Source organism: Myotis myotis, unplaced genomic scaffold (assembly GCF_014108235.1).
Source record: "Myotis myotis isolate mMyoMyo1 unplaced genomic scaffold, mMyoMyo1.p scaffold_m19_p_2, whole genome shotgun sequence".
Lineage (NCBI taxonomy): Eukaryota > Metazoa > Chordata > Mammalia > Chiroptera > Vespertilionidae > Myotis > Myotis myotis.
This window is the reverse complement of record NW_023416324.1, coordinates 111,421,894-111,493,982: the sequence shown is the minus strand read 5'-3', so window position 1 is coordinate 111,493,982 and position 72,089 is coordinate 111,421,894. Positions and strand designations below refer to the sequence as shown.

The 72,089-nt window shown below is 42.9% G+C and overlaps 1 protein-coding gene and 1 long non-coding RNA gene across 2 annotated transcripts; both read right to left on the bottom strand.

The window, feature by feature from the left end:
• Positions 1 to 26,462: 26,462 nt before the first annotated feature.
• LOC118677516 lies at positions 26,463 to 27,585 on the bottom strand. The gene is made up of 2 exons (XR_004974410.1): positions 27,515 to 27,585; positions 26,463 to 27,367 (listed from the first exon to the last, which is right to left on the bottom strand). It is a non-coding gene; the product is annotated as an uncharacterized LOC118677516 (long non-coding RNA).
• A 4,296-nt stretch (positions 27,586 to 31,881) lies between these two features.
• LOC118675635 (transmembrane 4 L6 family member 4-like) lies at positions 31,882 to 71,096 on the bottom strand. The gene is made up of 7 exons (XM_036348496.1): positions 70,764 to 71,096; positions 68,378 to 68,467; positions 51,469 to 51,605; positions 40,878 to 41,067; positions 39,976 to 40,024; positions 32,140 to 32,200; positions 31,882 to 32,047 (listed from the first exon to the last, which is right to left on the bottom strand). The coding sequence occupies exons 1-7, from the start codon at positions 70,935 to 70,937 to the stop codon at positions 31,882 to 31,884; spliced, it is 867 nt and encodes a 288-aa protein (XP_036204389.1). The 5' UTR covers positions 70,938 to 71,096.
• Between the last annotated feature and the right edge of the window lie 993 nt (positions 71,097 to 72,089).

The window sequence follows — 72,089 nt, the reverse complement described above, 5'->3', positions numbered from 1 at the left end:
GTGTGATGCTAACCAGCTTTAATTTTACACACAAAGGAGCAGTAGTTTGATTCTTGTGTCATATAAAAAAAAGAAGCCGGGTGGGGACACCCGGGTAATTATACTTTGCCCATATATTTATTATACTAGGTGGGGGATCAGTCCACATAAGGGATTTTACCCAGGGAGGACATCCCCATTAGCCCTTGCTGAAATTACCGCACAGCTGGTTACTGCCAGCATGGCAAGAAAGACATTTTCAGGTGTTCTTGGGGTTCTGGTCTCTTCACAAATTTGTTCAGCTTTCTGGACTGTCTTCTTTATCACTCCCCAAGTCATCTTTGGGCTGTTCATTGTCTGCCATGTTCTTCTTCCACTCCTTATCTTCAGTGTGTTGCCTGGGGCTGCTGTTTGTGGCTGGGGTAGCCAATTGTCCACAGCTGCATGGTGTGGCTCCGGGTGCAAGGTCCTCATTAATCTGGCTAGTTCCTCTCTTGGATCCATGTTGCAGTTTAATATTTCTAGCAGGAATCCACACAGGTTTGTAGAAATTTTCTGGAAATATACAAGCACACCCTCGGCCATATGTTAATAATGGATCGGGTCCCTACCATAAACCAGATTCAGGATCTTTCCATTTAACTAGAGTCTAATTTTCCTTTGTTTTATTTTGACACCAGTGTAACTCCATGGGTGTCTTGCCATCAGCATCACAAGTGAAAAAATTTGAAGTAATTAAGGCTTGGTGCAGCCTTCCCACAGGTGATTTCTCCATCATTTTTGTTTCTCCCCCCTTTTTGTTTTTCAAGTTGGGATTTTAGCCGCGGATGCTGTCATTCAATAATGGGCTGTCCTTGGGAATTATATGGTATTCCTGTAATGTGCTGAATTTTCCACTTTTTACAAAATTTCTGGAAATGACAGCTTGTGTAAGCAGGCCCATTATCAGTTTTAATAATTTTTGGAATTCTCATGATGGCAAAAGCAGCTAGGCAATGATTAATAACCTGTTTTGCTGTCTCCCCTGTAGATGCAGTAGCCCAAAGGACTTTTGAAAAGGTGTCTACAGAGACATGCAATGCCCCAAGGCGTCCAAAGGAAGTATAATGTGTCACATCCATTTGCCAGATATGGTCCCTTAGCAAACCTCTAGGGTTGACTCCTGTGTTAGGCCCTTGAGATAGATGTAACATGCAAGTGGGACATTCTCTGAGAATCTGTTTTGCCTGCTGGTGAGAGATTGAGAATTGTTTGGACAACATTTTGGCAGGCTGATGTAGAAGCTGATGAGATACTGAGGCCTGTTTTAATAAAGCAACCAATTGATCAGCATGTGCATTTCCTTTTGTCAAAGGGCCAGGTAATAAACTGTGAGCCCTTATGTGAGTAATATAGAAAAGATATTGTCTTTGTTGCACAATCTGCTGGACTTGTTTAAATAGTAAAAAAAACTTTGGTCACTAAGCCATTTTAAACTAGCAGTTTCAATTCTATTTAATAAACCTGCAGCATAAAATGAATCCAAGATAATAATTATTAAGAGGTTCTTGCAATTCTTGTAATGCAGCTTTAATAACTTCTAACTCAATTCTTTGTACAGAAGTATGACTAGTTTGGATAACTCGGTCTAAATTCATTATATGATAAGCAGCTTTGCCATTTGATGATCCATCAGTAAAAACAGTTAATGCTTCAGGAATAGGTTCCTGTCTAGTATTTTTGGTATTATAATAATAGGAGTATAATATAAAAATTGTAAAAATTTGTCTTTTAGTAGGTGACAACTAAGATCTCCTGAATATCCACTCAATCCAATTTGCCAATTTAAATCAGTCTGAAATAACATTTCTAATTGCTTCCCAGTAAGGGGAAGGTAAATACATCGGGGTTCTTGTCCTCTAAGCTGTCTGCAGCATTTTCTAAGCTGAAATATTAATTGAGCCATAAGCTCTGTATATGTAACTGCAGTTTTAGAGGATTGATGACCTAGATGGACCCATTCAATAATAGCAAGAGAGTTTTTATTTTGGAAGATGACTCCAGGGGACTATTTGCAGTAGGATTAATCTGTCCCACAAAAGGCAATTCAGGCAGTACTCGTACCACTTGGGCTAAGGAGATTGCCTGCTCAATTCTTTGTAACTCATTTATAGCTTCATCTGTCAATACTTGGGGTGAGGAAAGATTAGAGTCACCTCTAAGTATATTAAATAAATTTGTCATTTCTCCTGTAGAGATTTTTAGATAAGGTCTTAACCAATTAATGTCCCCTGATAATTTTTGAAAGTCATTTAAGGTTTTAAGGCAGTCTTTCCTTATTTCTACTTTCTGAGGTTTAATATATTGGTTTTCAATTATGGTACCTAGATATTTAAAAGGCATTTCTTTCTGTACTTTTTCTGGAACAATTTTTAAGCCCCATTTACAAAGTTCCTTTTCTAATTGAGAAAACATTGCTAAAGTCTGTTCTTCCCATGGACTTGCTAAGAGTAAGTCATCCATGTAATGGACAATATAACACTGGGAATATTTGTCCCTTAAAGACTGAATAGCTTCAGCTACATATTTTTGACATAAAGTAAGGCTATTGGCCATTCCTTGAGGCAAAACTTTCCATTGATATCTTTTCATAGGCTCTATATTATTAATAGATGGCACTGAAAAGGCAAATCTTTGTTTATCTTGCAGTGCCACGGGAATGGTAAAGAAACAATCCTTAAGATCTACTACTATAAGAGACCAATCTAAAGGTATTTGTGAAGGCCCTGGGAGTCCAGGCTGTAAAGCTCCCATGGTATGCATAGTGGCATTAACGGCTCTACGATCATGTAACAGTCGCCATTTTCCTGCTGCCTTCTTAGGTATAGTAAATATAGGAGTATTCCAAGGACTATTGGAAGGTTCTATATGACCAGCCTCTACTTGTTCCTGTTTTAATTCATGAATATGATTTAATTTTTCCTTGGTTAATGGCCACTGATCCACCTATATAGGCCTATCATCTTTCCATTGAATAGGCTCAGCATGGGGGTGAGGAGATTGAGCAGTGACCACTCCTAAAAAAGCTGATATTCTAATTCTTGTTTTCTTATGTTTTCTTTGGCCTGAATGGGTTCTTTAATCTCCTGATTATCTTTTTTTAAACCGTGACCAGCTTGATATCCTATCTGAGTTATTAACTGTTGTCTTTTTCCAGTAATAATAAAAGCTTGTAAACCTTCTAAAATGTCTTGTCCACATAAGTTGACTGCCATTCCAGAGACAATATAAGGCTGAAACCATCCTGTTTGTCCTTCCTCATCTTTCCACTTTAACACTGCAGCGCTGCATTGCGTGTTATCAGGAATCCCAACACCTGTGATAGAGCCCATAGCTTCTACCATGGACCAACTTGGAGGCCAGAATTCTTGACTGATGACACTAATATCTGCTCCAGTGTCTACTAGACCTTTAAACATTTTCCCCTCTATTTTTAGATTAATCATAGGACGGGTCTTGCTAATTTTCTGTATCCAATATATATCTGAGCTTCCAAATCCTTGTGTCCCTCTCTTCCTATTTATAACTTCACCTTGCTGAATATAAGGTAAAAGCAGGAGCTGAGCAATTTTTTGTCCTGGAATAATTTGCATAATATGTTGGCATTCTAAAATTACTTTGATTTCTCCCTTATATTCTGAATCTATGACTCCAGGAAAAACAGTCCTTTTAGCGTATTTTCACTCTTTCCTAGGACTAAACCTGACATTCCTGGTGGCACAGGTCCCCAAATTCCTGTAGGAACAACTTGTCTAGCCATATCAGGGATCAGGGTGATTGTTATTGTGCTATTAAGATCAAAGCCATCATTTCTTTCTGGAGTGACTTGAAGGAGGGAATCTACTGTGGTCCTGGCAGGGTGGAACTTCCCCTTATTTAATAACGGGGCTGGAGGGAGCCCCTCCGGCCGTTTCCCTGCGGCTGGCCATTTCCTATGTCTTGATTAATGACTGGCCATTTCTATGAAATTTAGATCTACATTCATTGGCCCAATGACTCCCCTTCTTACATCTGGGACATAGACATGCATTACCTGAGTTGGGAGGCGGAATGTTTATGCCTTCTCCTTGGGCGTCACCTTTTGGTTGCTTACATTCCTTTTTAAAATGTCCTTGTTGTCCACAATTGAAACATAATTTGTTTATTGTTGTAATTGTGGCAGCTAGTAGGCTTGCTTGAAAAATGCCTGACCCTACATTCTGACATGTTCAAATTATTTCGGTAATGGTACTATTTTTTCTTAGAGGCATTAAACATTTCTTACAATCAGCATTTTCATTTTCATAAGCTAATTGCTGAGTCAAAATGTCTCCTGCTGTCTCATGTTGAATCTTCCTTCTCACTGCTCGAGTGAGGCGAGCTACAAAATCAGAGAATGACTCAGTGGGCCCCTGCATGCACTTACTAAAGGCTCCTTCAGGTTCCCCTTTTGCTGGTAAAGTCCACCAGGCTTTTCATCCACAAAGTCTAACTTGCTCATACGCCTGCTGAACGTATTGGAGCTGATTATGAACATCACTAAATTGTCCCTGTCCTGCAAGCATCTCAAAAGTTATGGGAACATTCTACCTGAGATTTGAAGAAGCTTGCTCTTGACATTTCTCTAAAAATTCTCCTTTCCAGAGCAAATAATCTCCTCCATCCAGAGTTGCACAGGTATTCACCAATCATAAGGAGCTAGGAACGCTTCAGAAATCTTAGTTATAATTTCTCCAGTAAATGGAGCATTTGCACCATTCTGTATTACACTATCATGCAAGGCCTTTATCATTTTAAAGTTAAATCTTTCATGGTTATTATTTGATTTGGGAATTGTGGATTAGCTACCTGTATAATAGGAAAAGCAAGTCTATCTTCTACTGTCATGTCCTTTAATCCTTTTTTGATGGCTTTTTGCATAGGTGATTCTGTTAGTGGCGATTTAAATGTTTCAGAATCAGGACATGAAGGCCACTCCTCCAATTTATCTTTCTGCTTCTTTTTAGGAGCGGAGGGTGCAAGGGGAGGAGGTCTTTCTTCTTTGAAAGGCTATAGCAAATGCAATATCGTCTCCCACAAGGAGAAATAATTTGGAGGCAAATTTTCCCCCTGCTGCTGAGCTTCTTTCAAGTTCTGACCTATCCGTTCCCAACATTCAATATCCAATATACCCTCATCAGAAAACCATGGATTATATTCTATAATAATCTGTAGAAACTGTAAAAGAAGATCTTCTGAAACTGCAACTCCCTTATCCTTTAATAAGCAAGTCAGAAGTCTATAGGAAAGTCTCTCCTCTCTCGACAAATTCTGCCCCATTTTGATCTGGTTGAAACCAAAGAAATCACTCGATCACTTACGGATCCATGGGCTTCTGCAGTTGACACGAGTTTTGCACGCAGTTAACCTTCCACCACTGGGTCCGGTGATATTTTTCCACTCTGACGAATCCTTTTCCTCCAAGATCCTGTTTCGGACGCCAATTGTGAAAGTCCATGGCCAGCGTGGCTTTCAGGTTCAAAGGCTAAGAGCTGACGCACAAATGACACACAAGACGAAATATTAATTTTGATACCAGGGGAAACCAGAGGAAAACTCAACCATAGTAGTCAAGTTCTCCCTGAGTCTCCATTCCCAGCTGCTTTTATTTACTAGAATACACAATTGCCTTTAGGAATGCAAACAGACATATCAATGGTAATGATTACTAAACAGTAAGAGTGTCAGGTTTGGAGGGAGTTTGCTTTAGGCCATTGAGTCAGCAGCAGGTAATAAAATGTAGCTATTCACCCTGTGAATATCAAAAGGAGTCCTGGTTAGCCTTCTGCCAGACTCCTCACATTTATATTAATTACTGTTGATCTTGGTTTCCAGCAAATCGGTTCTATCACTGTGGAGTTTGAGAGTGGTTCCCCAGGTAGAGATAATCTTTTCCAAAAGAATTTTAGCTACTACTCATTAGAGGCAGTATTCTAGTGAGAAAACATGTAGACCCTGAGACTAAAGCACATGTATGTCTATGAGATGGGGTGCTGTATGAAATCCATTTGCCAACTCTTGAATGGTCCATTATGTAATTTAAAGTGTCTTGGAGCAGTGGGAACAAGTTTCCCTGGGTTGTACTTCGAAAACGTGAGACAGGTGCTTTTTGTGGCCTTGTTAACATTCCCCCACTAATACTGATTCATGAATGCTGTCATTCTGTCAGTGGACCATGGTAATGCATGGACAGTAGTTAGAAGTGCAGATATTAGGGTCTCTGTTAGAACTGGGTTGTTATTTTGCCTGTACCGGAGCTTTCTCTTTTTTCAAGCAAATGATTGCTGGATTTCCAATCTTGTCTTTCTTTTTCTGAGGCCAATTGTTGGGCTTTTCTAGGCAGTTTGTCTAAGTTATCATTTGGGGAAATATCTTTTTAACTTCTGCTTGTCCCAAAGAGCAGTCTTCCCTGTGGAAGTGTCAGCAGGCTGATTTCCCTTAGCTGCCAGGGAGTTTGAGTTTCGAATGCCCTGGGAACTTAATGATAGCTAAAGTAGAAAGTAAATGTATGGCAGCCAATAATCCCCGAACATACTGGCCAGTTTTAACTTTATTTCCACTTGAAGGAAGCCATGTTGCTTCCACAACATTCCAGTATCATGAGTTACTCTGAAGCACATTCACTATCAATATGAATGTTGTCGGTTTTGACTTTGTCTAGGGTGCAGGCCAGTGTGAACAAGAATGAGCCCATATAATTAGACTTTTCAGGCTGAATAGCAAAGGCAAAGGTGCTGCTTCAGTTACAAAGGCTGTTGATGTTGCATATCTTGCACAATACTTGCCATTGCCACCTTTTAAATAAGAACTATGAGTGAGCCACTAGAAGCCAGGAGTTTCCTGCAGATCATCACGAAGGGTCAGGAAGTGATCCATCTGTCAGTGTTAAGCAGTTGTGAGGGGCTTTGTCAGTGCTGAATGAGGGTTGTTCTGTAGTTTAGTTGTAATTTTGATGTGGTTGTGGGAGGATGCAAGCACCACATTTACCAACACCAATATCTTGACCAGAAGCCATGAGGGGCTTTGTTGGTAACAGAGTGGAAGAGATTAGCAGGTTATTACAACATGAAAGATTTATGTGAGGAGCAGTTAACAAAAGGACTTCATAATAGGTGAGGTGACTTACTAAAAAATCTTGAGTTTGATGAGATAATTCAGAAGGGCTTCTATTGCATGGGGTACAAAGATGGTTAAAAGAGATACCACAATGACTTCCTCAGTGGCCTTAACCTAAAGGACAGTGACCATAATGGCTCTATGGCAAGGGAATGTCTCCAGGCCACAAGGCCCTGTTGGTGAGGTCATACCCTGTGGATCAATGTTGGTCCTCATTTTGGGTCAGTACCCTAAGAACATCCCCTTACTTTTCATATATATAAAGGAAAAAGGGGATGTGATAATTGGATGCCCAAAGGCAATGGGTTCATTAAACTCTCCTCTGAGGTTTTAAAGCGATGTCAGTCCTGTTCTTTCCATAAAATTGGGTAGGAGTCATTCTTTAGTAAAACACACAGAGGTTTGGCCATAGGGAGAGATTTGCAGTATAATATCATCAGTATCCAAAGAGCTTGAGAAAACTCAGGACACCATGAAGCCTATCTGGTCAAGATGCAACCTTGTTCTAATATCAGATGCACTAAATATTGAACTTGGGCTTGGGAAAACTGCAATTTTCCTTTGATGACCTTATGTCTCTCAAAGGCTAAAAGCTTTAGCAAAGTGATGATATCTCCTGTGAGGAGACTTGAGAGGAAGGCAAAGAAGCAAGTTGTGCACATATTGCAACATAAGAGAAGCCCTAGAGAACTCCCTATCATCCAGCTCGGCCTTCAGGAATTGGGAGAAATAAGAAGGGCTCTCAGCAAATCCCTTGAGGCATCAGTTTCTGGTTATGTTCCTTCCTAAGTGAAGGCAAGAAGGTACTGACTAGCTTCATTAGTGGGAATGTGGAAGGATGCACTGCATAAACCAGTTACAGTAAAGAATTCGCTTTTAGTTGAGATGGATATTAGTAGCACATGGGGTTAGGAACAACAGGGTGTTGCGGGATAATAATGTTGTTTATTGCTCAGAGATCCTAAACAAACCTTCCCCTGTAGCCCTTGTGTTTCCTCACAGGGAGTATTACAGGGACTAGTGCAAGGCAGAATGAGGCTCTGAATCTTGTAATCTTTCATTATGGGTTTTATACCATGAAGGGTTTCTTTAATTATGGGGTATTGATTGATTCTGAGGGGATTTGAGGGGATTTATTTGAATCTTGAAAGGAGGTGTGCTGTGAATTCTGCCAATATCAGTTGGAGATTTTGCCCCAAAAGAGGGTGGTAGCTGATCCAATAGGGACAAGTGACCAGTGCTCCCAAGTTCAGGTATAGTGACACCGGAAATAAAAAATGTCAAAAGGGTCATTTAATTTGCTTGATTGGTTATTCCAATGCTACTGTCAAATTCTAGAATTATTTCCCACTCTGGAGATGAAGAAATTCCAGCATGATACTTTTATAAGAAGTATAGGCTTAATATATGAATAAGGGCAAAGCCAGTGTAAAATGAAATTATGAGCCTTTTGCTCAAATTAAGGATTTCAAGATGGAGGCATTAGGGCATTTAGCCAAGTGTGAGGCTCTGCTGAGTGGAGCCCTGTGTGACTGCACAGGACACACATGGCCAGGAAGCCAGCTTGCTCATCACAAGCCTGCAAATCAAAGAACTGTAAGTGCTAGTGTACCTCTCTGTAAAATTAAGAAAAAAGAGAATAATATAAAGAGCTTTATAAAAATGAAATAATTATTAAATTAAGTCAGGGAATTATTAATATTTTTTCCTGAAATAACCTCTTACCAAAATATTCTAGGGAGCCAGCTGGGTTTCCAATGGTAGGAGTGGGGTGGGTCTGAGGCTTCTGGTCCTAAGCCAGATTTGGTTTTTCCCCAGGATACTAAAGAATGTAAAACACTTTTAGGATTTTTTTTATATCTTCCAATATTCTCAGGGTTTAATATCAATGACAAGCAAATATATATTGAGCACTTCATTCATTCATCCATCCATCCATCATTCATTCATTCATTCATTCATTCATTCACCACTCTGTACTTGCTGAACTTCACCCTGCCATGTAGAAGGCATTGAACAGGCACTGAAAATACAAGGATGAAGAAAACTCAAGCCTTTTTGAGCTTATGGTTTAACCAGTGCCATATATTATGGGACATAGAGTAATGGGAGCTCAGAGCAGGGAAGGGAGAGAGTGAACAGCCTCATGTAAGCCCTGGTGTGTGAAGTAGGCCCTCTAGTTGGACAGTAGAGAACTCCAGCTTCAAGGAGTTAGTTACCTGAACATTTCAGGTAAAGGAAACAGCATATGTGAAAGCACAGGATTTTGGAAGAGGAGTGATGAGATGGTCCATGGCCCTGGAGGGAGAGTGTGTGAGGACAATGAGGCAAGAGGTGAGCCCAATAAGGAAGATGGAGACCAATCCTTGAAGGGGCTCATGCGCTTTGTTCCAGAGTTGGAGTTTATCCTACCTAGTGGAAGCTAGGGAAGCTAGGGAAGATTGTAGCGTGACTTAAGGAAAACAGGCAGAAAAGTGGAGATGGAACAAACTGGACAGCAATTGGTGACCCTCCCCAAGTACAAAGGCTTATATGGTGCTTTGAGGGCAGGATGAAATTGAAATTCTGGCTTCTGCCTCCAAAATGGCAATTTACTATTCTGTGTTTAATACCAGGTGGATGCTAATATAGTTCTGGAGGGAGGGAGAGCTTTCGGTCTGGGTGGTGAAAATGAGGGGAGCAGGCAGAGCATCCTGGGAACAGGGAACCAGCAAACAAAGTCATGGAAGTGAGAATGGAAGGGCAAAATGTATAATGGCAACCTGCTGTGTCCCGGGAACTAGGCATCATTAGTCCGTTTGTGTGTGTGTGTGTGTGTGTGTGTGTGTGTGTGTGTGTGTGTGTGTATGTGTGTGTGTGAGAGAGAGAGATACAGAGAGACAGATTGTGTGTGTGTATGTGTGCGTGTGTGTGTGTGTGTGTGAGTGAGAGAGAGTGGGGGGGAAAGAGAGTTTGTGTGTGAGAAAGTTTGTGTATGTGTGTGCTGGAATAGCATTACATTTTTAGAATTATTTAAGAAAAATTAACATCTTTATAATGTCTTTCTAGTCAATACAAATTATTTTGTTAACATTCTCAAAGTCTGTGACTTGAAAATAGGTAGACAAAACCCAAAAAACCAAACAAATAAAAGCCCTCAAAACCGCAGTGTTGAAAGTCAGGCAGCTCTATCAGAAATGACATAATAATCACAGTCTCTAGAATCCACCTAACCTTTCTGGGTCTCAATACTTACTGTCCTTGTCTATGAAACACCCACCTGGTTCCGTTTTATTCTTTTCCCTAGTGTTTGAACAGATTTTCTACATTAAGGAGGCAGATGGATTTGTGTCATGTACTCAAAACACACACTCTTTCTCTTACAACATTTTGAGAGTCTGATAGTTATGAGACTGGAAGATGAGAGGCTGATATTTTAACTGTTACTCTAGCCCTGTAAATGACATCATTTCAGCATGTTCTTCATTGCCCAACTAGAGGGCCTGGCCTTTCCTCCATTAGGGTTAGGGACTGTTGCCAGAAAAAGGCCCCACCCAGAGATGTTACTTGGGTAATGATGATTTGACTGTAGGGCTATAAATTGAGTAAATTATTTGTGTGATTAGCAGAGGTTAACTGTCACTAAGCCCTTGCACTGTAGAAAGAAACTGTATCATGGAATGAGCAGAGAGGAACACGTTTTAGAGAATGAGGATATGGGGAGTACTAATGGGAAGGTGAGCTGGCACACTGCAGGCAGCATTGCAAGCCCCAGGGAAGGTGTGTGAGCAGTAAGTAGGGGAAGGTGTGAGCAGTCTCCTTTTCAAGTCCTCCCTGGGCTTTGTTCCTATAACCAGTTAAGAAGTTCAATGCGTGCAAATATTAACTAACACCTGGGCCAAGTTTCCTAATGTTTCGGGCTTCAGTTTCTTTACACATAAGACTGGCTATTATAATAAAAGGAAGGGTACAATGAGAGAGTGAAGATGAAGAGAAGTGACCTATATAGAACACCCAGTAATTCAGTTCATAGCTGGCCGATAAATGTTCATGTTCTCTCTGTTTGTGAGCTCTTCCCTCACTTCTCCTTAGCCACATCTTCCTCCACAGCAGTTCACTCCATACAAGAGCGAGGACAATTCACTTCTTCGTTGTCTCCTCCCCATTGGCTGTCAGCGTTGTGGGACCAGGGATTTTTGTTATTTTTTATTAGGAACTTGAACAATGCCTAGTACACTGTTCCAAATCTTTTCAACATTTCCGTTGAATGAATGAATGTGTTTGTGAGAATATTGTCTTTCACATACAACTCTTCCTCTGGATGACACCACCTCTGATTGACCTGTTTGCTCATCCTGCCATGTCCTGATTAACAGGCCTTTTGGAAAATGTTCCTTGAAGGAGAGGCATTAGGGGAGAAATTATCTGCAGAGTGGCCATTAGAGGGCAGCAGTGGGCTTCACCATGGTGTGGTGAGCAGAGGCCCAATCAGGGGAGGACAGGGGAGCCTGGGAGAAAGGGGGGCTCTCAGGGGAAGGGGAAGTAGAAAGACAAGCAGAATGCTGATATGTTTGCTCCCTTCCTTGCACTCACCTATATATCCATTGCCAGGGAGATCTGTGGCTTTTGAGTGAGAGAATACAGCTATTTTTAAGTAGAGAGAAAGAAAAACAAGGCATTTTCTGAGGGAGGTTCATAGTGGAGTCAATGGCTCCCTGCTCAGAATATCCTAAGATGTGAGTGTAAAGTGTGAATTTCTCTGAGTCCCGAATCCGAATGAGGCTGAGGGCTGGGACTCTGCACTTATTTAGCAGCTGCCAAGGGGTTCTGGGGCCTCTCAGGTGAGGACACCTGGTGAGTAGGCACCTGGCTGTCTCATCAGTGAGCCCTGATGCATGTATGTTTGCTTTTTATTTCTTAATTTATAGATTATATACATGGATGACTGTTTTAATGCACTGTGTACATTACAAAACAGTCACAAAAATGGAAAATTTGAAAGGATGTCAAACCATCTACATTAAAGTTTCTGTATCGGCCTTTTCTGGGAACTGACTAGAAATGCCTTGGCCCTCACCCACCGAATCAGAAAGTTTGGGGTGGGAATCGCCTTTAGGTGTTTTTGATGAACATTCAAGTTTGAGAACATTCCAGAGCCTTGGTTCTCAAACCTGCCTCCTCATTCCTTATTGGAACTCCATGCTGAGTTGCAGAAAAAAAGAAGTACTGATGTTGGGCTTGATGAATCCACTGTCTCTGCAGGCAGGGCCTGGACATTGGGATTCGGAAGTTTCTCCAAAGGAGCTAAACTCAGTGGACAGATTGCTAGCCCAGCTACTGTGCCCTCCCCACTAGAGCATGGTGGCCTCAGAGAGGAGCGAGCAGCAGCCTGACCTGTCGTGTCATTGACTGGCAGGAGATGAGGCCATGAGACTGAAGCTTTTCCAAAGCTGCACAGTTACTGATTGTCTCAGCCAGCATCCAGTCCTCCCTCCCCTGGTGCAGTGCATACTGAATCAGTGAGCCCAGAGCGCTCCTGACACATGTATGTGAAAGTGGCTGAAACCATGGCACTTTCAGCTGTAGGCCACAGACATCAGCTCCTGACCCTGCAGGGCCCGCTGCTCTTTTCAACACTTGTTGCAGGGAGCTTTCTGGAGAATGAGCACAAGCAGCCATTGGGAGAATGGGTTCATGTGGGGTCTGCAAGCATCTGTCATACAGAGAATTCTGTGACTGAACGTGCTGCTGGTCTGATTGGCACTGGGAAGGACTCCATCCCCGTGGCCAGGGGAAAGCAGCCAAACTGGCGTGCAGCAGGGGGACAGTCTTCAGGGGACAGGGCAGGGTACCCTGGTGGGGTTGGGGAAGCTCTGTGACGTTGAGCTTCTTGCCGAACTTCTTTGTGCCTCAGTCTCCTCATTTCTCCTATGCAGTTATAATAACAGCATGACTCCTGGAGGGGTGTGGTGCAAAATGGGGCTGACACATGTGAAGAATGGTGTGCCTGTCTGAGTGCATGATCTGCAAGTGTCAGCCCTAAGTGGGTGGCAGGTACAGAAATACGGTGAGCCTTCTTACTGCTGCATGGGGCAGAGAGCGAGAGCTTAGGAAGCTACTTTTCTTTCTTTCTTTTTTTTAGAGGTAACCTAAAAATGTCTTTTTTTTTTTAATCTATCTATTTATTGTCTAAAGTTTTACATGCGTCTCCTTTTTCCCCAATTGACCCCCCAACCCAAGCCATTCCCACCCGGGGCAAGCCCCCACCACCCCAGTGTCTGTGTCTATTGGTTATGCTAATATACATGCATACAAGTCCTTTGGTTGCTCTCTAACACCCCCTCCCCTACCATTTGTGTCTGGATCTGTTCTTCTTCATCAAATTATGTTGATCATTATATCCCACATAGGAGTGAGATCATGTGATATTAATCTTTCTCCAACTGGCTTATTTCACTTAGCATAATGCTCTCCAGGTCCATCCATGCTGTTGCAAATGGTAAAAGTTCCTTCTTTTTTTATAGTGGTATAGTATTCCATTGTGTAGATGTACCACAGTTTTTTAACCCACTCCTCTGTTGCTGGGCACTTAGACTGTTTCCAAATCTTAGCTATTGTAAATTATGCTGCTATGAACATAGGGGTGCATATATTCTTTCTGATTGGTGTTTCTGGTTTCTTGGGATATATTCCTAGAAGTGGGATTACTGGGTCAAATGGAAGTTCCAGTTTTAATTTTTGAGGAAACTCCATAATGTCTTCCACAGTGGCTGCACTAGTCTACATTCCCACCAGAGTGCAGGAAGGTTCCCTTTTCTCTACATCCTTGCCAGCACTTGTCGTTTGTTGATGTGTTAATGATAGCCATTCTGACAGGTGTGAGATGGTATCTTATTGTTGTTTTGATTCGAATCTCTCAGATGATTAGTGACTTTGAGCATGTTTTCATATGTCTCTGGGCTTTCTGTATGTCCTCTTTTGATAAGTGTCTATTTAGATCCTTTGTCCATTTTTTGATTGGATTGTTTATCTTCCTTTTGTTAAGTTGTATGAATTCTCTGTAAATTTTGGAGATTAAACCCTTACCTGAAATAGCATTGGTAAATATGTACTCCCATGTAGTGGGCTTTCTTGTTTTGTTGATGGTTTCTTTTGCTGTGCAGAAGCTTTTTTTTTTTTTAATGTAGTCCCATTTGTTTATTTTCTCCTCAATCTCCATTGCCCTAGGAGCTGTGTCTGTAAAGATATTGTTACAACATATGTCTGCTATTTTACTGCCTATGGAGTCTTGTAGGATTTTTATGGTTTCCCATCTTACATTTAAGTCTTTTAGCCATTTTGAGTTTGTTTTTGTGTATGGTGTAAGTTTGTGATCTAGTTTCATTTTTTTGCATGTATCTGACCAAATTTCCCAGCACCATTTATGAAAGAGACTGTTTTGACCCCATTGTATGCTCTTGCCTCCTTTTCAAATATTAATTGAGCATAATGGCTTGGATCAATTTCTGGGTTCTCTGTTCTGTTCCATTGGTCTACATGTCTGTTCTTGTGCTAGTGCCAGGCAGTTTTGAGAACTGTGGCTTGGTAATATAGCTTGATATCGGATATTGTGATCCCTCCAACTTTGTTCTTCTTTCTCAGGATTGGTGTGGCTATTTGGGGTCTTTTATTATTCCAGATGAATTTTTGGAGAGTTTGTTGTATATCTTTGAAATATACCGTTGGTATTTTAATAAGGATTGCATTGAATCTGTAGATGCTTTGGGTAGTAGGGGCGTTTTAATGACGTTAATTCTACCAATCCATGAATATGGTATGTTCTTCCATTTGTTTATGTCTTCCTCTATCTCTTTTTTCAAAAAGAGATAGGCCTGTAGAGCTATGTGGTTTTCTGAGTACAGGTCTTTTAAGTCCTTAGTTAAGTTTATTCCTAGGTATCTTAATTTTTTTGGTGCAATGGTAAATGGGATTTTTTTTTTTTTTTTAGTTTCTCTTCTGTGAGTTCATTATTGGTGTATAAAAAGGCCATAGATATTTGGGTGTTAATTTTGTATCCTGCTACATTGCCAAATTTATTTATTAGGTCTAGTAGGGTTTTTTTTTCTTTTTTTTTTTCTTGGTGTCAGGAGTGGGATGGTCTAGTAGTTTTTTGATGGAATCTTTGGGGTTATCATGTCATCTGCAAATAAGACAGTTTTACTTCTTCTTTTCCAATTTGGATGCTTTTTATTTTTTCTTCTTGTCTGATTCCTATGGGCAGCACTTCCAGTACTATGTCACACAGGAATGGTGAAAGGGGGCATCCCTGTCTTGTTCCTGTTCTTAGAGGAAATGAGTTTAGTTTTTGCCCATTGAGTATGATGTTGGCTGTAGGACTGTCATATAGAGCTTTTATTATGTTGAGGTATGGTCCCACTATTCCCACTTTGTTGAGAGGTTTTATCAAGAAAGGGTGTTGGATTTTGTCAAATGCCTTTTCTACAGCGATTGATATGATTATGTGATTTTTGTCTCTCATTTTGTTTATGTGATGTATCACATTTATTGATTTGTGGATATTGTACCATCCTTTCATCCCTGGAATAAATCCCACTTGGTCATGGCGTATGATCTTTCTAATGTAATGCTGAATCCAATTTGCTAGAATTTTGTTGAAGATTTTAGCATCTATGTTTATCAAGGATATTGGCCTGTAGTTCTCTTTTTTTGTGGTGTCTTTATCTGGTTTTGGGATTAGGGTAATGCTGACTTCATAGAAAGAGCTTGGAAGTGTGCCTTACTCTTGAATTTTTTGGAATAGTCTGAGGAGGATAGGTTTTAGTTCTTTGAATGCTTGGTAGAACTCCCCTGTAAAGCTGTCTGGACCAGGGCTTTTGTTTACTGGAAGATATTTGCTCACTGCTTCAATTTCTTCAGTAGTTATTGGTCTATTCAGGTTTTTTGATTCTTCTTGATTGAGTTTTGGGAGCTTGTGTTTTTCTAAGAATATGTCCATTTCATCTAGGTTGTCCATTTTGTTGGAATAGAGTTGTTCATAGCATTTTTTTCATAATCATTTGTATTTCTGTGGGATCGGTTGTTATTTCACCTCTTTCATTTCTGATTTTGTTTATTTGGGTCCTCTCTCTTTGCTTCTTGGTGAGCCTGGCTAGAGGTTCATCAATCTTGTTTATCCTTTCAAAAACCAGCTCTTGGTTTAGTTGATCTTCTGTATTTTTTTTTTTCTTTTTGGTCTCTATGTAATTTATCTCCACTTTGATAAATCTTTATTATTTCCTTCCTTCTGCTTACACTGGGCTTTTTTTGTTGTTGCTCTCTTTATAACTCTTTGAGTTGTAGGTTAGATAATTTATTACCATTGTTTCTTGTTTTTTGAGATAGGTCTGTAGAGCTATGAACTTCCCTCTCAAGACTGTTTTCACTGTGTCCCATAGATTTTGGATTATTGTGTTTTCATTGTCATTTGTTGCCATAATGCTTTTTATTTCTTCTTTGATCTCTTTTGTAACCCAATCACTGTTTAATAGCATGCTATTTAGCCTCCAAGTGTTTGATTTTTTTCATTATTTTTATTGTAGTTGATTTCTAATTTTATGCCATTGTGATCTGAGAAGATGCTTGATATGATTTCTATCTTCTTGAATTTGAAGAGATTTTGCCTGTTCCCCAATATGTGGTCTTTCTTTGAAAATGACCTGTGTGCACTTGAGAAGAAAATATATTCTGTGGCTTTCGGGTGAAATGTTCTGAAGATATCAGTTAATTACTTCTGTTCTAGTGAGTCATTTAGGATTGATATTTCTTTGCTGATTTTTTGTTTAGAGGATTTGTCCAGTGGTGTTAATGGAGTATTAAAGTCCCCTACTATGACTATATTGCTGTGAATCTCTCCCTTGATATCCACCAGAAGGTTTTTTTTTTTTTTTTTTTTTTTTTTATGTATTTCGGTGCTCCTGTATTGGGTGCATATATGTTTACCAGAGTTATATCTTCTTGTTGAATTGCTCTCTTTAGTATTATGAAGTGGCCTTTCTTATCTCTTGTTATGGCCTTCATTTTGAAGTCTAATTTGTCAGATATAAGTGTTGCTACCCCAGCTTTTCTTTTCATTTCCATTTGCCTGAAAACCCCTTTTTCATCCCTTCACCATCAGTCTGTGTGAGTCCTTAGTTCTGAGGTGGGTCTCCTGTAGGCAGCAGATATATGGATCATGTTTTCATATCTACTCAACTACCCTATGTCTTTTGATTGGGGCATTTAATCTATTTACATTCAAAGTTATTATTGATAGGAATTTGTTTGTCACCATTTTTATTCTTTATGCCTATATTCCTTCTTCCCTTCTTATTTCTTCTTTTTACAGCAGACCCTTTAGCATTTCTTGTATTGATGGTTTGGTGGTAATAAACTCCCTTAGTTCTTTTTTGTCTGTGAAGCTCCTGATTTCACCCTCAATTTTTATTGCTTGCCTTGTTGGGTACAGTCTTATTGGATTCAGACCCTTCCTTTGCGTGACTTTGTATATTTCATTCCATTCACTTCTTGCCTTATGTGTTTCTGTTGAGAAATCAGTCAATAGGCTGGCAGGTGATCCTTTGTAGGTAACTTTCTGTCTCTCTCTGGCAAACTTTAAGATTCTTACTTTGTTGCTGGTGTTTGCCAGTTTAATTATAATGTGTCTTGGTGTTGGTCTTTTGGGGTTCATCTTGTTTGGGACTCTGTGATCTTCTTGGACTGTGTGAGTTTTTTCTTCTTTCCAATATCAGGGAAGTTTTCTGTCATTATTTTTTCAAACAGGTTTTCTATTCCTTGCTCAGTTTTCTCACATTCTGGTACCCTATTATGTGGATGTTGCTTCTTTTCATGTTGTCTCAAAGTTCCTTTAGGCTTTCCTCCTGTTTTTTAAGTTGTTTTTTTTCTAGATGCTACTCTGCTTGGGTATTTTTTCCTACCTTGTCTTCTAGCTCACTTCTTCTAGTCTATTGTTGATGCTTCCTGTTGAATTTTTTATTGCAGCGATGTCATTCTCCATTTCCACTTGATTCTTACACATGTTGAATTTGTCTTCATCCTTTTCAGTGACTTCTTGACCATTTTTCTGAACTCTTTCTCTGATATATTGCTTGCCTCCATTTTGTTTACTTCCTTTTCTGGTGATGCCTCTTTTTCTTTTGTATGTGGACTATTTCTTTGTCTCCCCATGATCACTCCTCTCTGGGTGTCTGGTTATGTAGCTCTCTCTCTCCTGCATTGACTTAAAGGTACAAAATACAATACAACAAGGCATAATGCACAAGGCACCAAACACAAATGTATTCACGATACTAATAACCCCAAATAAATGTGACCACCAGAGAAGAGAGAATTAGGGGATAAAAAAAGAGTGCAAAAATGATATTGACAGAAGGAAAAAATGTAAGAGAAAAAAGAAAAAGAAGAAAAAAGAAAAGGGAAAATATATGTATGTGGGGAGGAAACTCAAAAAAAAATCAACAACTAATCCAAAGAATGCAAACAACAAACACCTAGAGATGAATGCAAACTACAAACAACATCTAATCCAAAAATGCAAATAACAAACACCCAAACAACCTATACCCCAATGAATCTGAGGAGCAGAGCTTATTTCCAGAAGGTAAGGTCAAGGAATTGAATGAATGGAAAAATAGCCAAAATTCAGTATAAAGGAGGTAGAAAGAGAATAAGTGTTTAAGAAGAAAAGTAAAAAACAAAATGCAAAAAGAGAAAAATATATATATATATACTAAAATCTATAATAACAAAAGGGTAATATGGTAATTAGACCAGACAGCTGAATGACCTTCTGCACATCTGAACATACTTCCCAACAAAGACAGAGTGGCGGTGGCTGAGGTAGAGCCAGCTGCTGTGGTGGCATTGGGTGGCTGAGGCACCCAGGGCTGCGAGTAGGACCCTCCAGCCTTGGTGAGCCCACAGCCCCACCCCTGCACCAGCCACTAACCCTATGCATGGTTCTTGGGTCCCACAACACAGCCCTCACCTTTGCTGACCCTGCCGACCCGGCACCACCGTACACCCCAGCCTGGAGTTGTTCATGCACCCACACGGGACCATGCACCCACAGGGCAGAGGGCAGCCTGTTCTGCTCCTGTGGCAGCACTCCCGACATCCAGGTGGAGAGCTGAGGAGGACTCAGTGCTGGCGATAATAATAGCTCTTGTTTATCAACCACTCACACTGTGCCAGTTTCTGTGTTGAACCCTTTGTGTGTGTTCACCCTCACGTCAGCCCTGTGAAGTTGCCATGATTGTTATCCTTATTTTTCAGAGGCAGCATTTGAGATTCAGAAATGTCAAGTGACTTGCAGTCAGAAGGTGGTGAAGTCAAAAGGGAACCAGAATTTTCTTGACACCCTACCTGCTGCTGAACATAAAGCTGTGACACCCATTGAGGTCTCGCTGATGTCAATAAATCGCTTCCCAGTAGAAATAAAATAGTGGTAAAAAAGAAGGGGAGAGTGTGGATGAGAAGTGTGAAGGAAGCACTGGTGGGTCACAGTATTTACTGCAGACTCCCTAGATAGTGGGACAGCCAGATCAGTGCCCCAGAGGCCATCGAGGATCATGAGGGGGACAGTTACCACCCAGAAACCCTCTCATAGATCATTGTTTAAGGCAGAGATTTTAATTTATTGGAGCTGCTAACTATTTCACAGCTGACTGGAGATGCCCCCAAGTAATTAAAACTAAGGGTGTTAAAATAAAAATTTATTCTTTCATCCCTTTTAATGACCTTTGAAGAACTTTCACTGGGGTGAAAAAGAACCCTCTACATACTAGCCCATACACATGCACATTCGAGTGTGGATGCAGTTCCACTTCATCCACCCAGTGAACTGTACCACCATCTACTGGTTTGCTTCAGCCAGAAACCTTAAGATCATCTTTGACTACACTTTTGCTTGACTTTAGGTGAATATAAATGTTTTCAATTTTTATTATGGAAAATTTAAAAATATAGGTGAAAGGAGAAAGAACAGTGTAATGAACCCTACTGATATACCAGTCACTCAGTTTCAACAATTATCAACACCTGGCCAAGAGTTTATTATTATTTGACAAATATCTATGATATATGAATCATATACCAAGTTCCAATCTAGGCCCTAGGGATCCAAAGATGTATCATATTTGACTATAACCCAACCTGGAGGATATAACATCTGGCCTTGGTCCTTGATAGGTGAATAAGAGTTACCCAGAAAAAGAAAGCTGTCCTTATTCATTCATTCTCTTTCAACAAATAATTTTTATGTGTGAGTCACTGTCCTTGGTGCTAGGAACACATAAAGAAACAAGATTGCATTTCTACCTTCTTGAAATTTGAATAATGGGAAAGAGACATTAAACATGTGATTAGAAATGTGATGAGTATCTTTATTTTAAAAAATATTCTTATTGTTGATAGTGTTACAGATATCTACCATTTCCCCCTCTTACTTCCCTCCCCCTAGGTCTTCACTACTCTATTGCCCATGTCCATGGGCTATGCATAGCCTATATAATAAAAGGTTAATATGCAAATAGACTGAACAACGGAATGACTGGTCACTATGATGCACACTAACCACTAGGGGGCCGACGCTCAATGCAGGAGCTGTCCCCAACCTCTCAGTCCCTCCCCTCCATCCACCACCCCTGGCCAGCAGGCTCTGATTACTTGATGGTGACCGGGGAACCGGGAACTGGGGGTGGGTGGCCATGGGGGATGGGACCAGCTGCCGGCAGCCAGGGAAACAACTTGGTCCTTGATAGGTGATCCTAGGTCAGGCCTAGGGACCGTACTCGAATTTTGTGTGCCGGGCCTCTAGTATATATAAAAGAAAATTTATATATATAAATTTTTTTCTCTTCTTTAATTTTTCTATCTATGTATTCATAAACTATTGGAAAAGGAGAATAGAGAGTAGATAAGCCTTAGTTGGTGATTGGAATTAGTTAAGCTATTAGTAGAAGAAGATAACAAGTGAGGTGAGGAAAAACAGAAGAAAAAAAGAGAAACAAACAAACAAAAATGAAACTAATCAACAATCAAAGAAACACACAACAACAAGACAGAGAGAAAGAAAAAAGCAAAACAAAACAAAAAAAGGAAGAGAAAAGAAAAATAAAAAGATTTGGATAGTGAAGAAAGAGAAGAGAAAAGTGAGTATGGACTTGGAGCAGGAGAGCAGAAATTAGATATATAAGTAGGATCAAGTTTTTAACAGGAAGTAAAAAGAAAGGATAGGGAAAAACTAAAGCAGGAACAGGGTAAGAGAAAGAAGACAAAAAAAGGGGAAAAGTGAGGAAGAGAGTGTTGGCATAAAGGAAAAATTGAGATAGAGTAAAATAATGCTAAAGAAAAAATAAAAATAGAATGTAGAACACTAATCCCAAAATAAAAGAAAGAAAAATAAAATAAAACTTTAAAAAAGGTAAAATAATAGTAGTAATAATACTAATTAAAAATGAAAATATAATAATAAAAAAGGCAAAGTCAAGTGAGAAAAAAATTTAGTTTCTTAAGTAAAAGTTAAAAAATAAAAATGTGAAGTAGTGAAGGTCAATAACTTCCTCTACTGTTCTGTTTGGTATGTCTGTTTCCTGTCAGGTAGTCAGGACAGTATTGAAGTTCCCTGCTATCCACCACTCCTCAGTGTCATAAGCCACAACCCTGTTTTCAAGCAGGTGGGATCTCTTTGTTTCTCAGCCTGCCTTTAGTTGTATTTACACAAGAGTCAATTTGTGATTCAACCCCTGGGTGGCAGTGTTTCTGTATTAATATTTGGTGCTAAAAGGCCTCTCTACCCAGTGTTTAGATTGCTTTCCCTGCAGCACTTAATACTGGGTTGGGGAGACAGACTGCCCCAAAGCTGGTTTTCTGTTAGTCTCTCCCCACTCTGATCCCCAGGTTCCACAAAAACAATTTTCCCCTGCAGTCTCTGTGAGTGTTTTTAATTGGAAGATCCTACGTACTGGGCTTAGTAATCAAAAGCAAGGATTTAAAAAGAAAAAAAAGCCAGAGTAAGTGTGAAGACTCACGTCTTTTTCCCCTGGCACTGCAAGTGTCACTGCGCAGCCAGTATACTGGTAGAAGTTCAGGCTGCCTTTCTGGGCCCAGCCTAGCTGTGGGTTGATTTCTAGAGTCCTCTTCTGCCAGAAGCCCCATGGACACCCTTCCACATTTTTGGGCTATACTGACCCCTCCGGCTGCGGATTTTGTGAGGCGCAGTCTTCCTCTGAGACTCTAGATCCCACTGCACACATTTCTCCCTCCAGCCTGGATCCCAGACCACACCTTTCTCTAGGCAAACAGGTGGGCAAATTGCGGCTCGTGAGCCACATGCAGCTCTTTGGCCCCTTGTGTGTGGCCATGAAGTTTCAATCGCACTGTACGTGCTTGCCCGCACGTGGTATTTTGTGGAAGAGCCATACTCAAGGGGCTGCAGTTTGCAGACCACTGCTCTAGGCGATATCTGACCTTTCTGTCTGCCGAATGCCTCACCAGCTGTGTTTAATTTGTCAATTCCAGGTGGGTGTTATTCGATTCAGCTGTTCCTTCTATCTGCTCTGTGAGAAGGCGCAGGGCTCCTCCATATATTCGGCACCACTCTGTCTCCCCGCTTGACAGACTATCCAGGAGCCTGAGGTCTTGGAGGCTGGAGTTCTGGTGGTCGTGGGTTTTCAATTGAGGCAGCTGGTCCCTGGGTGTTGTGGTTGTAGGGTCCTGGGAGATATCCAAGGTCTCCTCAATTGAAGGTAAGGCTGGACTTCCAATCACAGCCACTCTCCCCTTCAAGATGGCATGGTCTCTGTGGCAGAGCCAGCCACTCCAGGAGAGATTTCAACAGTAGTAGAGGCTGCCCGTACCAGGAGAGCCAGGTCCGGCAGTTCCCAGCAGTCCCTTGGAATATAGCTGTCCCTCACTCACAAATACAGACACTCCCCGCATATCCATGCACTCTCCTTTTGTTCTCTCACTCACACACTATCTTGCAGCCTGACATCCCATCAGCTGCCATCTTGGATCTCCTTCCCTTTTTTTTTTTTTTAAAAAAAAAACAACCCTGATGATGCTAGAAATCTGCCCCTGCATCCTGGCTTCTTCCACACAGACAGGATGAAATCACTAAATAGAAATACTTGGGATGGTGGGCTCACAATGCAATATATAGATGATGTACCATAGAATTGTACACTTGAAACCTACATAATTTTATTTACCAATGTCACCCCAACAAATTTAATTAAAAAAAGAAATAACTGTGAAACAAAAGACATAGGATTGATCAACCAGGGGCACAGAGGGTGGTTGTATTGATATAGGCACTTTGAAAGATTATATAAAAATACAAGCTTTGATTATAATATTTTAATTGATAGTTTTCACAAATTCAGGTTACTATGAATTAATGAACAGTATAAATGATAACACTTTAAAAATAACAATATTTTAGTGATTTCATTCTACACAGGAACCAAAAGTGGCCCAAGAAAACTTCCCTTCAGATGCTGTTAGGAGAGTCAGTGAGGCCACTCACTGAGTGAGCCTGGCTGAGAGTGCACAGGCTCACCCTCCAAGAGCCAGCTATCTGGATTTGGATCCAGATGTCCCATTTGTTGTTTAAGGGGCCCTGGAATATGAGGATTTTTTTTAAGCCTTACTTTACTCTGAAGCAAAATGGACTAATCATAGTTTCTATATCCGAGGGTTGTGTCAAAATAGGCAAACCCAGACTTAGACAAGAAGAAACTTGATTCAAAAGGACAGATTCCACAGGAGAATATGCAATCTCAGGCACATGCAGGTGCCTCAGACACAAAGAGAAAAGGGTTTCCTTTTACAGGGAGGGGTGGGCAGATCTCAGTGGCATTGGGCAGCTGGGCAGGAAGGTGCACAATGGCCGGGGTCTGACAGGAAATGCCTCACTGTGGTCAGCCCACTTCCTGGAGAAGCCGAGGAAGGGACACTTCAGTGCTATCTCAGGCTGTGGCCAAGCAGGGGGCCTGTGGGAAGGGTAGAAGCCTCACCAAGGTCAAGAAAGCAGAGGGCAAGACATGGGCAATTGTGAACGCATGGTCAGTTCTGAGAAGTAAGTGAAATGATCCTTGTTATTATAACTCACCAAGTTTTCTGCTTATTAACTAGGAATGCTGGGTTGGTTTGTTGTTGCTGTTGTTTTAATTATAAGAGCTTGAGCTTGATTGTAAAGAGCCAGAGACTAGCTGTTTCTTTCTTTGGAGCAGAATAGTTCAGTGGCATGGCCACAACAATGGTAACACACCATGCAGTGAACATCTGCTATGACCGGGCATGGCTCAGAGGCCCCCAGGGGCTGAGCGATGGAGTCACGGAAAGGGCAGGGCTTGAGAAGTTGTGTATTTAGAGCAGTCATCTAGAGTCACTCCTGAGGTTCTATGTCTTCTTAATGCAGGCGATGACATTCCTGAAACCAGGAGTTCAGAAGAAGCATGTGTGGAGGGACTGGGAATCTTACTTAGAAATGTTGCTTTGAGGGGCCAAGGAGACATTCCAAAGTGGACATTTAGTGGGCAGGGCAGTGGTCTGGGCTGGATATAAAGATACTAGAGGCCTGGTGCGTGAAATTTATGCATGGGGGCCAGAGAATCCATCAGCTCGGCCTGCATCCTCTCACAATCCAGTACCTTTTGGGGGGTGTCTGACTGCCAGTTTAGGCCCAATCCTGCTGTGGATCGGGCCTAAACTGGTAGTTGGACATCCCTCTTGCAATCTGGGACCACTGGCTCCTAACTACTCACCTGCCTGCCTGATCACCTCTAACCACTCGCCTGCCTTCTGATCACCCCTAACTGCCTCTGCCTGCCTGCCTCATTGCCCCAACCACTTGCCTGCCTCATGATCACCCCTAACTGCTCCCTGGGGGGCAGGGCCAGCCTGGGCAAGGGGCCGTGGTGTTCTGCACTTTCCAACCAGGAATGTTTTATTAGGCAGTCTCCAAAAACTTGAACTGGAAAACCTAAACATAGAGTGCTCAGATTTCAGGCATCAGGTGCTATTAGCAGAATTTCTATCCCAATTAAACTCTAATTCTGAGGTCTCAACAGTCTGGACAAACTGCCCTTCACTATCTCCAAAGTTTCTTATTCGTCACTACCCCATTTTCTTCTGCTTCAAACCAAGGTAACAAACAAAACCTTTAGTTCTGATCTTCCTCGTGCAAACCTCAATTGAAATAATTTTCCGCCAGAAGTCACATCCAAATACTGCAAGACTGAGGACTATAGGGCTTACTATGCACATGCGTAATAACAGGCTCACATTCTAGTGGTAGGTGCCCAGGCGTTCTCCACAATTCCACAATCCTCTGGTCGCATACTTCCGGTTTTTCTAGCTCCTCCTTAAGTGGTGTTTCCTTCAGTCACGTTGCAACATTCAGGGCCTGTAGTTGGAGAGGATTTTTCTGTTCTTTGACGTTGATACCTGTTTACTATCTGGAACCAGTGAAGTTTCAGGAGTACTGCTGCTGCCATGAACATGTCGGTCCCAAGTGCACTCATGAAACAACCGCCCATTCAGTCCATTGGTTTGCAATGAGAAAGGTACTGTGCTGAGCCATTTTCCAATCAGATTTTACTCTTCCTTCCCAGCACACTCCAAATCTACTCTGGGCGGACCACCCTAACCCCGCAGACCCTTAAAACCTTCTCCCCTATTTCTGTGACTTTCCCCCATCAAACTCACACCCTATCACATTGCCTAGGGGCACCCCTAACCACTCCCTGGGGGGTGGGGCCGGCCTGGGTGAGGGGCCGTGGTGTTCTGGTCTCTGGTCGTTCTAGTCATTCCACCGTTTCGGTCACTGGCCTTTTATTATATATGACTAGAGGCCCAGTGTACAAAAATTTGTGCACTCATGGGGGGGGGGTCCCTCAGCCCGGCCTGTGCCCTCTTACAGTCTGGGACCCCTCCGGGGATGAACACCTGCTGGTTGAGGCCTGCTCCCCAGGGGATTGGGCCTAAGCTGGCAATCAGACATTCCTCTGGCAGCCCAGCAGCCCTCAGGGGATATCCACTTGCCAGCGGGGAACAGACCTAAGCTGCAGTCAGACATCCTTAGCGCTGCTAAGGAGTCAGGAGAGGCTCCCACCACCACCACTGTACTGTCAGCCATCAGCCTGGCTTGTGGCTGAGCAGAGCTCCTCCATGTGGGAGCTCACAGACCACCAGAGGGGCAGCTCCTGCATTGAGCGTCTGCGCTTTGGTGGTCAGTGTGTGTCATAGTGACCAGTCATTCCCAGTCTTTCTGCTCTTTTTTTTTTTTTAAAAAAAAATGTTATCAATCTTTTATTTAACTAAGCATTGCCCTTCATTTTGAAGGAAATGATACAATTTCAAATTAGAACTTCCTTCTCAAGAAGTGGTATGAGAACATAACATAGAGTTAACATACAACCTTCAACAAAATTAAAGTTTACACAGTTCACTGAGAAATAAAACACATGTGGAAATTATCGTGTTCATCAGTGGAATTCTCCATGGATTACAAGTATATTGAAGAACAAAACAACACAATGAGAAGTTTAGTTACCCTGATTTTTAAAAATCATAAATAAAATATAACTTTTCAGACTAATCCATTCAATGACCATGATCATACTGGATTTTATTTCAATTTATTGGTATAAAAAATGGTTAGACAATCACATAATATCAAGAGTCTTCAACACAGTGGATTCCATTTTGTTAAGAAAAAAATAGGAAACAAGTAATCCTTAAATTTTCTTCACTCTCCATAGCATATGTCGTATAAAATTAAAGTTTTGCTTCCAAAAATATGTTTCCATGTGGTTGTTGTGTTGTCTAGTGGTGCTATTAGGGTCAGAAGCACCAACGACATGAGACGTTTAACCACTGAAGGATCTTTTTTCATAAAATTTCCTTACAGGTCTGGAGGAAAATCTTCTGCTAGGCATTTTAGTGCTATAGTTACTTTAAATTAAATGTGAAATAAAAGCTACAAAAAGTTGAGTTCTTGCAGTACAAAAAGTTGTGTGGCTGAAGTTGTGGGCTCCTCGGACATACATAAGCAGTCCCATAAAATAGCTGCTCAAGTAAGAAAATAGAATTTGTCTGATCACACTTATCATATGCTCCACTCGGATGTCCTGCTCATCCCTGCCAGAGCCTCTGAAAAACCTTAGAATCAGTATTTCTTTCCTTCAAACAGCATCTGTAATTCAAAATACAAAATAGTTCCAAAGTCTTAATCCTAAGGAGAAACAAAAATTATTGAAAAAAAAATATGTATATATACATATATATGTTTTGTTTTATTGTAAGTGCCAGATGTAGCCACTGCCTAGGATTAAAAACTCACCCACAACACTGCCATGCTGAAGAAGAGCTGAGAGCTGGTTCCTTTCTCCTTTCTTGGCACCTTCGCTGGTTGGTTGCTGCTCTACTTGAAGCTGTATAAGCCTACAAACACTTCCGAAGGCATCACAGTTCCTAAGTATTACATATTTCACATCTCTGGTACCCTGTACAAAATGCTTGCTTGACATGGGAAAGCAGCAAGTGGAGTAGATCTATTTCCTCCTGTTATCAAAAACCTGTTTGCTAGAGGCAGAATGTGATCACTGGTGTAGGTCTTACAGTTCTTCATCACGTTGAAACTTCTCACAAAAAGCAGTTTGTTTGCAACAACAGATAGTCGCTGCTATGCCTCAATGGGACCAATGACATTCACTTTCCATTTGAGAGCAAAAGAGGGAGACGGAGATGGGGGAGTGGAAAAGAGAGTGTTGCCCGTTCCTCCTTTCTGCTGCCTGCACGTTAGTCATTCCTTCCAACTATCACTGCTGTGCTAAACATAAAAGAAAATCCAAATCTGTTAGGTAGAGTAGCTCTCCTCAATGCCTGTACCCATGTTTCTCTTGCTCTGCTTTTCCATGAGCAAGACAACATAAACACTAAGTGGTGAGACTTACTAAACATGGAAACTAGACTGACATTCCCAACAGGAGACATATGGGTCTCCAAAGATGCAGACTGGGGTCGAGTGTGGCTCATCTTTAACAATGTGATAGGACCTGTCTGGAGATCCCTGCAAAAGCCGGGAACATGGCTAATGCCCTTGTAGTGAAATGGCGTCATGTGGAAGTGCTATGAAGTCTTAAAAATTATGGCCTCAAATGCCAAGTCTGAAAAAGTAAACAAGGATATCCTTCAAGTCTTGTTGCCTTGATTTAGAGATCTCCAGGCAGGAGGCCCAAGGATGACCACACTGTAGAGACTCAAATATGATTCTACTCCAACCATGAGAATTAGGTCGTGAAATGACATGTTCACTGTAATCTCTAATGACTCCCAACAGGAAGAAAAACTTTACTCAGCCAAAACCGGTTTGGCTCAGTGGATAAAGCGTCGGCCTGCAGACTCAAGGGAACTGGGCTCGATTCTGGTCAAGGGCACGCACCTGGGTTGAGGGCACATCCCCAGTGGGAGATGTGCAGGAGGCAGCTGACTGATGTCTCTAACTTTCTATCTCTCTCCCTTCCTCTCTGTGAAAAATCAATAAGATATATTTTTAAAAAAAAAGAAAAAGAAAAACTTTACTCAACTTTTGAGACAGTGTTAGCAATGTCATTGTGCAGCAGAGCTGCATTCTGAAGTGCAGGGCACACATCATTAAAGAGCTCACATGAATACAAGGAGCAGGTTGTAAAAAATGTTTAAAGCCTCATAATAAAGCAAACTATAGCTCAGCAGGAGATCCAACTGGTATTAGGCAGCCTGTTGCCAACAGATCCCACAATTAGGAACCAGTGCTTTAGGAGTGTTGCCAGATTTGGCACTGACCTCACCTCCTGGCATTTGTGACTGCCCTCAGCTATCTGGGGAAAGCATTCTGAAGGGTGTCCTCAAGCACCAAGGAGACTGCTTCCATATAACAAGACTCTGCACATCTTTTGAATTAAGTGTGCAGCAGGTGTCGCTACCAAAATAAATACCTTATCATTGAAGTAGGCCTCAGGCCTAAGATTTTAACAGCAGAAGAACAAAAATGAGAAGGGAAAATGAAAATTCACAGGACCACCATGAAAGCCTTACATTTGCATATTACCCTTTTACTATATAGGATAGAGGCCTGGTGTAGGGGTGGGGGCCGGCTGATTTGCCCTGAATGCTGTCCCGGATCAGGGTGGGGGTCCCCACTGGGGTGCCTGGCCAGCCTGGATGAGGGGCTGATGGCTGTTTTCAGGCTGCCCGCACCCCCTCCGGGGGGGTGGGGGTCCCCACTGGGGTGCCTGGCCAGCCTGGATGAGGAGCTGAGGGCTGTTTTCAGGCTGCCCGCACCCCCTTCAGGGTAGGGGTCCCCATTGGGGTGCCTGGCCAGCCTGGATGAGGGGCTGAGGGCTGTTTTCAGGCTTCTTGTACCCCCTTTAGGGTAGGGGTCCCCACTGGAGTGCCTGGCCAGCCTGGATGAGGGGCTGCGGGCTGTTTTCAGGCTGCCCGCACTCCCTTTAGGGTGGGGGGTCCCCACTGGGGTACCTGGCCAGTCTGGATGAGGGGCTGAGGGCCATTTTCAGGCTGGCCAAGCCTGCAACTGAAGCTCCCAGTCTCTCCTTTTTTTCTTTTTTCTTTTTTTTAATTCTGGGATTTATTTACCTTCTGTAATTGAAACTTTGTTGCGGGTCCAGCTCTGAGCCCGGCTGGCTGAACGCAGGTATCTGGGGTTTGTTTAGCTTCTATAATTGCAACATTGTTGCATCCGGAGCTCAGAGCTGGGCCAAGCAGGCAGGGAACCTTGGCTTCCTCCATCGCCAGGGCAACTAAGCCTTATATTCACTTCAGCTGCGTGGCTGCCGGCCGCCATCTTGGTTGGCAGTTAATTTGCATATCACCCTGATTAGCCAATGAGAAGCGTAGTGGAGGTATGATTAATTACCATGTTTGTCTATTATTAGATAGGACTAGAGGCCCAGTGCACAAAAATTTGTGCACTCGGGGGGGGGGGGTCCCCTCAGCCTGGCCTGTGCCCTCTCGCAGTCTGGGACCCCTTAGGGGATGACCACTTGCTGGCTTAGGCCTGCTCCCCGGGGGATTGGGCCTAAGATGGCAATCAGACATCCCTCTGGCAGCCCAGCAGCCCTCGGGGGATGTCCATTTGGCAGCGGGGAGCAGGCCTAAACTGCAGTCGGACATCCTTAGCACTGATAAGGAGGCAGGAGAGGCTCCCACCACCACCGCTGTACTGGCAGCCATCAGCCTAGCTTGTGGCTGAGCAGAGCTCCCCATGTGAGAGTGCCCTGACCACCAGAAGGCAGCTCCTGCATTGAGTGTCTGCCCCCTGGTGGTCAGTGTGTGTCATAGTGGCCAGTCATTCCCAGTCTTTCTGCTGTTTGGGTCAGTTTGCTTATTACCCATTTACTATATAGGATAAAGACCTGGTGTAAGGGTGGGGGCCAGTTGGTTTGCCCTGAAGGGTGTCCCGGATCAGGGTGGGGGTCCCACTTGGGTGCCTGGCCAGCCTGGATGAGGGGATGATGGCTGTTTGCAGCTGGTTGCACCCCCTTCAGGGTGGGGGTCCCCACTGGGGTGCCTGGCTAGTCTGGGTGAGGGGCTGAGGGCCATTTTCAGGCTGGTGGGTGACTGAAGCTCCCAACCTCTAATTTTTTTCTTTTCTTTTTTTTTATTCTGGGATTTATTTACCTTCTATGGCTGTCACTGGAGCTGAGAGCCGGCTCCAGCTTGAGGCCTCAGCTGCTGAAAGCAGGTATCTGGGTTTGTTTAGCTTCTATAATTGAAACACTGTTGCAGCTCCAGCTCTGAGGTCAGGCTGGCTGAAAGCAGGTATCTGGGGTTTGTTTAGGTTCTATAATTGCAACATAGTTTCTTAAAGTGCAGCTCAGAGCCCGGCAGCAGCAGGCAGGGAATCTTGGCTTCCTCCATCGCCGGGGCAACCAAGCCTCCTGTTTGCTTCAGCTGCGTGGCTGCTGGCCACCATCTTGGTTGGCAGTTAATTTGCATATCGCCCTGAATAGCCAATGGGAAGCATGTCGGAGTTATGGTTAATTACCCTATTTGTCTATTATTAGATAGGATGGGAGACATGAACACAGTCATGAAAACCATGGCAGGAAGACCATTTCAGGAGCAGGTACCTTCCTTCAAGTGCAGTCTGTCCCTGCGCTGATGGGTAAGTATCTGCTCATGCACTTCTGTGTGCATTCGCTCAGCAACTACTAAGCTCATTATACATACAAAGCACTGCTGGTTTCCAGGAGGAAAAATGAATTGTTCTCCTCAAGCAGCACACGACCCAGCCCAGCAATTCACAGCTATGGAGGTTTGCCCCTGGGGACACTTGCAATGTCTGGAGATATATTGATATCACAACTGAGTAGGAGAGGCTGGGACTAGCACTGGGAGGTAGAGGCCAAGGATGCTGCGAAACATCCTGAAGGGCATGAGACAGCCCTCCCACCCTTGACAGAGAACGATCTGGTCCCAAGTGTGAGGATGAGAACCCCTGACCTACACTAAGAAACAGTACATGCACTCACACAACTAAAACCCCATTGCCTTCTGCAAACTGCATGTGGTGGCTTTGTAACTTGTCAACTTGGCTAAGCCAAACTCCAGTCCCCCAAGTCCCCTTTCCTCTGTTTCCTGCTGGGGTGCACCCTGAGAGTGGCTCTATGAGCTGTGGAGGCCAAGGGAAGCAGCAGCACCTCTGGCTCAGACAAGTGCTGCCCACATGCCACCTCCCTCAAGATGTTGGGCAGCAGGTGGTCCTACAGCCCTCGTCATCCCCAGCTCCCCCAGCTTCTCTAACTGCTGGGCCAGGGAGAGGTTGTGCAGCTCTGTGGCAAAGGTTTTCAGCTTCTTCAGGAGCCCTGCACCTCTGAAGCCACAGGCAGTAAGAACTGACATGGGTGTCAGTTCAGCTCATGCTTGTGGTTACAGCTTGCTCTTGCTCTCACACTTTACATGCACCTTCCGTGGCTGATGCCCACCCTGTAGACGTACAGCTCCAGCATCAGACAAGAAGACACATCTTTTAGAGAATGTGCAACTCATTCTTGCAATTACTAAGGGCAAGTCCTTGATATTTTTGTGTATACTAGAGGCCCAGTGCACAAATTCATGCATGGGTGGGGTCCCTCAACCTGGCCAGTGATCAAGGCCTATAGGAGGCTGGCCAGCTGGGGGAAGGACCCTAGGAGGTTGGCTGGCTGGCCCCCCCCGATCAGGGTCTATTGGGGGGCTGCCGGCCAGCAGGGGGGAGGGACTGCAGGAGGCTGTCCAGCTGGGGGCAGGACCAGGGTCTGTGGGAGGTTGGCCTGGTCTACAGGAGGTTGGCTGGGTAGGGGAGAGGGGTTGCAGGAGGTTGGCTAATGGGGGAGGGACCACAGGAGGTTGACTGGCCGGGAGGAAGGGCCATGGGAAGTTGGCTGTGGGAGCGCACTGACCACCAGGGGTCAGCTCCTGTGTTGAGCTTCTGTCCCCTGGTGGTCAGTGTGCATCATAGCGACTGGTTGACTGGTCATTCCGGTTGTTCTGATTGTTCTGGTCTTTCGGCTGTAACAATCGCTTGGGTATATATATATAGACTAGTGTCCTGGTGCACAGATTCGTGCACATTGAAAGGAAATTAGTTAGAAGGTGGCCAGCAAGACAGGACTGGGTGAGACTGGCCAGAAACGCCCTAGAGTCAACCTTCCATGGTCCCTCCCTGGCTGCTGCAACTAGGGCGGCGCTGGGGCTTGAAGGGCATATGGGGAGTGAGCAGGGTCCCTCTGGCAGGTGGGATCCCTTGGCTTGGTCTGCAGGGATTGAGCTGAAACTGGCTCTCCAACATCCCTGGAAGGGTCCCAGAGTGTGAGAGTTGTTGTCACTAGGCAGCTCCTGTGTTGAGTATCTGCCCCTTGGTGGTCAGTGCACATCATACCTAATGGCCGGTCGGATGGTTGCTTAGCCTTTTATATATATAGATTTGATCTCTGATTTAAACCTTAGTGATATGTTGTGTATAGATCAGGGTCAGCTTATTATCATTTCTAACACAGAACAAGAGAATTTTTAAAAAATATATGTTTTATTGATTTTTTTTATAGAGAGGAAGGGAGAGAGATAGAGAGTTAGAAACATTGATGAGAGAGAAACATCAATCAGCTGCCTCATGCACAGCCCCCACTGGGGATGTGCCCGCAACCAAGGTATATGCCCTTGACTGGAATCGAACCTGGGACCCTTCAGTCTGCATGCTGACGCTCTATCCACTGAGCCAACCGGCTAGGGCAGACCAAGAGAATTTTATAGAACGGCAGATTATTTTTTCTCCTTGGAGTACAATCAGTGGTCCTTTCCCATAAATTGTTCTAAACCCTTATTTCTCCTCTTTGTCTTCTACCTCTGTCACTTCTTCCCTCTTCTTACTTTTGTCCCATCTCACCTTTTAGATGAATAAACTCCATGGATTACAATATGTGTAGGTGTGTGCCAAGACAGTTACCCTGGGTTTGTGTGTACTTCACATGTGTTTTGCCTGAGGCCAAAACAAAGTCCTCAGTCATATCCTGCCACCACCTGGGTCTTAGTCCATTAAAGAGGTATGATGTGATAATTGGGATGATCCCATTTGGTTGGGATGGTCCACCTAACCATTGGTGTTCAGGTTTGTTTGGGGGTTTTGGTCCCCCACTGGAGATCTCCAGAGTCCTAGTGTCTTCCTTAAGCTGTTCAGAGCAGAGCTGTCCTCATTCCTGGGCAGACACCTACCAGGTAGGCCTTTGGCCTTATGCTCATAGACTCAGTAGGACTGAGGCAGAGGGAGAGTTCCACAAACGGCCCAGGTTAACGCCCAGTGCCATGTGCTCAGAGTCGGGAACCACATGCAGTTGTAGGAAACACAGTTTAAACTTCTATACTCATGGGCCTGTCATGGATCCATGAGCTCATGTCAGTCCCTCAGTTCAATTTGTAGCTCAGATGCCCACTTCCTACTTTTTTTTCCTGGCTCAGTATGGAAATCTTCTTACAGTTTATTTCAGGGCCAGGAGCACTACCTTACTCAGCCTGAGGGTGTAGGAGAAATGGCGTGGGCTCTGGGCACCTCCACTGACACAGCGCATCTATGGATTGCCTACTATGTGCTAGGTTCCTTGTTAGGCACTGGGGTGTAGCCTCGGATGAGATACTGTCCTTTCCTTTGTGCTTTTGTACTCCAAAATGTAGAGACACAAATCACGTACTCAAGAAAGCAATACCAAGTTAGGAACTCACATAAGGAAAATTTCTGGACAATTTTATTACCAACCTTGGTGTGTGTGTGTGTGTGTGTGTGTGTGTGTGTGTGTGTGTGTGTGTATGGGAGGATCTGCAAAGGAAGGGCCCATTCAACCTTACCCTTTGTTTCCTGTCTCTTCCTTCCAAGTCCTCTTATCCATGGCAAGCTATTTTTCCCAATTTTATAGTAATTGCATTTGGAAAATGGCTTTTGTGTAAACATTTATCAAAGTAGTGTGTCACTTCTTTAATTATAAAATAATGAAACTGTATTTGGTGATGAATACAAACCTTCATTTCTAAAATGTGTTTCAATGAAAAGCCCTAAATAAGGAAGTGATGCCTCATCCACATTCTTATTTCCTCAACAAAGAACTTAGGTTGATGAGTCAGTCCCAATGCTCTGCTGTCTCTGAACTTCTGGCACATAGTTACCAGTGTGACCCTTTAGGATTCGGCATATACTACCTTGGGTTAACAGTGATCTGTAGAGTGTGAGCTCCCAGTGGGGTCTGACTCCTTTTCATCCTTGGTGCCTGCCAGTCTGTGGTCTAGTCAATGGTTGCTCACAGTGGCTAGTTTTTAGTTTTTAAAACTCAGCAGCTTTAAAAAGTAAGTAACACCAGAGATAGACATCCATGCCTCATGCCTGAGATTTCAGATGCAGTAGGTCTATGCTGGGGCTCAGGAATCATAATTTTAGAACATTTCCTGGGTGATTGTGATGATTGGCCACATTTGAGAACAAGAGGTCTTAACGCATTTGAAACTGTGTGTGTGTGTGTGTGTGTGTGTATGTGTGTGTGTGTGTATTTATAGGTCCCTCAAGGAGACCGTAATGCGTAACTGCCTGCCTTTCCTCCTTCTTCCTGTTGAGTGCCAGATTCGACCTCTGATCTCAGAGATCTCATTATAGTGAGGGCAAAATCAAAAGATGTGTAACTCCTCGAGTCTTCAGTGGTGATTCCCCCAGTGGCCAACACTCAGGGGTGATTGGTAACTGCTTTGTTAATGGCTAAAAGAAGCCCCATTGTCAGTGTGCCTATGAGCTTGGCAGGTGCAGAGGTGAGACTTGCTGGCTTGTAACTCCCTCTGAGGTCCTCACTGTGCACAAGCCATGTGGACAATCGCACAGGCCTCCCGGTTTCATCCTTGGGACTTCGACATTTCTTAACCGTCCTTTTACAGATGAGGAAACTGAGACTTAGAAAGTAACTTTCACAGGATTCCAAGCTAGTATATGATGCAGTTGAAGTTTGAACTTAAATCAACACAATGGATTTAACTGTATATTAGTGCCTGACCCATAAAACTAAAGTCTTAGTGTCATAACACATAGAATTAATAATATCTATTATCTTAACCCTGGGCCATTGGCTGACAAGTTATTTAAAAAAAATCAACTTTTAAAACATATTTTTTGTTTGATTAAAGGAAGCAACCTTTTGCCCCTCCTTCCCGAAACACTCACCATCTTTATTATCTTACCACTGAATTAGTATTTTAATGTAATATTTATAAGGAAACGCTTATTCAAATGAGCAGTTACAATTAGTTCAAACAAGTTAGCCAAAGGACAGCAATTAAAATTATTTTTGACAGGTCAGTCAGTCATTCTTTTTTTCCAGAAATCCTGACAACAAAATTGGTCTTCGTTGCTCATTTTAAAGTGATTTTATCCTTTCAATTATGTTAAACTTCCAATAAACATAAACACCCATATATACAAAGAAGCAGTGTGGTAGTACAGGTGACATCCATTTTTCATTCTTGAAGAAAAAGTTGTGAAAAATTAGCTTTTTACCAACTCTTCCATTCTAAAGGGAAGCTAATTTGAAAGATTTATAAATCTAACTTATGTGGGCAATCTGTTTTTTTATTCAAAGTTAACATAAAGCGCCAAGTTGAGCTAAGATGGAAACAGACAACCCCAAAGAGAGATTATTTTGAATGTCTTCTCACATGCCATTGAGTTAACAGAAAGTCATCACAGAGGTTTAAACTGGTCCATCTCTCTAGAAGGTAGAAAAAGTTAATTAAGTATGACATCATTTTTTTGGCTTACTTCTCCCCTTTCCCTCCATTCTCTGTCACCTCTTCTGTGATTACTCCTGCCCCTCATTGGTTACTTATTGGATATTTATATTCTATTCTGACTTTGTTTCAGAGCTTTATTTAATCTTTTGACTGTGTTTAGGTTATAGGAGTTGAAGCTTCATTTTATTTTGCATCAGTTATTATTAAAAACAACTTCTATAAGAAGCACAGAGAGTTCAAGTGATGCCTCTAAAGCCACAGCTAAGTAGCCAGGATTTGAACCCAGGGAGGCTGAACTCAGAGATTGTGTTCCTTTTCTGGAAGCTATGCTGCCTCACTGATTTTCATGCTGTTAGTAAATAACAATCAGTGCAATTTACCGAGCCTTTTAACTGTTCAAATGAATGTGTATTAATTACCCCATATTAGACGCTCAGTCAACAACTTTGCGAAGTTAGTCTAACAATCACGTTTTACAAAGAAACAGATGAGGGCAACTGACTTGGCCAAGACTGCCTAGCTGTCACTCATCCCAGGCCATGGCTTGGATTTTAAAGCACATTTTTATTTCTTGCCTCTTTCGAGGATTGTGCCAGACTCAGGAACCTCTCATAAATATTTTCTGCCTGGATGAATGAATCTACTCTGCTCACTTTCTGTAGAAGTTCAGTAAAGGTGGTTGCGATAACTATGGCTCTGAGAAGTTAGGCAGCTTGTGTGGGTAATTCAGCTATTAAATAACTGTTGAGAGAGCCCACATCTTTCTGTCTTTCTGTCTTTCCTCAGCGACCTACTGGGGGGTGGGGGGTAATGCTGACCTGCTCTCTGAGAGGCAAATTGGCAACTAGAGAGGAATCCTCACCAGACTGAGTTTAACGTGCACCAAAATATTTAGTAATGAAGTTCCACAATGTCTACAAAATACTTTCCAGTGGTTAAAAAAGAGAGAGTGAGCCAAAATTGAACAACTTGTATACCCAGGTGAAAAAGATCAGGTGTATATTGCAGTATTCTTCTGAAATTTATATAGATTTGAAGTTTTCCAAATAAAAAGATGAAGAAGGAAGGAAGGAAATAAGGGAAGAAGGAAAGGAGAAAGGGTGGGAGGGAATTTCAACAGGGTTCATTCACCATCTACTGCCTTTTGCCTATCAATGATTTATTCATTAAAATTTCAAAAATATGATATTTGAGTAAATGACACTCACTGAAAAGAGTCAATGTACTGACATTTATGGGTATGTGGTTATATTTACAGATAATCCTCAGATTTAGTAAACTACTATCTTGTATTCAAAGAGCAGTTGTATTTTCAATAAGTCTTGCAATAAAAATTTTCTACCTAACTATAAAGTGTGAAAGCAGGCAAATAAATAATATTGGTGTTTGAAATAAAATTTCTGATTCAGAAAGCAAGAATTCATTTAGGAGGAATCACAAGATTCAAGTGCTCAATATTCTCACTGCTATCATAAAAATAATTTTGATGAATAACTGGTAGTTTTCTCTCCAATTGTGTTTATTGACAAAAAAAATTAAATACAACACAATAGAATTGAAAATTTATAGAAAAAAAATCAATATCCAGTAAAATTTACTTATAATATATGCATTTTACAGTAGATTTCTGGAACTTTTTGTTTACTCTTTTATATTTTAAAATATATAATGGTTAGATATTAAATTATATAAAGTAGGAAGAAGAACAAAAATAAAAGCCTTCTTACCCACAAGCAACTATTATTTAACACTTTAGTTGGATTTCCTTTAGGTCTTTTTTATTTAAAGTATTGTTTTTTTCTTATTTACATACTTTTATATCCTGCATACATCTATTTTGTATTTTGCTCTTTTTAAATAACACTATCTCATAAACATTAGTGATAAGTTTTGATAAAATCCTTTCAAGGTAAGGGAAATAAAAACAATAAAAAAGAAACTCTGGGAGGATATATGAGAAATTAGGTAACATTTTCTGGGTGAAGAACTGGGGGAACTGGGGGAAGAGAAGACAAGGGCAGGATGCAGCCTTCCCAATGGAATACCTCTCTATATAGCTGTATGTGTCACACACACACACACACACACACACACACACACACACACACACAACTTTTGACTTACAGACATATAATGCTTGCTAAATATTTATTTATTTATTTATTTATTTATTTATTTATTTATTTTAATTTTGTTTTATTTCTTAAAGTATTACAAAGAGTATTACATATGTCTCCTTTTTTACCCCCCTTGACATTCCCCTGGCCTCCCCTACCCCCCAGTGTCTTGTGTCCATTGGTTATGCTTATATGCATGCATACAAGACCTTCGGTTGATCTCTTACCCCCCGCCCCAACCCTCCCCAGGCTTCCCACTGTAGTTTGACAGTCTGTTCGATGCTGCTCTGCCTCTGTATCTATTTTTGTTCATCAGTTTATAAAGGTCTTTATTATCCATAAATGAGTGAGATCATGTGGTATTTTTCTCGGCTTCCCAGGGGCCGGCGCAGCCTCACAGAGGCCGTCTCAGCCTTGCAGGGGGCGCCGCATCCCACGTTGGGGGTGAAGGTGCGAGTCAGAAGCTCCTCTCACTGTCTCTCCTGCTGCTCCCTTGTGTATCGTAGATGCTGGAAGTTTCTGAGAGCAGTCTGCAGGTGCTGGAGATCATACTTTAACTGGTCAACATGAAGTTTGGCATTCTGTCTTTTGTTGGGCGGCTCCTTGCTAGACAAAATCTCCAGGCGTTCTTGGTGGCTGAATATCTGGTATGCTTGCTTGGATTTTGTTTTTAACTAAGTGCACAGACTGCTTGTCTGCCCTCTCCCAGCGTCCCATGTGAGACTGGATCTGGTGGACCTGCTTGTGCATTTGCTGGTACAGTGGTTCCATGTCACCGGCCCAGCTGGGTCCGGCTCTGGCTTCCTCCGAACCTGATTCTGCTTCTTGAGTGTGTCCCTTATGTATGCAAGGAGTTGAAATCTACAGTTTGTTGGGTTAAGCTGCAAATGCGCAGGTGGTTCCTTTTGTGCCACTGGCACAGCTTGGGTGGGGATGTAAATTGAGTAGGGTGGGGTCTCCCGGAATCACCAGGGCGGAGCAAAGAGTAATGGCATCTCCAGGACTCCTCGCCTCTCCGTGACTCCTCGTCTCAGCGTCCCTGAGTGCTGGCGAGCAGCTCTGCAAGAAAGCCACCCTCGCTCTCCGACCCGCTGCAAGGCCGTCCCACCTCTCCCCGTATAGGTCTGGGACCTCAAAATCCCGCCCCAAACAAGCTCAGTGGATTTGAGAGTTTGTAACCCCTTCTGATTGAAAAAAAACACGCATCCAGTTGCAGACCACCTGGCGGGACTCCGTACCTCTGTTCTTGGTGCCTCTGCACATCCTACTCAGTCTCAATGCTCTTCTTCTTTCCTTCCAGTTGTAGAGCTTCCACTGGGCCAGCTTTCCCATGGTTCTGAATGATAGCTGTTTGTCTTATAGTTGGCAGTTTCAGTGTTGTTGTGGGAGGCAGCACGCACAGGGCTGTACCTTATGCCGCCATCTTGGTTCTCCGCTTGCTAAATATTTAAAGAAAATTATTTGAATCATTTAAAATTAGGGAATTATTTTTACAATATTATGTTAAGTAGATAGACGTGTATTTACTTTATTTGCACAATTTCCAATTAGAGGACCATGTTGTTTATGCCCTCCCCACCTCCCCCCGACCCCCTACACAAATCTGAGTATTTAAATAGCTTTGTCTGATCTGGTTTGGTCATTAGTTGAAATTAATGCATTATCTTACTTCCCATAGGTTTATTTTTATTTTTATATCCTTGCTGATAACTTACCATCAATTTTGAGACTAAACTTTTTGTACTTTTCCTTTCCCCCCACTTTAGGAATATTTCTCTCTTTTATATCAGATATCTCATCAAAATGTAGTTGTTTATTTTTAATTGGTATGTTCTGTTCTTTTACAGAGAAAATAAAATATCTTGAAGCGTGTTCTGCATACTACTTGGCAACTTTAGCCCACTCTGTAGCTCTAGTTAGAAAATGCGGAGGACATTTTGGGCCAGGCTGTGATGCGCTACAGTGACACATGCCCACTTCTTGGGGACTTTCACATGACATCACTGCACATTTATCAATGCATACCCAGTCCTTTGCCTCCAGGACTGAGTGTGAAGCTAAAAATTTGGGTCAACTTGAGCCTGGAAATGTTAACATGCACAGAGGACAGAGTTTCTGGGTTCCAGCAACACAATGTCACTGTTCCCTGGGTTGACAGAGGGGGCTGCCAGACTGTCCAGCCTGGCTGTGGCTTTCTGTAACTGCAACCCTCTCCACCCTGTCATTCCACTAGTGCTGGAGGCCAGCCTTGGCTTCCCATCCTGAGGAGTAAGGACAAAGACCTCAACTTACCCTGCAGCAGCCACAACACCGGCAATCTCCACACAGGGTCCCCAGGAGGCCGTTAACCACCTGGATGGTGCAGAGAAGCATCTGGAACACTGCTATGATGAGCAGGATGGAGAAGAGGGTCAGATTCCAGGACACCACATTTTCGGGCTCCCTGCACTTGCTCCATAAGGCTTTGTCATTGAGGTGATCCCTGTCAGAGGCATGGGAAAGAAAGGAAACAGCTGTAAAATGTAGGCAATACCTAGACTAGAAAGACACAATAATAATTTTTCTTTTGAAATATTTTCATCCAAAAACATAAGTGCCATAAGAAAAATATCCTATAATATCAATACTTTTACAACAATACCTAACATGTCTATAGACTATATACTATGTGTAAGATCCTGTTCCAAACATTTTAAACTATTAACTATTTTATTTCTTTTTAAAAAATTTAAAAAATATGTTTTTATTGATTTCAGAGATGAAGGGAAAGGGAGAGAGAGAAGGAAACATCAATGATGAGAGAGAATCATTGATTGGTTGACTCCTGCATGCCCACATTGGGGATTGAGCCGCAACACAGGCATGTCCCCTGACTGGGAAACAAACCGTGACCTCCTGATTTATAGGTCAATGATCAACAACTGAGCTACCCATAACTATTTTATTTCTTATAGAAGTCTTATGATTCTTTTATTTTATTTTACAAATAAAGACATTGAGGCACAGAGAGGTTAAGTGATTTCCCATAGGTCATAGAGCTCAGTGACAGAGTGACTTTTGTGAGCTGACTGAGAGGATGGGTAAATTCAGTATCTACTGGGGAGCCAGGAAAATGAAGACACTCCAGGAAAAGAATCTCACCACCTGGGCTTGGTTCCACCTACTGTTATTTGGGACCACTTGGACATTTGACACAATTCTGCCACGTCTAGTGGCCATCTGAAGTCATGTAAAGTATAATCGTGTCACATAGTTAAAGGGGAGAGCTTGTCTTTTTTAAAGGCCTAATGCTAAGCAAATTGTAAATTTGACTCAAGTATATTTTTGTCAACATGTGGGAATTCCACTTGCAAAAAGATTTAATTAACTAGAAGCACTAAGTAATCTGCTGCCTTAATATGTATCTTATAAAAACTTGGAAATAGGAGAACTGCAATACATTTACAAACTGTATATTAGGAGTCCACTGTGTGACAATGCACGTCGTGCATGAAGGAGGAAAGTGAAGCACGCTGTCTTCAACGCCAACCACAGGAAAACAGTCAGTCCTTTGGGTCATTACCCTTCCTCTCACATTCTCAGAGCCACAGATTGGTCTCCCCGTCTTCCTTTATGGCTCCTCTATCCTCCCAAGGCCTCAATGGGAAACTCCATCTGCATGTGGCTACTAAGTCAACACCCACCTTATTGTTTTTAGACCTTTTTGACATGATGAATCTTTTAGTAATCAGTACAAACTTATTTAATACATTCTGTGTAAAAACTTGAAAAACGTTTGCAATGATGGACGGATGGAAGATACTTTGGCATTTAACAGTCGAAAGGACAAAGGAAAGGGCATTTGCTCTTGCTTTAAAAATAAAACATTGTTCATAGCATCGATGGACCTTTCCATAAGAGCACATGTTCTAGCTGCTCACTAGCTGTGTGACTTATCTGTAAAATGGGAACATTATCTATGAAATCGTAGAATTATTGTGATTAAATGACTTAATACTAGGCTTGATACTAGTAGAGTGCTTAGGACAGTGTCTGGCATATGTTACGTCTCAATAAATGCTAGTGTTATTTCACTTAATCTGAGCTGTCTGGTCTAAAGGAAAGAGTCTGGTATTTTGGATTTCAATGGACTTGAGTTTGAATACAAGCATTCCTCTTACTAGGGTGTATTCCTCACACAAGTTACATATCCCTTTCCCAGCAGCAGTACCAGTTTCTTTATCTATAAAAGAGGCTAAAAGCAACCTCTCAGTTGTGGGAAGTCACTGAGATAATACACCATACGTATTGTTGTGTAAGACTTCTTTTCAGTACTTATTATTTTTAAACACACGTCTTTCTGTTCTGCATTTTTCCATGTAGTCCTATCCCTCTTTACAGTTTTTAAACTTGATGACGATAGGAAGTTACAGGGAGACAATATTTTCCAGGCACGTTTGGTAAAGAGAAGACCCTGAAATAAAGTGATTGGCAGTCCTGAGTTCTTCCCTCTTCTGAAGGTGTGTGCAGTGGGCACACTCACACCCTGCTTGTGAGGTGATGGTCCCATACCCAGCTCTCATGAACTCACTTTAGTCAGCGTTTCTCAACCTGTGGGTCGCAAGCCCTTTGGCGATCGAACGACCCTTTCACAGGGGCCACCTAAGACCATCCTGCATATCAGATATTTACATAAGGATTCCTAACAGTAGCAACATTACAGTTATGAAGTAGCAACGAAAATAATTTTATGGTTGGGTCACAACATGAGGAACTGTATTTAAAGGGCCAGAAGGTTGAGAACCACTGCTTTAGAGAGTGGAAAAGTCCTTTTTTAAAAGTTTTGCTATAGGTAACTGTGCCTTTAGCACCTCCTGGTGGTGAGATCAGCTCACCGGGGAACTTGGAAACAAGGATTGAGTTTGGTGCCTGGAACAGTCCTCTCAGTCCCATTCACAAACCACCTCAGATGCTGGTCCAGGCACTTCTCCCATCCCCCAAACTCCCAGGTTCTGAGACTCTCAGAGATGCCAGCAATGATTGCTGTGCCCAACTCTCCAACCTCATATTCCTTGGACCTGGGGGCTAATAATGTTTCCACACTCTGTGAAGCAAGGGGAGCTGAGGCAGTGTACAGCCAGTTTACTGAGCTGGAGTTTTACAGCATCCTGCTCTTGGGAAGGGCATTCCCATGGAGCAGCAGTAATCCATCAACATCGCAATGGAGCGTCAAGAAGTTCATGCAACTCACTTCTTGCAGCTGAAAGAAGGGCAGGGGAGCCCCACTGCTTTGCTGGCCACTCTGCCTGGCTTTGGTCCCCTTCGGTGCTTCCCAGCATTCTGTGTCGTAGTCTGGCGATTTGTCTGTCTTCTATTCAGATTGTACACTCACAAGGACAGAGACCATGTCCTCTGTGTCTATCCCAGTTCCAGCACAGGGAATTTCCATAAGTGATAGCAGCTTGCACCTACTGCGCCCTGCCTGTGTTCCAGGGCCTGGGCCAGCTGCTTTACATCTCCTTCCCAGCCCTAACAGGACATGCTGCTCTCCTTGAACAAGACCTGCCATAGAGTCACCTTTAGGAAATAGTCACTGAATGAATGGACGTACACCCACCCACAGATTAAAAAGTTGAGGCTAGAAATGTAAGTGCCTGGATTTGATCTGAGCTCTGTCTGACTTCAAAGCCAATGCTCTTAACCATTACACAAATCCCTCTGTTTAAGAAAGTATACCTCCTTGGGCTATTTGAAATATGATTGATAAAATACATAAATACCTCCATAATAGTGTGCCAATCAGGGTTTATGTATACCATGATAAAGAGGTTATTCTCTTTGAATCTTCGTTTGACTGCTATAAAAGATTCAAATTAAGTCACAAATTATAAAAGCATACATTTTAGAAAGTTGTAATGCATAATAATAAATTCCCCTTGTAGCAGTGAGTCATATGCATAAAAATCCTATCTAATAAAGAGGGAATATGCTAATTGATGGTCATGCCCTCACAAAGATGGTGGCACCCACAGCCAATAAAGAGGGAATGTGCTAATTGACCATCATGCCCTCACAAGATGGCGGTGCCCACAGCCACAAGATGGTGGCGCTCAGTTCCCTCAGCCCCTCCAGAGGGCAGCAGGCACTGAGCGCCTCATCCAGTCAGAGTCCCCCAGTCCCCTCAGCTCTGCCTCATCCAGCCTCAGTCCTCCAGTCCTCTCAGTCCCGTCTCATCCAGTCCCTGCAGCATCCAGCCTCATCCAACCTCAGTCCCCCAGTCCCCTCAGTCCCACCTCATCTAGCTGGAGTCCCCCAGTCCCCTCAGCTCCACAGAAGAAGGCAGTTGGGGGTGATCGGGCCCTTAGGGGAGGGCAGTTGGGGACAATCATGCTGGCAGGGGAGCACTTAGGTGTCAATCAGGCCGGCAGAGGAGCGGTTAGGGGGCTATCAGGCTGGAATGCAGAGTGGTTAGGGGCAATCAGGCAGACAGGCAGGTGAGTGGTTAGGAGCCAGCAGTCCCATATTGTGAGAGGGATGTCTGACTGCCGGTTTAGGCCCAACCCTTGGGACATCCTCTGAGGGGTCCCAGATTGGAGAGGGTGCAGGTTGAGCTTAGGGCCCCCCCCCCCCCGCAAGAATTTTGTGCACCAGGCCTCTAGTGAATAATAAGGCTGAAAGTATAGCAAGCACTATGTGGCAGTAGTTGTGCCAAGTGCTTTATGTACATTCTGTTATTTTATTCTTGCCTGAACCTGTGAAGTAGAGCTTCCTATTATCCCTTTTCACAGAGAAAGAGCTGAGACATGAATTTATCACCCAAGATCACATCATTGGTATGTGCCGAGGTATGACTGGACCCTAAGTCTGGTCAGGCCAAGAGCAAAGCCAGTTCTTAACATCAGTGTGTTTCTTGCTTCCTGAGAACTGGGAACAAGCCATGCTATCCCATCTCACACTACTGATGTGATGTAGCTCTCAGCTCTAGGGAATGTGTTCACAAGCACTTTATGGGCTTCCTTGCTAATAAGTAATCTTTGAAGTGCAAATGCAGACAGTCTTAACTGGAAGTCCAGGCAGATCATTTAATTGAATTCAGTTCTGTGTCTTGGTGGGAGGTTTGCAGTCTGGGCAAGGAGTGCTGTGCTTGCCTATGTTCCTTTTCCCTCCCCCACTGCTGAATGTCCTCAGCCTTTCCTCTGATTTTCCCTCCCACAGCTGTCCCCATGCCCTGTGCAAGCAGCTCAGGGTCAAGGAAGAGGTGGCCAATTGTCTCAGAAAGGAAGACTTTGGATGGGAGGAGATCTTACTTCAAAGGAGGCCAAGAGGGCATATATCAAAGTGTCCCAGTTTTCTTTCCCTTCTTTGGGATGCTTCCTTAGTATGGTTCTCATGACAGAAAAAGTTAACTGTCTTTGCTCCTTTAACATGATTACCAACAAACGTTTCTGAGGAAAGCAGTGGGAAATTCTACATCACTGAAGATTTTGTGCCCCAAGCTGGAAATCTAAGTACAGCTTGGTCCCTTCCTCCTCACACCTAATCCTGATGATTCCATCTCAGAGTCTCTGAAACTTGCCTCCTTCTTTCAGCCCCAAACCCACTGTCTGGCAGGTGCTTATGGTCTTATGTGGATGGTTACTCCAACCTTCAGTTACTGAGCCCTCCTGTCATCCTCCATGCCGCTGCCATCATGATCGTCCTGAAGCTCCCAAGTGGGCATGGCCTGTCTCTGCTGCCTCCTAATGTCCTGCAGGTCCAGCCTGCCTCTCAGTCAACCACTTGTGTGGTGCCCTTCTCTCCCTCTCCCCCATATTTTCCCTGAGCTTCTGGCCATTCTCTGGGCATATCAGGCCTTTCCCAGTTGCCTCAGGGCTGTTTTTCTCTCTGCCTGAAACTTGTTTCCCTTCCCTCCTGCAAGGCAAACTTCTCATCTTCTGAAAGCAGCCTAAGTCACTTGCCTTGAGGAAGCTTTCTTGAACTCCTCAATATCACTCCTTTTTGTATTGTGAGGGTGTGGTCTGTGTTGCCATCCTAAGTAACCATGTGATCATCAGAGCAGGAACCATGTCTGTCCCCTTTTCCTGCATGCTGGGACAAGCATCAGCATAAAGTAGGGTATTGCCAAGTGTTTTTATTTTGTTTGTTGGTTTATTAATTCTCTTTCTACTAAATACTAGCTGGGAGCCCTCAGCAAATTAACCTTTTGAACTTCATTTTTCTACTTCAGGGATAAGAATTCTTCTCATATTTATTAGGAAGTTTAATTGAGATAATGTGTGTAAAATACTTGGCCCTTAGTCCTTAACAGGAGGAGGAAGGAAAGGAAGAGGAGGGACAAGCAGCTGCTGCCACTGCCATTTTGTGACAAGGAAAGAGTGGCTGGCAACTGTCTTGAGTGCTTTTGTTTGGGCTCATACAATGATTACTCTTTCTCACTCCCTAAGCAGATGTGTATGTGTTAGGATTGCAGCTATGACGACAGCTGCTGTGATGCTTACACATTGGGATCTGATGGATAAGAAGAGTCCTTGGCCCAGTAAAAAAGACAGGAGACAGGAGGCCTCTGAACTCTGCTAGGTGGATTTTATACAAAAAGCAATAGTGCCAATCAGTATGAATTGTGCTCAAGATAAAGCACTGTGACTTGGAGTTAGAAACTTAGATTCAAACTTCAGTCATGAAGAAATAGGATTCTTTCAGGTAAGTCACTTGTCAACTCTCTGGGTCTCAGCTATACCCTCTGAAGGAGAGCTCATAATCCCAAAGCTTTTGGGGAGGATTGAATGAGACACTGTGGGTGAAAGTACTTTGTTAACTGAAAAACACTAAGCACCAAAGGTTCACTTATTGTTGCAGGAAACTCAAGATGGGCCTCTACAGTCCCAGGGAAGGTTTGGAGCTGGTAGTGGGAGATAGGTCAACAAAGAATGTGAGTTTCTGTCTCAGAAAGTGGGCTACAGGATGAGGGAGATTGCACCGCTGAGGGAAGGATGTAGACGGCAGGGGATGCAGTGATGCACTCTGCCTGGGTCCACCCTATTGAAAGCCTTCCAGTTGGGCCATATTTCACTCCTTGCAGAGAGTGGACTTTCATTGTATGTGGGATTAAATTCTAAAGTCAGCCATGAGGGAAAAACCATGAACAGTCACAACCACTCTTACCTATAAGTCACCTGGAAAGTATAGTAGGTATGGTTCTGTAACACAACCCTATAGAGCAACTTTTGATTATTTGCTAGTTTGCAGCCACTGTGTAGATGTTTAGGTATGTAAACCTTTCTCCTTTTAGAGCCTAATCAAAGTCATACAGTGGGCAGAGGTGGTAGAGAATTCTGAAATGTTCTTGCTTGCTGCAAAATTGATCCCACTTTGTTTTTATTATTAAACTAGAGGCCTGGTGCATGAAAATTCATGCACTCAGGGAGGTCCCTCTGCCCAGCCTGTGCCCTCTTGCAGTCCGGGACCCCTCGGGGGATGTCCACTTGTCAGCTTAGGCCCGCTCCCTGGGATATTGGGCCTAAGCTGGCAGACAGACATCCTCTGGCAGCCCGGGAGTCCTCAGTCAGACATCCTTAGCACTGACGAGGAGGCGGGAGAGGCTCCTGCCACCGCTGCTGCATTTGTAGCCATCAGCCCTGCTTGTGGCTGAGTGGAGCTTCCCCTGTGGGAGTGCACTGACCACCAGGGGTAGCTCCTGCATTGAGCGTCTGCCCCCTGGTGGTCAGTGCATGTCATAGCGACCAGTTGTTCCTCCATTAGGGTCAATTTGCACATTACTCTTTTATTATATAAGAACTCTCTCATCTGAGACCTATTGATGGACCTATTAGTTGTTGTGAGGAGTAGATTAAATAACATATACAACAGTGTCTATCACAGAATAACGTACAATATATCATAGTGTGATGTGAATGAAAACTGGCTTTGCCAGAAGGACAAACACTGAGTACTTTGAAAACTGGTTTCCTGTCCTTTCCCCAAGTTGGCATTTCCTTTGCTGGCCCACAGACAATCTGTTACTCCTTAGCGGGGCCACCCATCCCATGGCACCACAAGCAGGGTTGGAGGTGCTTAGCCCTTAATGTCAGACATGTGAGACCACTGCCTGGGAGTGTGACTTGGCATCTGTTGTGTTTCCTTTCTTCCCCTTTGTTTTGTACATAGATTTACTCTAACCAGTCTTAAGTTCATCCAGGATAGTATCATTCAAGTAACAGGTAAATAGAAAACCATATTCTGTGCTGCGCTGATGCTGTCACCTGTACTTACTCCATAGTTAAACAAATATACAAGCCCTCCCATGGCAGGGGAGCCCCAGCAGTCCTCTTTGAGATGAGAGGGCTTTTCACAGTAAATTTGGGAATCCCTGCCTGTGGCATGAGGATATTAGAGGCCGTGTATTCCTGTTCAGCTATAGAGAAGGGTGGAGATATTTTATGTGAAACTTGTGGACCTCAGGTCATAACCAGTACCGCCACCTCCCCTCCCTGAAGCCTGCTCTGGGTTCTTAACTTTTCACTGTAAATTAATGAAAAGGTTTGAGTTAATAAACCAGTGCCCTATAGGTTTTCTAGTAATGAACCCATCCTCCATGTGCAGGAGGACCTAACAACCATCTTTCCTGACCCTCTGGGTGCATCAGTCACTGTGCTGGGCAGAGGGGCTGCAGCAGTGAACAGAGAAGAAATGGTCCCAGCCCTCATGGAGGTTCAAGTCCATGAGCACTGTCTGGTAGGCTGGCTGTGATGGTGGAGCTGCTTTGTGTCTGTGATATTCAGTACAGTCACTACTAGCCATGTGTGGCCACTGAGTGCTTGAAAGATGACTAATGTGACTGAGGAGTTTTTAACTCTATTTCATTTACATGAATTTAAATTTAAATAGCTACACGTGGCTACTGGCTACCATATTGGACATTGCAGTGTAGAGGCAGAGAATCTATATATATTAAAGCCTAAGCAACTGAACGACCAAATGACTGGTTGACCAGTCACTATGATGCGCACTGACCACCAGGGGGAAGTTGCTCAACACAGGAGCTGCCCGCTGGTGGTCAGTGCGCTCCCACAGCGGGAGCACCACTCAGCTGACAGATGGACACCAGACGCTGGGCTCACAGCTAGCAAGTGCAGCTTCAGCAGCGCAAGCCTCTTCCTCCTCCACAGCAGCACTACCAAGCAGCGGCGGTGGCAGGTGCAGCGGGGCTAGGATGAGCGGGTGTGGTGTGGCACCCGGCCCAGACTTGGGCTCCTTCCTGGCCACCTGCCGCTTCACTACTGGGCCTGGGAATGCCATAGAGAGCAGAGAACAGTGCAAGCATCTAGCAAATTGTTGGGGAAGGAAAATAAAATTCAAGTAGCTAAGAGTTCTGGCCTGAACTCTCAACTTCTGTATTAGTGAACATGCATTGTTTTATAATATTTCAAGAGGTTTAAGTGAAAACAGGATATCTTTATTCTTAACATTAAAAGCAAATACTAGTATAACCTATAAAGAGCACATAGCAAGATTTCTAACAATGGAATTTTGCACAGTTAGGAAGTAGGGGTAAGCTGGGAACTGCTGCTTCACTTCCCCCAAGGGGTCCCAGATTACAAGAGGGCACAGGCCAGGCTGAGGGACCCCACCAGTGCATGAATCCATGCACCAGGCCTCTAGTGTGTAATATAAGGAGACTAAGCTTGAAAGTCAGAAAATGTGAATTTGAGCTGTGCCTTTGCCCCCAGATGGCGGTCTGACTTAGTTAAAGCTAGTCAAATTTCTTAAGCCTATCTTGGCAGGAAGTAAATTACCCTTTGGGGTTGTTATGGATATTAAATTATAAATTTGTTAAAAACAAACAAGAAAAAGAAAGTTGTGGGTTTTTTGTTAATCCTCACTTGAGGATATTTTTTACCCATTGATTTTTTTTTAGAGAGAGTGGAAGGAAGGAAGGAGGGGTAGAGAGAGAGAAACACTGGTATGAGAGAGACACATCAATTGGTTATCTCCCCCATAAATCCCAATCGGGGTGGGGAATGGAACCTGCAACCCAGGTATGTGACCTGACTTGGAATTGAACCCAAGACACTTCAATGCTCTAACTTCTTGCCGGGGCAAGAAGATAAGTATTTTTTTTTTCTTGTTGTCAATCCTTACCAGAAGATATTTTTTTCCATTGATTTTTAGAGAGAATGGAAGGAAGGGGGGCGAGACAGAGAGAGAGAAACATCAATGTGAGAGAGACACATCAATTGGTTGCTTCCCACATGTGCCCCAGGATTGAGCTTGCACTGATATATGTACATGCCCTTGACCGGAATCAAACCTGAGACCATTCAGTCTGCAGACCAACACTCTAACTGCTGAGCAAAACTGGCTATCACAAAAAGGAAGCTTTTTACAAAGAACAATGAAAATATTAAATGCTATTTTAAAGATTTCTGTTGACATTAACTCTCATGAAGAATCTACAATGTTTCCAATGTCATTAGCTGTAAATTTGCACCTTAAAAATCTGTTTAGTTATAGGTCATTTGGGATATTAGTGAAAACCTTTGAGCCTGTTAGTGAATAATTGTTCTTGTTTTCCATTGTTATATTTTTAATGGAAGCCAGTTCTCCCTGTTTATTAATATTATTAGTTGTCTCATGTGTCTGCTAATAAACTTTGAATGTCAGCAGAAACACCACAAATCTCCTTCCCTCAGGCCAGCTGAGGTGCCCCCTTTCATTATTTCTCTTGGTCTCTGTCAAAGCAGCAGTTAGAGCTGAGATCTTGGCAGCTTTACTCCAGTACACACTGCAGCTATGCCTCACAGAGCAGCATGCCTGAGACTTGCAAATGAAGATGACAGGATATATATGTGCAGCATCTCCCCTTTGGCCATTTATCTGACTGTGCCCCTTGCAGAGTGTACTTTACCCGTCATGGAAGGGGTAGCCCCATGTGCTATTGTCCATGAGACATTTAGAACCCTTGTTGATGGAGATAGCTGAGATGACAAATGAGTATCCAGCCCCCAAGAATCCGATCACAGCAAATATTGTGGAGGTGAACATCTGAAAGATAAGGAGACAGTCAGGTTCTTAAGTTGGTCCAGAGGTTGCTCTCAACACACCTAACCAGCCTGTTGTTGAGCATGGTAGCTACAGGAACATTACAGGTAAAAGCCAGTATTTCCAGGAGATGGGGCCTCTCAGGTCTACTAGAATGATTTAGGTGTCTCATGTCCCCTTCTTTGCCTCATGCCCATATATTTTTCACCTATTCACCGATGATTGAAGTGATAATTATGAAATTCATGCATGGATAGGGTCCCTAGGCCTGGCCAATATGTGCGGAGACTGGCAGGGAGATCGGGGAGGCCCCCACTGTCACCTGCCTTGGCTGGCCTGGGGCCTGCAGGCTGGGGGCAGCTCCTGCATAGAGCATCTGCCCCCTGGTGGTCAGTGCGTGTCATAGTGACCAGTCATTCCACTGCTGCCCCAATCATCCCTCAGGAGCAGGGGGAGGTGGAGAAGCCCTGAGGGGTGATCAGGGCCAGTGCTGAACACTGGCAGCAGGTGAGAACAGGGCCAGCAGCAGGTGTGAGCACCGGGTGGGACCGCGGTGCACAGGAGCAAAGAATTTTCAGTAACCACCAGAGGCTTGCCCCGATGACAGCGACTGGTGTCCTGCCTTGGTCTGGTGCCTCCGCTCACCTGCTCCACCATCTCGCCATGGCCAACACCTGCCATGTTCCGTGCTCTGCTGCCTGCTTCTGATGCCCGCCATGTTCTGTGTGCACCCCCTGGTGGTCAGCACATGTCATAGCAACTGATTGTTTGGTTGTTCTTTTTTTGGTCTATTTTTATATTAGCCTTTTATTATATAGGATTATTATATAGGACTAGAGGCAAGGTGCACACAATTCATGCGCTGGAGGGGTGTCCCTCAGCCTGGCCTGAACCCTCTCCAATCTGGGACCCCTTGGGGGATGTCTGACTGTCCCTCTCACAATCCAGGACTGCTGGCTCCTAACCGCTCACCTGCCTGATTGTCCCTAACCACTTCTGCCTGCCAGCCTGATTGCCCCCTAACTGCTCCCCTGCCAGCCTGATTGCCCCCAACTGACGTCCCCTGCCAGTCATCTTGTAGCAGCCCTCTTGTAGTGGCCATCTTGTGATGATGTTGCATGAGGGCGTCGTGCAAGGGCATCGCGAGAAGGCGTGATGCCACCTAGGATGTTATTATATAGGATACTCTTGAACCGAGTTTTTCAATCTTAAGTATAGAATTTCCTTTATAGGGCTAATATGGAAGACCAGTCTATTATAGAATCAAAGAATATTACAATTTAAAATGATCTTAAAAGTTTTCTGGTTTAATAATTTCACAGAGACTAAGTCACTCTGTAGTCTTATGCACCATGCAGGTTCTGCTTATGAGAGAGAGAGTAGAAGTCTAAAAATTATCATTGGTTACAGTTTCATTCCTTGAGGTTAGAAAGATTGAGTCCAATCTCTCTTCCATTTGGTAGCAGCCTTTAAAATATTTGGACATTTTATATGTTAAATAAGCATATTTTTATATTTTACATCACTCCCCTCCTTCTGCCCTCTGAAAGTTTTCTTTGGGTTAAACAAACCCAATAATTCTAGTTTATTTACCTGTTTTATATGACAAAGATTACTTTGTAAAAAGTTTATTGCAATAGCAGCTTTCTTTTTTTAAATGTATAGTCAAAAAATTATACAGTATGAAAGGCATAAAAAAAGTCATGGAGCTCATTCAGGCAAACTGTCTCTTACAGATGGAAAATATTAGGCCCAGAAATATAATGTCCATTCTAAACAGCAATAAGAGAGTAGCATGGAAACATCAATAATTTTGGAAACAGAGGTGGAAAATGATCACTTCTATTACTTTGGTGACATGAAGGGGCAGTGCCAAGCATAGGAGTGTTTTTTTAAATATATTTTATTGGTTTTTTACAGAGAGGAAGGGGGCGGGATAAAGAGTTAGAAACATCGATGAGAGAGAAACATCCATCAGCTGCCTCCTGCACACTCCCTACTGGGATGTGCCCACAACCAAGGTACATGCCCTTGACTGGAATCGAACCTGGGACCCTTGAGTCTGCAGGCTGACACTCTATCCACTGAACCAAACCGGTTAGGGCAGCATAAGAGTTTTTTCCCTTAAAAATAATTTTTATTTACAGTTGATGTACAATATTATAATAGTTTCAGGTATACAACATAGTGATTAGACCAGCCGTGGGCAAACTACGGCCCGTGGGCCGAATCCAGCCCGTTTGAAATGAATAAAACTAAAAAAAAAAAAAAAAAAAAAAAAGACCGTATCCTTTTATGTAATGATGTTTACTTTGAATTTATATTAGTTCACACAAACACTCCATCCATGCTTTTGTTCTGGCCCTCCGGTCCAGTTTAAGAACCCAGCTAACTGAAAGTAACCTCACAGGGTGATTTCATCATAAATTGCTAACTAGGCAGGTGATTGTGGGTAGTCCCTCACCCCTGGCCTATAAAAGGTTTATCTTCCCCTTAACCAAGCCCCATCCGTCTTAATTTGCATCTAGCTTAACACACCTTGGCAATACCTATTTTCAGACCCTTGGAGGTGGAACCATCCTCAAGGGATCATCTAATCTTGTTAAATAGCTGAAACCTAATCATGGAGATTTCTCTGCCTTGCTTTCTTCTACCTTCATGCAATCTTCCTTATGTTCCCTTCTTAATTCCAAATGCATAAAAGAACCTGCAAAATGATCATTATTTGGAACACTTGAGATCTTGCTTCCTGGCTTAAAAGAAGTCTTATAAATATTCTGTTCAGGTGTGGATGTTCTTACATCAACAATGATTATGATTACTCTCAGGAGGGAATGTAGTGTAATAGAGGAGAGGAACAGTGACTCTCAATTGAATCAGTAGTGATTTATTTCTTTATAAAACTATCTGAAGAAAATACGGCATTGAATTATAACTTCTTTAAACTACAGGTGGCATGTTCTGGTTTTATATCCCAGTTTAAATTTCTTACCTTAAAATGAATAAAACAACCACCCCAAACTGATTTTTCATAATGATTCCAGAGGAAACACATGAAGCAAGGTACACTTTACGTTATTTTGCTGTAAGTAATTTTAAGTTTAGAAGTCTTTAAAAATTGCCAAATTCACTACTCAGAGATAGAGCCAGTCTTTTTTTTTTTTTTTTAAATATATTTTATTGATTTTTCACAGAGAGGAAGGGAGAGAGATAGAGAGTTAGAAACATCGATGAGAGAGAAACATCGATCAGCTGCCTCTAGCACATCTCCCACTGGGGATGTGCCCGCAACCCAGGTACATGCCCTTGGCCGGAATCGAACCCGGGACCTTTCAGTCCGGAGGCCGACGCTCTATCCACTGAGCCAAACCGGTCTTGGCTAGAGCCAGTCTTAAAACCAGTATGGAATAACTAATTTTTCATGGGTTTCAGTATACAAAATATTTTTATGTTAAAAGAAAAATTATAGATTACGGAAGATGGTGGCGATATAGGCAGACGGGTCCCAGGTCGTGTCCTGGAGCAAATGGAGTGAGCAGCTGAAACTAATAACACCCACCCCAAATTGGCGAAATTACTCAGCTGGTGAGACAGTTTGCAGCCAGGAAGGGCAGAACTCCCCTGGAAAGGTAAAAAAAAACAAGGATTTGGGCAGGAAAGTTTGCCAGACCTCTGAGCCCAGAGGGTCAGAGGGAGACTGAGTGGCAGACAGCTGCGTCCCTTGGGACAAGCACAGCCCCTGACTGGAGAAAGGAGATCCGAGGGATTCCTGACGCCAGGGGATTTGAGATCTGGGTTCTGTGATCATGGAGGACTGAGCCTAAAGGGGGCAGCCTGAAGAGCTGGCCAGACCATGCAGAGCTGGTAAGAGAAGAGCTTACAGAAACTAAGCCTTCCCCATTTCCACAGCTGGCGTTTGTTTGTTTGTTTTCACTGAATCCTGTATATAAGACATTTCAGATACAGACACTCACCTGTGCTGAAGAGAGGGAGAAGGTGCGGATGAGTGGAATCTGGGGAGAGGATGGGGAGAGGGGGGGGGCGGGAGAGGTGGCAGCGAATTGAGTGCTGAGACACCCCTGGGCCCAGGATCCAGGCAGCCATTCTCTCCAGAGGGTGGGACTCCTCCACCTATCCCCCAGGCAAGGAGCACAGCCACACCCAGATTCCACCCTGAAGGAGATCAAGGATTAAAAAAATCTGATCAGTCCCTGGGAGTTAACAGGGTCTGGCCTATAGAGGGATTTTCAATCCTAGCAACAACACAGAGCAGGTAACTATTAAGGAACCAGCTCTGGGCAGTGGACTTCCCCACACCAGTTTTAAGTGCAATAGAGACGATAAACCCAAGCTACTGGACAGAGAGGCCCTATAGCCTCAGAGGCCAACCCCAAAACACTGCCACCCAGAGGCTGAGCCACAAACTGACTCTTAGCTAAATACAAATTAAGGCAGTCTGGGAAACAAATACGGCCTGCTTTAAAATCAGGACTGTGGTTTACAACACGGAGGAACAGTGTATCGCAGGGAAATTCAACACTCTCCTGAATACCTGACAGGACTAAGGCAAGCCAGACTGACGAGTAGAAGAACTGAAGGACCTTCACCACTGCAAATTTTTTTTCTTCTTTTTTCTTTTTTCACCTTTTAACTAAGAAACCAATTTTTTTTCTTTTTTTTCCATCACCTGATTTTACCCTTTTAATTACTACATTTTTATTTTTAACCAGTATTATTACTGCTACCATTTTACCATTTTTTAAAGTGCCATTTTATTTTCTCTTTATTTTTTGGGGGGATTAGTGTTCTCCATTCTATTTTCATCGTTCCTTTAGCATCAAATTTCCCTACCTCAATTTTACCTCTATGCTAAAACCCTCTCTCTCACTTTTCCCCTTTTGTTGTCCTGTTTCTCTTACCCTATTCCTGCTTTAGATTTTCCCTATTCCTTCTGTTTACCTCCTGTCAAAATTTCATCCTACTTATATATCCAATTTCCAATCCACTGCTCTAAATCCTTATACACATATCCCTTATCTTTCTTCACTATCCAAATTTTTTTTCTTCTTTTATCTTTCTATTGTTTTGTTGCTGTTTGCTTGATTGTTGAGTATATTGTGTTTTTTTTGTTGTTGTTATTGTTGTTTGTTTGTTGGTGTCTGTGTGTGTGTGTGTGTGTTTTTTAGGACTGGTTGTGAGGCTGTTTTTCTTTTTCTTTTTCTTTTTTTCTGCTGGTTTTTCCTCTCCCTCCACCCCCCCCCCCCCGGTTATTTTTGTGCTTCTGTTTTCCTTTGCCTCTCTTGATATTATTGGTTGTTTCTAGTTTGAATTCATCTCCAGGGAGCTGTTGCTGGAATTTGTTGGGATTAGTGGGGGTTATATAGGAGTTTTCTCTTCCCCTCTTCTACTTCATAGTCTCTTCCCCTCTTCTACTTCATTCTCTCTTTTCGGTCTTTTTTTTTTTTTGCTCTTTTTTTTCTCTTTTCTTTCCCCCTCCTTTTTCCCAATTTCATTTTTGCACTCCTTTTTTTTTTCTTCCCTACTTTTCTTTTCTTTTCTTTTTTCTCTTTTATCTTTTTCTCTTCTTTCTTCCTTATCCCCTAATTCTCTTAATTCGGGTGGTCACGTTTATTTGGGGTTATTAATATCATGAATGTATTTGTGTTTAGTGCCTGGTACGTGGTGCCTTGTAGGGTTGTATTATGTGCCTTTAAATCAATGCAGCAGATCCAAGCAAAAGCAGCCTCCTGAGCACCACACCCTCTGTCTGAGGAACAGCAGCTGTACATGAAGCCTCCACCCACCAGCCAGAAGAGCCACCACAGCTGTGAACAGCACTCACCAGAGGAGCTGCTGCCAACTGAGGAGCACCTGCTACCACAACCGCCCGAGGAGCAACCACAGCCCAAGAAGCCACTGCCACCCAGAGAGCAGCCACTGAACGACTCAACGTCTAGATATGTCAGTGAGATCAAACATGGGTATACAAAGAAACCCCAAAGGGAAAGAGAAGGAGGACTCTTCAGAAAAGCAGCTAAGTAATACAGAGGCATGAAACATGATAGAAAAAGAATTCAGAATAAGGGTCCTAGAGTGCATAAACCGGATGGAGGAAAAAATCAACAACTTCTGCGAGAAGCTAGAAGAAACAGATGAAAAAAATCAACAACTTAAGAAAGAACCAAGAAGAAATGAAGAGTGATATAGCTGCAATAAAAAACACCATTCAAAATATCAACAGTAGACTAGGAGAAGAGGAAGACCGAATTAGTGCATTAGAAGACAAGGAAGCAGAACACACCCAAAATGTACTGCAATTCGAGAAAAAAATTAAAAGACAGGAGGAGAGCCTAAGGGAGCTTTGGCACAACATGAAACGAAACAACATATGAATAATAGGGGTGCCAGAAAAACAGAAAGATGAACAAGGATTAGAAAACCTATTCGAAGAAATAATATCAGAAAACTTCCCTGAGGTGGGGAAGAAAAAAGTCACACAAACCCAGAGAGTCCCAAACAAGGTGAACCCAAAGACCCACACCAAGACACATCATAATTACCATGGCAAATGTTCAGGACAAAGAGAGAATCTTACAGGCTGCAAGAGAGAGACAGAGAGTTACATACAAGGGATCTCCCATTAAATTATCAAATGATTTCTCAAAAGAAACACATCAAGCCAGAAAAGAATAGACAGAAATTTACAAAGTGATGCAAAGCAAAGGACTGAATCCAAGTATACTCTATCCAGCAAGGCTAACATACAAAATTGAAGGGGAAATAAGAAGCTTCACAGACAAAAAAAGGCTAAGGAAGTTTATCACCACCAAACCAGCAATGTAAGGAATGCTAAAGGGACTGGTGTAAAAAGAAGAAATAAAAAGCTCAGAAAGAAAACAGCCACACACAAAAAAAGAAATGGCTACAAACAAGTACCTTTAAATAATAACTTTAAATGTAAACGGACTAAATGCTCCAACCAAAAGACATAGAGTGGCTGAATGGATAAAAAAACATGACCCATACATTTTCTGTCTAAAAGAGACCCACCTCATTAGAAGGGACTCACACAGACTGAAAGTGAAAGGATGGAAAAATATTCTTCAGGCAAATGGAAAGGAAAAGAAAGCTGGGGGAGCAATACTTATATCACACAAAATAGACCTCAAAGTGAAGGCCATAACAAGAGATAAGGAAGGCCACTTCATAATACTAAAGGGATCAATACAACAAGAAGATATAACCCTGGTAAACATATATGCACCCAATGCAGGAGCGCCCAAATTTATAAGAAAACTCCTGGAAGATATCAGGGGAGAGATTGACAACAATACAATCATAGTAGGGGACTTTAATACACCACTGACAGCACTGGATAAGTCCTCTAGACAAACAATCAGCAAAGAAACAGCAATCCTAAATGACTCACTAGATCAGATGGACTTAATAGACATCTTCAGAACACTTCACCCCAAAGCCACGGAATACACATTCTACTCAAGTGCTCATAAGACAAATTCAAAAATGGACCTTATATTGGGTCACAAGCAAAGTATCCCCAAATTCAAGAAGATTGAAATCATAAAAAGCATCTTCTCAGACCACGATGGCATAATATTAGAAATAAACTACAATAAAAACAACCCAAAATACTCAAACACCTGGAAGCTGAATAGCATGTTATTAAATATTGATTGTGTTACCAATGAGATCAAAGAAGAAATTTAAAACATCCTGGAAACTGATGACATTGAAAACACAACAATCCAAAACCTATGGGACACAATGAAAGCAGTCCTGAGAGGGAAGTTTATAGCTCTACAGGCCTATCTCAAAAAACAAGAAAAAATGGTAGTAAATCATCTAACTCTACAACTCAAAGAAAAAGAAAGAGAGCAACAAGAAAACCCCAGAGTGAGCAGAAGGAAGGAGATAATAAAGATTAAAGCAGAAATAAATGACATAGAGACCAAAAAAAAAATACAGAAAATCAATGAAACCAAGAGCTGGTTCTTTGAAAGGATAAACAAGATTGACAAACCTCTAGCCAGACTCACCAAGAAGCAAAGAGACAGGACCCAAATAAACAAAATCAGAAACGATAGAGGCGAAATAACAACAGACCCCACAGAAATACAAAGGATTGTTAAAAAATACTATGGACAGCTCTACTCCAACAAACTAGACAACCTGGAGGAAATGGACAAATTCCTAGAAAAATACAACATTCCAAAACTCAATCAGGAAGAATCTAAAAATCTCAACAGGCCAATTACTATTGAAGAAATTGAAGCAGTCATCAAAAAGCTTCCAGCAAACAAAAGTCCAGGACCAGACAGCTTCACACGGGAGTTTTACCAAACATTCAAGGAAGAACTAAAACCTATCCTCCTCAGACTACTACAAAAAATTCAAGAGGAAGGAACACTTCCAAGCTGATTCTATGAAGCCAGCATCACCCTAATACCAAAACCAGGGAAGGACAACACAATGAAAGAGAATTACAGGCCAATATCCCTCATGAACATAGATGCCAAAATCCTCAACCAAATCTTAGCAAATCGGTCCAGCAGTACATCAGAAAGATCATACACCATGACCAAGTACGATTTATCCCAGGGATGCAAGGATGGTATAATATCCGTAAATCAATAAACGTTATACATCACATAAACAAACTGAAAGAAAAAAAACACATAGTCATATCAATTGATGCAGAAAAAGCATTTGACAAAATTCAACACCCATTTTTGATAAAAACTCTCAGCAAGGTGGGAGTAGAAGGATCATACCTCAACATAATAAAAGCCATATATGACAGGCCCACAGCCAACATCATACTCAATGGACAAAAACTAACACCATTTCCCCTAAGAACAGGAACAAGACAGGGATGCCCCCTCTCACCACTCTTGTTCAAAATAGTACTGGAAGTGTTATCCATTGCAATTAGGCAAGAAGAAGAAATAAAATGCATCCAAATTGGAAAAGAGGAAGTAAAACTGTCCTTATTTGCAGACGACATGATATTATACATACAAAACCCTAGAGACTCCATCAAAAAGCTACTAGACTTAATACACGAATTTGGCAATGTAGCAGGATACAAAATTAACCCCAAGAAATCTGAGTCATTTCTATACACCAATAGTGAACTTTCAGAAAGAGAGATTATAAAAACAATCCCATTTACCATCGCACCAAAAAAATTAAGCTACCTAGGAATAAACTTAACTAAAGAGGTAAAGGACCTCTACTCAGAAAACTACAGGACGTTGAAAAAAAGAGATAGAGGAAGACATAAACAGATGGAAGAACATACCATGTTCATGGATTGGTAGAATCAACATCATTAAAATGTCCATACTACCCAAAGCAATCTATAAATTCAACGCACTTCCCATTAAAATACCAACGGCATACTTCACAGATCTAGAACGAACTCTCCAAAAATTCATCTGGAATAAAAAAAGACCCCGAATAGCTGCAGCAATCCTGAAAAAGAACAAAGTAGGTGGGATCTCAACACCAGATATCAAGATGTATTACAAAGCCACTGTTCTCAAAACTGCATGGTACTGGCACAAGAACAGGCATGTAGATCAATGGAATAGAATAGAGAGCCCAGAAATCGGCCCAAATGAATATGCTCAATTAATATTTGACAAAGGAGGCAAGAACATACAATGGAGCCAAGATAGTCTCTTCAATAAATGGTGTTGGGAAAATTGGACAGATATATGCAAGAAAATGAAACTAGACCACCAACTTACACCATACACAAAAATAAACTCAAAATGGATAAAGGACTTAAATGTACGACAGGAAACCATAAAAATTCTAGAAGAATCCAAAGGCAACAAAATCTCAGACATATGCCGAAGCAATTTCTTCACTGATACAGCTCCTAGGGCACTTGAAACTAAAGCGAAAATGAACAAATGTGACTACATCTAAATTAAAAGCTTCTGCAAAGCAAAATAAACCATCAACAAAACAACAAGAAAACCCACTGGGTGGGAAAACATATTTGCCAATGTCATATCTGATAAGGGCCTAATCTCCAAAATTTATAGGGAACTCATACAACTTAACAAAAGGAAGATAAACAATCTAATCAAAAAATGGGCAAAGGACCTAAATAAACACCTTTCAAAAGAAGACATTCAGAAAGCCAAGAGACATATGAAAACATGCTCAAAGTCACTAATCATCTAAGAGATGCAAATCAAAACAACAATGAGGTACCATCTCACACCTGTCAGACTGGCTATCATCAACAAATCAACAAACGACAACTGCTGGAGAGGATGTGGAGAAAAAGGAACACTTGTGCACTGCTGGTGGGAATGCAGACTGGTGCAGCCACTATGGAAGACAGTATGGAGTTTCCTCAAAAAACTGAAAATGGAACTCCCATTTGACCCTGTGATCCCACTTCTAGGAATATATCCCAAGAAACCAGAAACACCAATCAGAAAGGATATATGCATCCTTATGTTCATAGCAGCACAATTCACCATAGCTAAGATCTGGAAACAGCCTACGTGCCCATCAGTAGATGAATGGATTAGAAAACAGTGGTACATCTACATGATGGAATACTATGCTGCTGTAAAAAGGAAGGAACTCTTACCATTTGCAAGTGCATGGATGGAACTGGAGAGCATTATGCTAAGTGAAATAAGCCCATCAATGAAGGAAAAATACCACATGATCTCACTCATTCATGGATAATAGAGACCAGTATAAACTTTTGAACAATAATAGATATAGAGTCAGAGCTTCCTCAAACAGATTGTCAAACTGCAGCGGGAAGGCCAGGGAGGGTTGGGGGGCAGGAGGGAGGTGGGTAAGAGATAAACCAAAGGACTTATATGCATGCATATGAGCATAACCAATGGACATAAGACACTGGGGGATAGGGGAGGCTAGGGGACTGTCAAGGGCGGGGGGAAAAAATGGACACATATGTAATACCCTTTGTAATACTTTAAGCAATAAAAAAAAAGACAAATTATAAAGATCAAGTTGAAGGAGAGAACCAAGATGCTGCCGTAGGTAAATGCTGGTACTTGCAGCCTCCTAGTACATGCACATCAAAATTACAGCTAAAACACAGAACAACCATCCAAATTACCTGAAATCTGGCTGAATAGAAATCCTACAACGACAGAAGTAAAGAAGAAAGCACACTGAGAATGGTAGGAGGGGCAGAGGGGTGAAACAGGATGGTTGAATACCCATGTGTGGTATTTTTTTAATTTGGTGGGATGTCTAGGGGTGGAGGCCTCCCATGAGAAGCAATGAGTCCCAGCCCCACACCAAACCCTCAACCCAGGGTTCCAAAGCTGGGAAGAGAAGTGCCCGTAACTTCAGGCTGCAAAAAGTAGCAGGGCTTATCGCTGAGTGACAAGAAGGCTGCTGGAAACCCAGGCAGTTCCTCCTAAAGGGCCAGTGCACGAACTTACATAACCCCACTCCCTCTGAGCTCCAGTGCTGGGGAAGTGGCTTGGAGGGGATACAGAAACATATGGGGAGGAACTGAATTGTCTGACATCAAAGCAAGAACTTGGGGGCGGCTTTCTCCCAGACAGGGGTACTCCCAGGGGTCATTGTTCCTGTTCTGAGATCTCCCCATAGTAGAGCTGACTGGCAGGCACCATATTTGAGTCCACATAAACCTGCCTCATACTGTTTGCTCCACCCTGGTGATTCACTAAGACCCTGCCCTGCCCAATTTGCAGCCCTATCTAAGCTGTTTGCAGCTACTTTTCCATATGAATGGCCTGTCCTGGCTCAGGCTTCAGACCTTTATAAAATCTCTCAAACAAGTAGCAGCTGGCATCAGTGTGCCCCATAACTCTCAATAAGAGGCCCCAGGCCCAACATTAGCAGCAGCCTGCCTTGCTTCACAGCTTGGCCTCTCCTGGGAATTTCCAAGTCCAATACAAGTAGCAGCCATCTGCAGATTGCTCGGAAGCTCCTGAAGGGTGGCCCCAGACAGGGCTCAGGCAATGGCTTACTTTTCCCTTCCAGGGGGGCCCCAGAGCCAGTGTGTCTGACGGACAGCTTCAGACGATGCCAGATTACAATTCAACACATCCACGAGCAACACAGTCAAGGGACAGACTCAGTGAGCACCAAAGCCACGGTGAAGCCAGTCCTGCTCCATAGGGGTGTCTCCTGCACAGTAGCTCTTCCACTGTAGTCATACCTGGTCCTCACAGCCAGCTGGCCTGGGGGTATATCTTTCCCAGTGATGCCAACAACAATCAAGGCTCAACTACAATAAGACAGTGCACAAGGACACACCTGGAATGCCCAGCTCAGGTGATTAGGGAGGCTGAGCAACTGGGCCCTACACATAAGGTCATGCTACCAATTCCAGGAGACATAGCAGCTCTACTTAATAGATAGAAACAAACAGGATAAGTCAAAATGCAGAGACAAAGGAAAAGAATAGAATGAAAGAACAGAGGCAATCTCTAGAAAAAGAACTAAATTAAATGGAAACAAGCAAACTACTAAATACAGAGTTTAAAACAATGGTTATAAGGATGCTCAAGGTACTTAGTGAGAATTTCAAGGAAATTAGTGATAACATCAAAGTTATGAAAAAAGATGAATTAGAAATGAAGGATATACTAACTGAAATGAAGAATATTTTACAGGGAAGAAACAGTAGAGTAGAGGATGCCAAGAATCCAGTCAGCAATTTGAAATATGAGGAAGCAGAAAGCACCCAATCAGAAGAGCAAAAGAGAAAAATGATCCAAAAATATGGAGCTAGTGTAAGGAACCTCTGGGACAACTTTAAGTGAACCAACATTCACATCATTGGGCATGCAAGAAAGAGAAGAGAGAGAGCAAGATATTGAAAACCCATTTGAAGAAATAATGATAGTAATTTCCCCTACTGGATGAAAGATACAGACTTACAAGTCCAGGAAGCACAGAGAGTATCAAACAAGAGGGATCCAAAGAGGCCCACACCAACACACATCATAATTAAAATGCCATAGGTTAAAGACAAAGATGGAATCTTAAAAGCAGCAAGAGAAAAGCAGTTAGTTACCCACAAGAGAGCACCCATATGACTGTCAGCTGATTTCTCAACAGAAACTTTACAAGTCAGAAGGGAGTAGCAAAAAATATTCAAAGTGATGAATAGCAAGGACCTAAAACCAAGTCTTCCTCTCCAAACACAGGCCTCTCAGCCATTGGACCCTGCCTATGGCCAGGGGGTGGGCCTTTATCTACCTAAGAAGGATGCTGAATGTGTGCTTGCCCCTAATATATGTCTCCTTCATGAATTGTCTTCATTCCCATTATCAAATATGCTCTTTTCAAGGCCTAGAGCTTCAAGAGACTCTTATTAAAGCACGTACTTGACCTGAATGAGTTGATTGAATTAATTAGCTATCTCACTGGATCCTGAGAGATCAATTTATTTAAAGGATTAGAGGGCAGGAGAGCTTCCGGTATGGAAGGAAGAGGTTGTGACCTGAAAACACGCGGGTCAGTTTTTAATGCCCACCTTGAAAGTAACCCTCCTCTCTGTCCTCAGCTCTCATTAGTCCAGTTTATTTGAGAGGGTGACCCCTGGAGCTGGGCTTCCATTGGCTGAGCCTCAGAGGAGAGTTTACCTCCATTTTCTAGTTTCACCTGGAAACTATCACTTAGGTGATCTCATGATTTTTTCCAGTTCCGCAGTCTCCACATCCTGCATCTACTGCCAACTCTTAGTCCTGGTTTTACTCCCCAAGGAAAGGAAAGAATGATGCAGCTGAATTCTGGGGAATACTACAGAAAGACATAGCAAAGTAGGAGAGAGAGGGGCCAGGAAAGGATAGAGAGCAAGGCTGTGGAGACAGCGACAGGATTTAGGCCTTAGCCCTGAGTCAGTCTATTTATGCCCCATGGGCTGTTTTACCCAGTAGGATTCATAAAACAATGTTCCACAGGAGCCCAGCATTCCTTAAACACCTGGAGGGGATGCTGTGAGCCTTGGCCAAAATAAAATCTTTCAGCATTAGAGCAGTAATCAAATTATGCTACAGCTTCTTTTTCTTTGCCTTACACGTGTGTGTGGATACCTGTCTTTATAGAATGGTTACTGCTTTGTCCAGATTCTCAGAATGAAAGGGAACCTGGCTCCAGAGCAAGGCATGATGCAACAGCTCCTAGGGGTGGGGTGGGGCTGCTAAAGAAGGGCTCAGCCTTACCCAGTGTAGGCCACTGTGCCAACATGCAGGGCCTATAGTACCATACATTTTGAAAAAGAAGTAAGGTGTCTACATACTTTAGTGAACTCTATTTTTAAAAAGTTGGTAGCCGACTACAAACAAACAAAACAAAAACAAGAAATGCTTCTTCTGGCCACCTGGAAGGTGATGGTTTCTGGTCCAGGGCACCTGTGGCTGGGTGCCTTGGTTTACAGACTGGCTTGGCTGTTCCTTTGATGGGCATTGGCCTTGTGGACAACTGGACAGTCATTTGAAGGTGTCATCCTCAACTCACACCAAGGGCAGATCCCAACCCGGTATGGGGAAAAGGGAGTTTAGGGAGCTCAGATGGACAACTGGAATTGAGCAGAGCAAATGTTTCAGATCATATTGACTCAACTGGACTTGTAAAAGTATTGATTTCTCAGCATTCCTCTTGGACTGCACTTAAATCTAACTAAAAACAAGTTTTGTACAATACTTGAATGTTATTTCACTTTTTGCTGTGGTTGCATATAAACCCAAAAAAAATAAATACATAAATAAATAAACCATATTTTACTGGGCTAATCTTCACCTATAGTCAACACCAGAGAATGAGCTGGTGGACTCTAAGCAGTGAGGTTTTTCTGTTTCTTTGTTTGTTTGTTTTGCCACCAATTTCCTTAATAGCCCCTCTCTCTCTCTCTCTCTCTTTCTCTCTCTCTCTCTCTCTCTCTCTCTCTCTCTCTCTCTCTCTCTCTCTAGGAATTTGTACATTTCCTCCAGGTTGTCTAGTTTGTTGGAGTAGAGCTGTTCATAGTATTTTTTAACAATCATTTGTATTTCTGTGGGGTCTGTTGTTATTTCGCCTCTATTGTTTCTGATTTTGTTTATTTGGGTCCTCTCTCTTTGCTTCTTGGTGAGTCTGGCTAGAGGTTTGTCAATCTTGTTTATCCTTTCAAAGAACCAGCTCTTGGTTTCATTGATTTTCTGTATTGTTTTTTTGGTCTCTATGTCATTTATTTCTGCTCTAATCTTTATTATCTCCTTCCTTCTGCTCACTCTGGGGTTTTCTTGTTGCTCTCTTTCTAATTCTTTGAGCTGTAACTCTCTTTCTCTTCTTTCATATTCTCATCTTCCATGTATTCCTTCAACATCTCCCAAGTAGAACAGGATTACATTTCAAGCAGAAAATAAGTTATATATTTGATGCTTACTTGGGACTTGTGATGGTGTTAAGAAGGTGAGAACATTTTCTTTGAATGAAAGTCTGTGTGCTATGTGCTGTGCACCAGCCTCAGTCCTTCATATGTGTTCAATAAGTATTGTTTGATTCAAAAAATGAGCAAATGTGGCAAGAAAGAATGATGACATGATTTTATTTCATAACTGACAGCTTTCCCTTGAAAAAGTTAAGGTAAGTGTGTATAGTTCATCATTGGGCTCTCAAGTCTCTTAGGTGGACCACAGAACCTCAGGAGATGGGAGCAAGAGATGGCCTTACTCCTTATCCCGCCTTCATTCCAGTTCTACCTTCATCTTTGCCACATCAATATATTGATCTCTTAATACTTTTCTTTAAGTCAACCCTCTCTTTCATTCATTCATTCACATCATCATCTGAATGAAAAACTAGGATCTTTAGCAAACAGAACACAATATCATTCTTCGTTAATGTTGCTGGCAACCCTGGAGCTGGGGGCTTGTTCTTTTGTTAGAAAGGGAGGTCATGAGGGGTTAGGAATAGTAAGAACTTCTTTCCATCAAAATAAGATTTTCTTTTTCATGATAGACTCAAAGGATTGAAGGAGAATTGAAAAGGGAATAACCTTCCATGCCATTGAAAAATATAGCATATCTGAATACCAGCAAAGCCTGTCTTAAATTGGGAAATTCTGATCTAGTCCAACTTCCTCATATTACAGGTAAGCAAAGGGAGGCAGAGAGCAGGACAGTGACTTGGCCAGCTGTAGAAATGGGACTGACCTTACATCCCAGAATTCTTCCCACTCTGAGAGGAACAGGGATGCCTAATCTCTCTACCTGTCTGTGAAAATATGGGTGGCTACATGAAGGAAGAAGTCCTGCGTCAAAATGCAGGGAGAAGTGGGAAGAGCTGGGCACTGAGGTAGTGAACTGGCAATGGTATGCATGGGGAATTTAGGGGGCTAAAGGGGAGAGGAGGTTACCATTTGTTATCTTGTCTAATCCCTTTTTTACAGGTGGACCAGAGAAGGAAATGACTTGTCTAGGGTCTCAGGGCCTCTCATGGCTGGGGGAGAGGGCCACTCCCTACCTCTGCCTTCCCAGCCTCGTTCTTTATAGGGCTCCACTGCAGCCCTCCAGCTCTGACATCTCTGCTTGTTTGTGAAATTGGAGGTGGCATTTTAAATTTATCATTATAGTTACTTTCCATCCACAGGAAGAATTACATCTTTATTCCTGCACCAGCTGTCCCAAGAGTCATGCTTGGGGCTGGTTACTCCTCTCCACCCTTGAGATGTCCAGCAGGAAGGGACAGTGTACCTGGGAATAATTATGGTGTCTGCCCCCCTGGTAACTCACCGCAAATCTCTTCCCACACCTCTCGTTGCCACAGCACCCACAGCAGTCATTGTTCTTTAAGCCCAGGAACACAAGCACAGGGAAGATCATCTGTCAGCAAGAGAAGCACCTTAGAATGGGTCTGGGATGTGAAAGTGAAGCAGGAATTTTAGGGAAATATAGGCAGTGTTGTGCCCAGATTTCAAGATTCCCAAGAACCCACAGGGAGCCAGTGAGTCCGATGCAAAAGCAAAGAGTCATTCATTTCAAACCTAGGTTTGGCTCCCCTGCCACACTCACCGATGCAACGGTAAGCTCCAGTGGCCGAGAGAGAGCGAGGCCTGATGGGATTGTGGGTTTTATAGTAAGGGCAGGGGAGGGGACTGTGGGCCCCGCCGATTGGCCAGGCGCCAGTTGGGTCCTGGGTGTGGCCAGCAGGGGCCTGGGCTTCCGGGAAGAAGGCACTCTCCTGAGCACACGGCGGCTACCCCAAAAATGGAGGACCCAGGGCAAGGTGGAGGGCGCAGTCCTAGCCCCCCGCCCCAGGGCGAGCTGAGCCCGGGCTCCAGGGGCCAGTCCAGTTGCTGGGGGTCCAGCAGATCAACCAGTTCCAGCCCAGACAGGAAGTCCACGTCCTCCATCTCCTCGGGTGAGGGCACGCGCCCCGCCCCGCCGCCGCTGCTGCCGCGTGTGTCCGGTCCGGGGGCGGCAGGCGGGTGGCAGCCTGCGCCGGGCTCCCTCCGTGGGCTGGGGAGTCGGTGCCCGAGGCCACCAGCAGCGTGGTCAGGCCCCACGACGACTCGTCCTTTCAGGCAGGCTAAGGGATTTTTTAGAATTGGGGTCCATGGAATAAACACAGGGAGAAGTTATATTTCTATAACACCAGGAAGCCAGGTGCAGTTATATCTCCATAAGACAAGGGAGCAGCAACAGTTGTATTTACATAAGATAAGGGAACTGGAAGTAGCAAGAAAGGTCTATATTTATAAAATAAAGAGAAGGAAGCCCTTCATTCAGATGGAAAAGAAGAACATCCAGAGGGAATAGGGAAACAATGAGGATGGAGGGGGAGAACCTCACATGTCTCCTGTGAGGTTCAACCTTTGAGCCCAGGAGTTACTATACTAACCAACTGGAAGGGGAATATTGACCAATCAGAGGGGATATCAGGCACCAGGATCTGCAGCCTTTATAAGCCATAGAGAAAGGAACTCAGTGGGACCCTTTCCCCCTCCCTACTTGGAAGTCCATTCTGTGGGACTCTTCCCTCTCCCCACATGGGAGTCTGTACTTGTCCTTTAATAAATCTCCACCTTTGCTATACCACTTTCTGTCCTTGGATTCATTCTTCGATTCCAGCAGACAAAGAATCCGGGTTCCAGTCCAAAAATTCAGTATCAAAAGCAAGACCCACGCCTGCCTGGCTGTGTGAGGAGCCACAGCCATGATGTGAGACTTGTGGCTTAAGGTTATGGCAGGAATGACAGAACGTCGCTGGTGGAGTGGACCAGTGTTATTGAGTATTTTGATGCCATTTGGCTTAACTGCAGTTTCAATGGGCCGAGATTTCAAGATCTGACACTCCCAGTCTCCATTTAGATCAGCGGTTCTCAACCTGTGGGTCGCGACCCCTTTGGGGGTCGAACGACCCTTTCACAGGGGTCGCTTAAGACCATCGGCAAACACATATATTACATATTGTTTTTGTGATTAATCACTATGCTTTAATTATGTTCAATTTGTAACAATGAAAATACATCCTGCATATCAGATATTTACATTACTATTCATAACAGTATCAAACTTATATTTATGAAGTAGCAACGAAAATAATTTTATGGTTGGGGGTCACCACAACATGAGGAACTGTATTAAAGGGTCACAGCATTAGGAAGGTTGAGAACCATGATTTAGATGGTGGGTTAGGAAAAGAAAAAACAAAACAGGTTAGATTGTCATGATAAGGATCTCTCTCTAAAGCAGAAGCTCCCAGTCTCTACTGGAAACAGGAATAAGAAAGCCTTCATGCATGAGTGAGTGGAAGAAGAATCCTCTGACACCTATTTCTCTTGGTGGTTCAATCAATTTGCTATAAAGTATATTTCCACCCCCTTCTCCCCCTCCCCATAGCACCCTCTCTTGTTTGAATTAAGAAATTCTGTGACTTTCAGTTTGATTCCTGGAGCTTAATTGGCCCATGAGAACCACCAGACCAAGTTTAAATGACCTAGTAATGCAGCAGACAGGTCCTTGTCAGGCCCTAATGGAGAAGGAACAATTAAGGCACTGACTTTTCATAGAGCAATGCTTAGGCTTTTGTTAGCAGCTAATTATCTCCCTGGTTACAAAGTGCCCAATTTTGGAAGAATGGGGTGAAAATCTCCTTCAGGAGGATTTTAATACTCACCAAGAACCCGCTTCCTAATATTCCTCCAAAAAACCAGACCTCTTCAGAAAGGTGTTCATTGTTGTCTATCACTTTTCCTCCAGGGAAAAACAAAAGGATGTTAGCCAGGATGCCAAACACAGTGAGGGGAATGAGGGTGCCTCCCAGGCACTTGGCACACCCTCCGGTGCACATGCTGGGGAAGGATGGCACAGGACCGAGAAAAACGTCCCTCACTGCCTCCTTCACGGGGTCTCTTCAAAGTTATGAGCCAGAGGGTCCTAGTCAACGTCCCAGTTCAATTTGTATGTTGGAGCTGAGAAGCCAGCCAGCCTGGGAACCGTGCCCTGGCGTTGCTTCCACTTCTCAAATGGATCAGAACCTCGATGCTGATGGCTATTTATACCTTCTCCCTGACCCGGAGTCCTGGGTGTTTTTTTGAGCTCCCATAAATGAGATTATGTTTAGAGCAATCATTTAGTCATGGAAACCAATAACCTCTGTTAATAATCCACCGGTGCAGACAAGACACTCACATTGTTGCAATCGAGCACAGGGCTGAAACAAACAGCCTTTGGAACTACCCACCTTTCCTCTGACAGTGCCAGAAATATTCTCCCAGCTCTTTTATAAATCACTGGAAAATTGAATCACCTCCTAGCTAACCTCATATCCCCGAAGTAGTCAGTAATGGACAGTGTGTGAAAGGCTGAATGTAAGGTTATCCAGAACTTGTTTTCTTCAATGTAAAAGTGAGAATTCAATGGTCCAGTCAGGTGTCACTGAGCTCAGGCCTACAAGATTAAAAAAAATCAGTGTAACTATTTGTTTTATTGCCTGATTGCTGTATTTCTATACTTGTTACTGAGTTAAGATCCACCTCCTTCCGTACCTGAGATGGTAGAATTAGAAGAAAGTTTTCCCAATCATCCTGTTTAGCTACATCTTCCTTGCAGGAAGAAAAACCTCTACCTTTAAGGGGAAAGAAGGTTGGCCATGGATAGAGGAGAGGACACTGGTGAGTAGACTGGAGGCAGAGCTGGCAAAGTTGGAAGAGCAGGTAGAGAATGAAGGAAGGTGGCAGTAAAATGGACCTTTATTGAAACTGCCAGTGGCCAGGGGCAAGATTCAGTTACTAATTTGTGATACTTTGTGTCACTGAAGAAGGTCTCTGTCATGCTTAGACTAGGCCCTATGTTATGCAATGACTTGTTCTGGTACTGGTATTATGAAGAACTATGGGGTTGAAAAGGGAGCCTACTATCTCTTCTTTGAAAGTCTATAGTTTAGAATAAAGAATAATAGGTAGAATTTTATAGAAAGTTGAGTTTTAGCTAAATAAAAAGT

Coding starts and splice junctions, on each gene's coding strand:
- LOC118675635 (XM_036348496.1), bottom strand. CDS start 70,937: ATGTGCACCGGAGGGTGTGCCAAGTGCCTGGGAGGCACCCTCATTCCC. Junction 40,025..40,877: donor GGTGTTGTGGCTGCTGCAGG/GTAAGTTGAGGT, acceptor TTAAATATTTAG/CAAGCGGAGAACCAAGATGG. Junction 32,201..39,975: donor GTACAGCCCTGTGCGTGCTG/CCTCCCACAACA, acceptor ATTCTCTAAAAG/ATGTGTCTTCTTGTCTGATG.